At 42.3% G+C, this 72,089-nt stretch overlaps 1 protein-coding gene across 2 annotated transcripts; it reads right to left on the bottom strand.

Moving 5' to 3' along the window:
- Positions 1-26,304: 26,304 nt before the first annotated feature.
- On the bottom strand, positions 26,305-34,542 carry Sucnr1 (succinate receptor 1). Of its 2 annotated transcripts, none has more exons than XM_042685821.1 (2): positions 34,489-34,542; positions 26,305-27,331 (listed from the first exon to the last, which is right to left on the bottom strand). In XM_042685821.1, exons 1-2 carry the CDS (start codon positions 34,489-34,491, stop codon positions 26,366-26,368), a joined length of 969 nt encoding a protein of 322 aa, XP_042541755.1. In that variant the 5' UTR covers positions 34,492-34,542; the 3' UTR covers positions 26,305-26,365. The 2 variants fall into 2 exon arrangements, with proteins under 2 accessions (XP_042541755.1, XP_042541756.1); XM_042685822.1 differs by lacking the exon at positions 34,489-34,542 and adding an exon at positions 28,744-28,758.
- Between the last annotated feature and the right edge of the window lie 37,547 nt (positions 34,543-72,089).

Raw genomic sequence — 72,089 nt, 5'->3', positions numbered from 1 at the left:
ATGCCTGAACCGCTATCTGCTCTTTCAAAGGCTTCATGTCATAGCTGCAATGGCATGAGAATATCACATGAACTTTTCTGCCCAGGATGGCCTTGAATTACAGCCCTCTCAATCTCTACTTTGAAGGAGCTAAGACGATCAGTTGAGTCCCTGGCACCCGCCCAGCTGCTGTTCTTTCTAGAATATTGTCACACATTCTACTCTGTGAGTTGCAAGAGTTATATGAATATCTAAGAAAGGTGAAAACCAATATTATTTAATACCCAGGTATACTTTTCTCTAGGGTTTTAAAACATCATTTTGTGTTTGTTTTTTGTGGTTGTGGGGCTTGAACTCTGTGCTTGGGTGCTGTCCCTGTGCTCTATCGCTTGAACCACAGCACCACTTCCAGTTTTCTAGTGGCTTATTGGAGATAAGAATCTCACAGACTTTTCTGCCTGGGTTGGCTTTGAACCGTGATCCTCAGATCTCAGCCTCCTGAGAAGCTAGGATTTACAGGCATGAGCCACTGGTGCATGGCCAAGACATCATTTTGTTTTTTCTTTAAAGGTCCTGTAATTGAATTTTAAAGAGATTTGGATTGTGTAGCTAATTAATTAGGAATCATTAGAAATCAAAGTGTCCAGATGATGTTGCAGCCAAAAGGGAAAAGCCAATAGTGACAACTGCAGCCATGTGGACACAGAGGAGACCATGAAGACACAGAGGAGATTATGCAGACACAGAGCAGACCATACAGACACAGAGATCATGCAGACACAGAGGAGACCATGCAGACACAGAGGAGATCATGCAGACACAGAGATCATGCAGACACAGAGATCATGCAGACACAGAGGAGACCATACAGACACAGAGGAGACCATGCAGACACAGAGGAGACCATACAGACACAGAGGACATACTACAGACACAGAGGACACTATACAGACACAGAGGACACACTACAGACACAGAGGACACTATACAGACACAGAGGAGGCCATGGGGACAAAGAGGAGAACATGCAGACACAACAGAGGACACTATGCAGACACATAGGAGACCATGAAGACACAGAGGAGACCATGCAGACACAGAGATCATGCAGACACAGAGGAGACCATGCAGACACAGAGATCATGCAGACACAGAGGAGACCATGCAGACACAGAGATCATGCAGACACAGAGGAGACCATGCAGACACATAGGAGGCCATGAAGACACAGAAGAGATCATGCAGACACAGAGGACACTATACAGACACATAGGAGGTCATGAAGACACAGAGATCATGCAGACGCAGAGGAGACCATGCAGACACAGAGCAGATCATACAGACACAGAGGACACTATGCAGACACATAGGAGGCCATGAAAATACAGAGGAGACCATGCAGACATAGAGAAGACCATGCAGACAAAGAGGGTCTCCAGTTTACCAAGCGTTCTGCGTTTTAAGATCACTTCATCCAACTGCCTCATCAGTAATGTAAATGGGAATCCAGACTTGAAGGGGTGTATTTGAGGTAATGCAATCAGGCAATGGTGGGCTTGCTTTAGATTGTGACCAAAGGGTTTTATTCTTCATATAGATTCATAAAGTTATGAAAGTTTTTCTGTTCTTTAGTGTTAAAACTATTATTTATGACTTATTTATAACAATATTTATTATATAATAATATATCTATGATATCTATTAAATATTAGTATTTAACCATTCACAATGCATGCACTGTGTAAACTGGCCTTTCCCCATCCCTTAATCAGATGCAGTAAAATTGGACACACAGACTTCACTGGTGACCCTGTCTACCATGTGCCTTTCCCTCTTTCTTGGATGAAGAATTATTCACTGGTGGTGTCATGGCTCACATTCGCAATTCCAGCTACCTGGGAAGTGGAGCTAGGGGAGATATCTGTTCAAAGGCTAGCAGGGTCAACAAGTCTTTGAAACCCCATCTCAAACAGTAACTGGTGATACAAATCTATGGTCTAAACTTAGCAGGTAGTAGATAAAGGAGGGTTGAGGTCTAGGCTGGCCAGGGCAAAACCATGAGACCTTATCCCCAAACACCAAATTTAAAATGCCTGGAGGTGTAGCTCAAGTGCTAGAGCTCCTGCCTGGCAGGTTCAAGGCTCCGAGTTCAGCTCCAGTACTGCTATTGGTGCTGGGGTGCCACTTTGCTGTGCTCTAGAAGCAAGGCATGTAACCTCAGGGACTTCTAGGAAATGTGATGGGAAGTTTGGGGACAAAAATTTTCTTGGAGCTGTGGCAAGAGTTTGGAAGTCAGAGCCAGCCACAGTGCCAAGGGTAGGCAGAGGCCGGTGAGCATCTCTGCACATGTGGGACATGCACCCTGGCGGTGAGCGTCTCGGCATGTGTAACATGACATGTGCACCAGCAGGTGAACGTCTCCACATGTGTAACATGACATGCACACCCGCAGGTGAGCATCTCAGCATGTGTAACATGACATGCGCACCAGCAGGTGAACATCTCTGTACATATGATGTGTTCTCCCATTTCTTCATTTGTGTTCCTTTACTCAGCAGTTCTTACTTCCTGCCTGTTTTCTGAGCCTCATATTCCAGCTTTTCTGGAAATTCTGTGAATACACAGTGACATTTCATATAGTCCCCTTTGGATTTAACCCTCTGGGCTGGTTTAGTCACTTGTCATGACAGTCACATTTTTGCTTACATGGGTTAGTGGAGAATGCAGGTCTTGCCTCCCATGTGCAAGAAGCATGCTTCGGTTAGATTTTAGATGTAATGATGCACATCTACAGCTGTCTCCATTCTTGCACTGCTACTAAGTCCTGGCTTCTCATTTTATCTTAATTTGTCATCAGCAGTCTCAAAGAGGAGAATCTCATTCCATCTCTCTCTTATTTTTTTTCTTTTTCTGATGTCAGATGTGGTCTTCTCTGGCATGTAATCTTTTTAAAGGTTTTGCTATAAAACTCTGTGCTTCAGGTAAAGATTTTAAGTGATGGTAAAATTTTAAATACTTCCTTCCACCAAGAGCATTGAATCAAAAGTTCATTCGTTGTTCAAGAACCCATGATGAGAAGCGAACAATACCTGCATCCTTGCTCTTTTCTCAATCCATCCCCTTGGCAAATCACTTTGTCATTTGGTTTCCCAAACATAAAATGTAAGGGAGGAAAATAGAGACATTCTCTGTTCTTTCCTCTAGGCTCCTGAAATAAACACCATCATCTACTGTTCAATAAAATACAAGGCTAAAAGGGTCAGTGAACACAGAAAAGAAACAACACCTTGTTTTCTTCTGATAGAAGCCCTTGAAACAAAGCAACTCAAAATCCATTTTCTGCAGCTTTGCAATATCCATTAATCTCAATCACTGCATACAGAAGCCAAACACATAGAATTCCAAAGTTTTGAAGAATTGCATTCATAGGAGCCAGGCGTAGGCAGAGTGAAATTTTTACAAAGCATTGGACTTGTAATTTTCTGACATCTGCAAGGAGTTAAGGCATAATCATGACAATCTTCTCAGTTTCTCTGAAGCCAGCAAGGGCTCATGCACTGCTTGGGCCCTTTAGGAGTTCCACAAAAATCATCAAATTGATTTTCAGAAATGTTTGCAATAAGAACCACGCCCCTTTATTCTTTCTTTTTTCTGGGCATGGAAAAAACCAGACTTTCAACAAAGTCAGAATTTAAGAAACAGACACATCGTTTATTTTCAGAGACCAGGTAACTGTTAATACATAGTTGGACACATTTGATGACTCAGACACACAGACACTTTTCCTAACGGCTTATGAGAAAGGCCTCTGTCTCTACCCTAGAGTACCAGTGCTTAAGGCTCATAATGATTGACGGTTTCTCTTTCAACACAGCTGATTTGCCCTCTGAAGTATGTACATGAGGAGACCTTAGTGGTCCAAGTAAATAAGTGTGCTTGGCACTGAGTAAAGTGTGAAGCAATGGGAGACATTGCTCTCTTCAAGCTCTGTCAGTTTACTTTGGACCCTCTTCCTACCCCTTTAATGTCCCTTACTGGGAACCCGCAGTCAGCTTCCTCCCTGGCTAGCCAGCCAGGCTGGGGCTGCCCATGGTGCCCCATCACAGTGCTAATAAAAACTTCTAGCCAACAGCTATAATTAAGAAATGTAAGCCTGAGTTCCGGGAAGATGGTGGAGGAGAAGCTGGAATCTGAACAAGCTCTCGCATAGAAAGCAGTTTTAGAGTTCCAGTGAACAGTCCTAAGCCAGAGAATCACACCAAGTGTGCCATCACAGGACAGAGAGTTAGTCAAGAGAGGGGAAGCCAAAGAGACACACCTGAGCGCTTGCCAGCAGCCGCTGCGGCGGCGGCAGGGTCGCGGTGGCGACCACCGCCTCGGTCATACCTGAGACACAGAGAGTCCAGGATGAAGGAGCCAGACGCAGCAGACGAGCGGATTCTACTCAACACCAGCAAGAATCGACAAGGAGCGGACAATTTCATCCTGCAGTTTGCAAACCAGAGACGACCCAGGATCCAAGACTCGGCGTGAGTAGAAGCCTGACGTCCTCACTCCTTCGCAGGGAGCAGAGGAGGGAAGGCCACCCCTCACCACCCCAGCACCGGTGATCTCCATCTTGGATACCGACAAAGCTCGGAGGAGCAGCTAGCTCCAGCTCAGGCCTTGGAATAAAACGAGTCATTTAGCAGGTCACAAGAACTTAACGGCGAAGTGACCTGCCAGACTCAGTTCCATCCAGGGAAAAGTCACCCAGCTCAGGCGCCAGCCATTGGAGTGGCTCTCTTCACGGGGTAACCAGAGCCAGAGGCTGCCCTCCCTCTAGCAGCCACCACAATCAATTGAAAAACAGAAACCCTGAGAATGGCTCCAGGCTGGGCTCTGTGAGTTCTTCACAAAATAGCCCCAGGGAAAAGCTACTGTTTGTTGAAAGGCCTCAACTCTACCCAGAACCTAGCCTCATCACTGCATCCCCCTCTTTTGTGATTCTAAAAGCAGATCACCCTTCCATTAAACTAACCTAGGAGGGGGATCTCAAAATCTTGGGTAAAGCAGAGCATTTTTCTGCCTGTTCTAACAAACGGACTTAAGAAACCAATCAAGCCACAGGACCTCAAGCTGACCAGAGACTCCAACAAGAGGCTGGTTACAGACAAAAGGGAGATACAGGATTCTTCCCACCCCTCCCCCCCCAAAAAAATCAAAGAACTTTTTTTTTTCTTCTTCTGTTTTTTTTGGTTACCTTTTTTTTTCCTTTTCTAAAACTTTTATTAGTCTTTAATTTTTGCCTCTTTTCAAAAAATAATTGTTTTCCAGTAACTTTTTTTTTTCTCCTCTTATAATTTTTATTTTAGGAATACGTGAATGTGCGTTTTCCTTTCTTTTCTTGTCTTCTTTCTCTTTTTCTTTCTTTCTTAATTATCTTTTAGTTTTTTGTCTAGCTCTACTGAACTTCTGATCTTTTCTTCTCCCTTTCCTATCCTTTCCACCTTTTCCTCTCTTTTGTTCTTCTTTATGTGACTTAACGCTTGTCCAGCACATCCTCAGATAAACACGTAGTTAACTAGTAGACCCTATCCCCCATTGGGTACACACTTAATCCACAAATTTATTACTCAATTCAAAACCTCTGAGACTTAAATTCATTAATAGCAGTACTACCTCTTTATATCTATATAATATTTTAAGCATTTGTTTAAGTTTTTCACATCTCCTTTATGTCCCTCCCTTTCTCTAAATATATTCACATTCCTCTCTAAATAGATGGTCTTTTAATCTCTATAATAACATTAATTTTTACGTTTCTATTTTTTTTCTGGTCTCTTTTCATTCCCCTTTCCCTTTCCTCTTTTTCTCTCTCTCTCTACTTGCATCCTACCCAAAATATTTCCTACATTGTGAATAGGACATAGTTAACTCTCCCTGTGCCTCCCCACACCAATCTATTCCTATTTTTTACCCACATCTCTCCCTAACCCTAATAATTTCTGGTTTTCCAAATTCTTTTCTGGGGTTCGAAGCCCATTAACATATAGTTTTTGATGTTGAATAGATGTATCTGTTGAACTAGATTGTATCTGTAGACTATTGACTGTAAAAATGCAAACTTTGGTTGATGGTTGCCTTAAGATAGTGTTCTAGCACAAAACTGGTGCTATCTTCATCTCAAATGGGCAGAGTAAGCCGGAAAAACACAAGAAAAATGGCAAATCCAGGTATCTCAATTCCCAATCTTGACAATCAGGGGTTAGAACAGATAATGAATAATCCAGAGGAGAGTTCCCAAATAGCTCTACAAACACTGCTGGCAAACATGATCAAGGAGAAGTTTGACAACTTACAAAGGACTCTGTATGAGCGTGATAGGGAGAGAGAGGAGGCATCCCAGAAGTTTATACAGGAATATCATAAGCATGAGGAAGCTACTCAAAAACTGATACAGGATTTGCGTGAACAACTTGAGAATACTCAAAGAGAAAGGGAGGAATGGCATGAGCAGGCTGAGAACACTCAAAGAGAACTGCAGGAATCCCACCAACGGGAGGAAGCTAATCAAAGAGTAATACAGGAATTGAGACATCAGGTAGAAAACACACAAAGATCACTAAAGGCATTCATGGAATCCACTAACAAAGAGCTGAAGTAAGTCAGGGAGACCACAAAGGGAATGCTGAATGGAACCCAACAGAAGGAATGGGAGTCCAAAGAAACCATAACCAATCAACTAAGTGATTTGAGGACAAACACTGAACACCAAATTAAGGAAGTAAAGAAATTCATACAAGACCTAAAACAGAGCTTCAACAAAGAACTTGAAGCCATCAAAGCTGACCAATTAGAAGGAAAAGAGATAAAAAACAAAGTAGAGAGTCTTGACAGCAGGTTAGACCATGCAGAAGATCGAATCTCAGGGATTGAAGACAGCCTAGATATTATAGAGAAAGAACATACAACCATCCAAGACAAGTCCAAGAAATATGATAGATCTATCCAACACCTGGAAGACACCATCAGAAGGCCTAATCTAAGGATAATGGGTGTAGAGGAACACCTAGAAACAGAAGTTAATGGTCTAGGAAATTTGTTTAACAGGATCCTAGCAGAGAACTTCCCAAACATGCAAAAAGATAGGCCTATTCAGATACAAGAAGCCTTTAGAACCCCAAATAGACCAGACCAGAATAGGACATCCCACCGTCACATTATAATCCACACAGGATCAACTCAGACCAAGGAAAAGATCCTTAAAGCTGTTACAGAGAAAAGATTAATCACCTATAAAGGGAAACCAATTAGAATCACCTCAGATTTCTCAGCAGAGACAATCAAAGCAAGAAGAGCCTGGAATGATGTATGCCATGCCCTAAAAACAAACAACTATCAACCAAGAATACTGTACCCAGCTCAACTCTCCTTCATAACTGAAGGCCAAATAAAAACCTGCCATAGCAAAGAAAAATTGAAACAATACATCTCCACCAAACCAGCCCTACAAAAGATTCTTAAAGATGTCCTACACATAGAAAACCAACAAGACCGCAATAAAGGCCAAGAAACTGCACCCAAACTGAGGATCCAAGAACCATAGGAAGAACCCAGTTTTCGCAGCCCCCAAGAAGGTGGATAACATGGCAAGAACTCCCAAATACCTCTCAGTCCTATCTCTTAACATTAACGGACTGAACTCTCCAATTAAGTGACATAGACTGTCTAGTTGGATTCCAAAACAAGACCCTTCTATCTGCTGCCTGCAGGAGTTACATCTTGCCCGTAAAAACAAACACATTTTCAATGTTAAAGGCTGGAACAAAATCTACCAAGCAAATGGCCCTCATAAACAGGCGGGAGTTGCAATCCTAATATCAGATAAAATAGACTTCAAATTAAAATTCGTGAGAAGAGATAAAGAAGGTCGCTACATACTAATTAAAGGATCTCTCCTTCAGGAGGATATTACAAGTCTAAATATGTATTCGCCAAACAATGGAGCACCCAAATTTATCAAAGAAACACTACTTTCCCTCAAATCCCATATAGATCCAAAGACATTAATTGTTGGGGATTTTAACACACCACTCTCCCCACTAGATAGATCAACTCGGCAAAAACTCAACAGAGAAACCGCAGATCTAAACAGCTGCATAGATCAACTAGACTTAACAGACATCTACCGAACATTTCACCCAGCAGCATCAGAATACACGTTTTTCTCAGCAGCACATGGAACGTTTTCTAAAATAGACCACATTTTAGGCCACAAAGCAAACTTGTCTAAATTCAGAAACATTGAAGTTATACCTTGCATTTTCTCTGACCACAAGGGAATAAAATTAGAACTCAACACCAAAAGCCACCAAAGAAAGTCCGGTATCACATGGAGGCTGAACAACACACTGCTGAATCATGAGTGGGTCATGGAAGAGATTAGAAAGGAAATTAAAATGTTCATGCTATTCAACAAAAATGAACACACAAATTACCAGCTCCTCTGGGACACAACAAAGGCAGTACTCAGAGGCAAGTTTATAGCTCTGAGCTCCTACATCAACAAATTGGAGAGATCTGAAACTAACAATTTAATGACACATCTAAACCTCCTTGAAAAAGAGCAGCAAGATAAACCCCAATCCAGTAGACGGAAAGAAATAATCAAAATTAAATCAGAATTAAATGAATTAGAATCCAAAAAAACTATAGAAAGAATCAACAAAACAAAGAGTTGGTTCTTCAAAAAACTTAACAAAATTGACAGGCCCTTAGCAAATCTCATCAGAAAAAGAAGAGAACACACCCAAATTAATAAACTCAGAGATGAGAATGGAAACATCACCACGGAAACAACCAAGATTCAGAACATTATAAGGGAATACTTCTCAAAACTTTATGCTAATAAGTTTGAGAACTTGACAGAAATGGACCTCTTCCTAGCAAAATATTGACATGCCAAAACTAAAACAAGATGAGTTAAACTATCTTAACAGGCCCATATCAAGCATTGAAACAGAAACAGCAATAAGAGACCTCCCAGCTAAGAAAAGTCCAGGACCAGATGGTTTTACAGCGGAATTTTACAAGGCCTTCAAAGCAGAGCTCACACCAATTCTCTTCCAACTCTTCAATGAAATTGAAAGAGAAAGTTCACTACCGAACACATTCTATGAAGCCATCATAACCCTCATCCCAAAACCAGGCAGGGACTCTTCAAAGAAAGAGAACTATAGACCCATTTCTTTGATGAACATTGATGCAAAACTTCTCAACAAAATTTTGCCCAATCGACTTCAACAATTCATCCAAAAAATCATACACCACGATCAAACAGGATTCATTTCAGGGATGCAAAGCTGGTTCAATATACGCAAATCAATTAATATTATTCATCACATCAACAGGAGCAAGAATAAGAACCACATGGTTATCTCAATAGATGCAGAAAAAGCATTCGACAAGATCCAACACCCCTTTATGATGAAGGTTTTGGAAAAATTAGGAATCCATGGAACATTCCTCAATACAATAAAGGCTGTATATGACAAACCTACAGCCAGCATTATACTCAATGGTGAAAAACTAAAGCCATTTCCTCTTAACTCAGGAACAAGACAAGGATGTCCACTCTCTCCACTTCTCTTCAACCTAGTATTAGAATGCCAAGCTACAGCAATAAGACAAGATGCAGACATAAAGGGGATCCAAATAGGGAAAGATGAAATAAAACTCTCCCTCTTTGCAGATGACATGATCTTGTATTTAAAGAATCCCATAGACTCCACTCCCAAATTACTCAAGCTGATTCAAAACTTTGGCAAAGTAGCAGGTTATAAAATTAACCCCCAAAAATCAATGGCTTTTCTGTATGCCAACAATGAGAAAAGTGTGGCTGAAATTAGGAAAGCAACTCTATTTGTAATAGCCCCACAAAAAATAAAATACCTAGGAATTAACTTAACTAAAGAAGTGAAGGACCTCTATGATGAAAACTTTAAAATCTTGAAAAAGGAAATCAACACAGAACTTAAAAAATGACAAAACCTCCCATGCTCCTGGATTAGGAAAGATTAACATCGTGAAAATGGCAATACTTCCCAAGGCTATCTACAAATTCAATGCAATACCTATCAAAATACCAACCTCATTCTTCAAGGAAATAGAAGAGGCAATCCAAAAATTCATACGGAACAATAAAAGACCCCGAATAGCAAAAACGCTCCTCAACGGAAAGAACACTGCTGGAGGAATATCAATACCAAATTTCAAACTCTACTATAAAGCCATAGTAATCAAAACAGCTTGGTATTGGCATAAGGACAGACCTCAGGACCAATGGAATAGAATTGAAAACCCAGAAATGAACCTACAGACCTATAGCCATCTAATCTTCGATAAGGGAGCTAAAACAATAGAATGGAAGAAAGACAGCCTCTTCAGTAAATGGTGTTGGCAAAATTGGTTAACTACATATAGAAAACTAAAGCTAGATCCTTATATATCACCCTGCACCAGAATCAACTCCAAATGGATCAAAGACCTTGAACTCAAAGCAGACACTCTGAAAACATTACAGGATGGAATAGGAGAAACCCTAGATCTCCTTGGCTCAGGCCGAAATTTTCTGAATAGAGACCCGGAAACACAACAAATCAAAGAAAGGTTGGACAAATGGGATTGCATAAAGTTGCAGAGCTTCTGCAGGGCAAATGACATAGCTAGCAAGATCAATAGAAAGCCCACGGATTGGGAGAGGATCTTTACTAGACATACAACGGACAAGGGTCTCATATCTAAAATATACTTGGAACTCAAAAAATTAACCCAACAACAAATCCTCAAAGAAACAACTGCCCAATAAATAAGTGGGCGAAAGACTTAAAGAGAAACTTCTCTGAAGAAGAAAGAAGGAGGCCAATAGACACATGAAGAAATGTTCGACATCCCTAGCCATAAAAGAAATGCAAATCAAAACAACATTGAGATATCACCTCACTCCAGTTAGAACAGCAAAAATCAAGAACTCTAACAACAACAGATGCTGGAGAGGATGTGGACAGAAGGGAACCTTACTTCATTGTTGGTGGGAATGTAAACTTGTTCAACCACTTTGGAAAGCAGTATGGAGGTTCCTCAAAAGACTTCACATAGAACTCCCCTATGACCCAGCAATCCCACTTTTGGGCATTTACCCAAATGTTTACAAACAAGACCACACTAAAGCTACCAGCACAACTATGTTTATTGAAGCATTATTTACCATAGCTAAGATATGGAACCAACCCAGATGCCCCTCAGGAGATGAATGGATCAAGAAAATGTGGTATATATACACAATGGAATTCTATGCCTCCATCAGAAAGAATGACATTTCCCCATTTGTTAGGAAATGGAAAGGCTTGGAAAAAAATTATATTAAGTGAAGTAAGCCAGGCCCAAAGAAACATAGGTCCCATGGTTTCCCTTATTTGCAATATCTAGTATATGTATGAGTCAAGCGGAAAAGGTCAGATAATGTGATGTTAGGAAAACGAACCCTTAAATATGTATTTTAATGTTTTTTTTTCTTTCATGCATGTGTTTCTAACCCATTTATAAGATTATTTCTTTGTTGCTTTGTATGTCCCTCCCCCACAGTGTAACCCCCTGCTTTCACTATATTTGATGTCAGTATAACTTGTGGAGGAGATGGGGACAAACAAGTCGTTTAAGGATTCAGGTGGACCTGTTGCAACAATGAGAAGTACAAAATGTCATGTCAAAAACGAGCTTTACAATGTCGGTGTGGGGGGGGGGAATGGTTGGGTGGGGGTGGGGGGAGGCTGGGAAGGGAGGTGAAGGGTAAACAAAGGAGGAGGCTGCAATGCTTGATAAGAAATGTATGCATTATCCTGCCCATGTAATTGTAACCCCTCTGTACAGTATGTTCTCAAATAAAATAAAATAAAATTAAAAAAAAAAAAGAAATGTAAGCCTGGGAGCACTAGGAAGGACAGCTTAGTTGTTTTTATTTTATTATTAATTTTTTATTGTGAAAATACTGTACAGAGTGGTTACAATTACATGGGCAAGATAATGAGTACATTTCTTATCAAGCATTGTAGCCTCTTCCTTTGTTTCCCCTTCCCATCCCTTCCCATCCTCCCCCTGCCACCCAATCCTCCCCCCCCACACACCAAAGTTGTAAAGTTCTTTTTTCCACTTAAGGACTTGTACATCTCATTGTTGCAATGGATCCACCTGTATCTCTATTTAAACGATTTGTTTTTTCCCTTCCCCTCCACAAATTGTACCAACCTCAAATACAGTGAAAGCAGGGGTTATACCATGGAGGAGGGACATACAAAGCAACAAAGAAATTGTTTTTAGAAGGCATGAGGTGTTCTGACTTCTAATGAAAACCAGGTGAGCATTGCAAGAAGGCCAGCCTTATATGAAACAGCAAAGTGAACGTTTGGATAGACTTTGTTCCCAGTGATTACTTCATTTAGATAATAACTGTTGCAAACTGGAAAGAAAAAAGTTTCATTTGATGTTTCAAAAATAAACAGGAAAGAAAAGAAAAGAAAGAAGTAGAAAAGCAAGCAAGCAAGCATGGTCATGTTAAGGTATATAAACGAGGCGTGAGGGCTCATACCTTAATCATAGTTATTCAGGAGGCTGAGATTTGGAGAACCACAGTTCAAAGTAGCATAGGCAAAAAGTTTGAGAGATCCCAACTCTACAGGAAAAGCTGGCCTGTGGTGTAGTATGAAGCATGATGAGGCAGATTACAATTTAGCTTGGCTCAGGTAAAAAAAAAAAAAAAAAAGAAGACCCCATCGGTGTGTCTGCATAAAACAAGTGGAGCTCCAGGTTGGCAGCATGTTCATGATGGAGACTGCCAAGCTGGTCACCGTCCAAACTTCCAGTCCCAAATCCTCAGTGGGCTCTGAAGCTGGGGGTGAGACTAAGTTTTCAGGGTGAGGACTAAGGAGTTGCATGGAGGAGCTAGCTGGTAAGAGTGGAGGTTAAAGAAGCAGTGAGTAGAAAGGAAAGTGTTCTCGGGTGTGTGGGCACCAAGGATGGACATGAAGATCTTCCAAACTCTGCAGAGTGCAGCTCCGGACTCCCCCTGCCCCAAGTGCAGACAGTGTGTAAAATGTTTAGGGACACAACAGTGGAACTCATTGCAGACCCAGGTCAGGGATTTCTCAGTGCGAGGATTACCCTTCTCCTGTTTGGCCAAACCAAAGGGATCTGTGGTGCGGGTCCAGGCCTCCACTGCTGGCAAAGAAAGATGCTGTGGTCTTCAAGTCCCTGTTGAACATGTCCCAGGTGCTCAGTGCCCTCACAGTGCTCCAGGGGGAGAGGGCTGCTTGCCTTAACCATTTCAGTGGGAATGTGATGAATTGTGTACAGAGTGTTTAAGAAATTGTCTGGGACATAGTAAGTATACAACTCACCACAATTCTGAGCATAGATGGTCCGCCCTTCGCAGCTTCACCCTGTCTACCACCAAGAGGTGGTGTCAGTGGTCCAAGTCATTGCTGACACCCCAGAAGCTCGGGTCCATAAGGGGAGCGCCAAGCCTACAAGGTTGTCAACACAGAGAGGGCAAGGAATTCTGCCAAAGCGCAGGCATGTCATCCTTGTGCCTCTGCCCCCTGGATCCTTCCTCAAGACAAGATTTTTCTTAAGAATTCTGTTGATTGGTAGAACATATTATCTGAATTTTAAAAAGACAAAATATAATTTTAAATCTTTTAATCTTTAAATGTTGGAGGATAATTTAATTTAAGCAAGATACGGCCCATCGAAAATATGTCTGTGAACCACGTGTCACCTGAGATTTCCTGATTGCCCCTCAGTATATAATGGTGTGGATGTACACACTAAGCAATAGAGAAACTGGTGTCTGGTCTCATTTCCCAGATGCACTAAATTCAATTCTGTGATTGTATTGTATAATCACAAGAGGGGAAAGACTTTATTTTGAAAGTATTTCCAAGAGGGAAATAAATTCAAGAACAAGCGAGCACTGTTACCACCAAGATGCAGACCCTGCAAGGACACAAGCACACACCTGCACTGGGAAGGGTGTGATCACATGCCCGCACCATCTGCCATTCAGCCACAAGGTCTACAGAACCGTGGTGCAGAGCAATCCTCAAAGCTCAAACAAATTCTGACAGGTTAGTCTTAAACCCTAGGCTTTTGGAGTTTTGATTGAACATATTCTTAGACTGTGGAAAGTAGTTTAAATGCTACATACACATTTCAATTTCCTTAAAGTTATTTGCTCTGAAGTGTTAACCTGGAGGCTGGGCATGGACAGACTGGGAGTGAAGAGACCCACAGGCCTGGTGTGAGCTTCATCTGCTCTCCAGAGAAGCTGTCCAGGGCTGGGAGTGAAGAGACCCACAGGCCTGGCGAGCCCAGGGCTGGTGTGAGCTTCACCTGCTCTCCAGGGAAGCTGTCTAGGGTTGAAAGTGAAGGGACCCACAGGCCTGGTGAGCCCAAGGCTGGTGTGAGCTTTACCTGTAGGAGCCTTCTGGGTTCAGAGTCGAGACCCAAGGAAGATTCCTTGAGAGACCTTTTTCTTGTATTAGAGATGAGGCTGGCTTTATAAATGTAGCTCAGGCTGGTTTCACACTCCCAGTCAAACTCTGCCTCAGTGCCTCAAGTGCTGGGATTTTAGACAGGCAAAGAATGCTTAATTTGGAAGATGATGAACCCCAAACCCTCTACTTTTCAAGGCAGCTGTTTAGAGCTGTGAAGTAACAGATAAATGTGACAAGGAAAGATATTCTGCAAATCAATTCAAAGAGGAAATTCCAACAAAATACATAAAAGTATTTGGATCATTTTACTTTTGATGATTTAGAAACTATTTTAGATGATCAAGATCACCATTCCAGGCTTCCTTGGGGAGCTCACTTTGGAAAGGCCAGGGATGGCGCAGTGACAAGTCATTACCACACGAGGGCAGGAAAAGCTCACCTCTTATCTGTGTATTGCTTGTCTCCATTCTGTATTGCCTGTACTTCATCTTTGTCTAGTCCTATACCCAAGAACTTGATTTGTATTCCTAAAGAGCTTCTCCAAGATAAATTTAAAAACAAAAAAAATAACACCATGTTCTGTTTTGGTTTCCTTCATTGGTGGTTCTTTTGCCATGGCTCTTAAATGCTGAAAAATCTGTTTCTCAATTAAATCATAAATGTAATTTTATTTACTTTAAATGATCTTTTGGGTTTATAGAAGCATATTCCAACATACACTCTGATAGAGTTGTGTGTGTGTGCTCGTGCATGCATGCGTGTGTACATGTGTGCCCATGTGCATGTATGCATCCATGTGTTGTTGGTGTGTCTGTATGTGTACTGTGTATTTTATGTGAGTAACAACAGGTGTTGAGTAAACAAATCAGCTGTGACCATGATTGTGAAGGAGCAGAATTCTTTCAGAGACCTTCATAAAACACCTTCACTTTTACCAATCTTGGGCCATGTTTGGCAACTCTCATATAATTCCTTAGATGTTTAAAGAAAAGGGAACAAGTTTCATCATCCTTCCCTTCCCCTCCAAATTGTTCTGCCAGTAAACAAGATGTCTGTTTCTGATTGGTTGAATGCTCTGCTGTTGCCTCTTTGAAATTCTTCATGGATGTCATGGTTGAAAAAGAGATGCCACATTGCCATTTTCCACTGGACCCCTCCCCACATCACCCTGGCCCTTACTGCCCCCTCCAGCTGATTCCATGTCACCCAGCTGGCCCTGACTGCCTCCTCCAGCTGACCCCACGTCACCCAGCTGGACCTGACTGCCCCCTCCACCTGGACCCAAGACACACAGCTGGCCCTGACTGACCCCTCCATCTGGACCCAAGACACACAGCTGGCCCTGACTGCCCCCTCCAGCTGACCCCATGTCACATGGCTGGACCTAACTGCCCCTTCCAGTTCCTTCCCCTACCTCAGCTGAATTTCTCCCAATGGGGTCCCATCTACTGTAGGACCAACAGAGACAAGATGCAAGAACAGACAAGCCCTTGGGGACGTGTCAATTCTGCCTCCTTGAGGTAGTCTAATATGCTAAATATTAAACGTTTCCTCCACCAAGTCTTCTCAAACAGTCATTACTATCTAATTGTTGGTAGTCAATTACCTCCTCCCTCCATCATTGCAGACAGACGGCTGTGGGCATCCCTGAGGACAACTGAAGGCTCCATTCTTCTGTCTCCCTTCTGTCATCACCACAATTCTTTAGAGCTGTCAGAAATCCCAGGACCTGCTCACAACAAGAATATTGATTCTATTTAGTTAGTGTAACATTCTCATCGATGTTTAATTTTTCTACATGTCTCAAAACACATTTGCACTGAAATCTCTTTTCTGTATTATGACACAATCACAAGACATTCAACCTTATTTTGACCTCACAGTGTTTTTTACACTGCACAACTTTCCTACAGCTCATCTTCCTCTGACAGAGCATCGTGTTCCGAGCCAGCCACGTCACCACATCCTCTCCTATGCAGCTGGATCCAAGCAGCCACTGAGGTCAAAGTCGTCTGCATGCAGCTTCTGGGATGTTCCGGTCTGGAACTTCTAGCCAGGCCTTGCTGGAAGGGGCTTCTTTGGGTCTCTGATATCTGTCTCTCTCTGTAGTTATGTACATGAGTAAAGTTGCATCCAGATACTCAGAATCTTTACTTGATGCTATAATCCAAAGCTCCTCCTGTTTTAGGACTACAGTCTCTCTTCTCTTTCAAGATCCACAAGGGAGTCCCTCACTGCAGTCCAGTGTGGGAAAAGGTTTTCACAGATTCTCCATCAACCATGATGCACCTCATTCTTGCTCCTGGGATTGCTCTACCGAGGTGACAGTGCTGGAATGGGGTTTTTAAAATGGTTCAAACTCCATGTCCTGACTGGTAGGGAAGGCATAATGCTGGCAGGCTAAAGGTTTCTTGGCTCTTCACTTCATTTTGCATATTAGCTTTTATATTAGCTTCTTGGTGAGGATCAGCTTGTGTTGCTACATTTACTTTTGCACTCGGATTATGTCTCCCTGAGAACTCTTACTATATTCTACCCTTTCAACCATCATTGTCTTCTTTGCTAATCACATACCACTGTCATCTGATCATCTGATCACACCTACATGGTTTTTGTTGTGGTGGGGTGGTTTGGGTGTTTTTACTTCACAGCCACCTTTGAGAGAAAACTCCATTCTGAATCAGACACTAGATAGGCTTTAACTGCTATGGCCAAAGCCATGGTACTATGTGGTGTCTTTGTGTAGGATGCTATAAAAATCACTTAAGACTAGGCAATCTGTAAACACCATAATTGTATTATTCACAATTCTGGAATCTGAGAAGTCCAAATTTGTTGTCTGATGAGGTCCCATTTTTTGTAGATGGTCCCTCTTTTACATGGGCACTAATTCTATTCAAGATATATCATCTCTAAAGACCACATCTGATAAAACGATCACATTGTATATTAGTTTCCAATATATAAACTTTGAAGGGAAACCCAGCTTCTAACTGTAGCCTATTACCTTGCTCATTTAGGAAAGTCTCTGGAATCAAAGATCTAAACACAGGGCTTGGGCTGCCTTACTAAGTGTGAGAAAAGTTTTATGTCACAACCTTCCAAAGTCTGTCTAAACAGTGTAAGCAATCAGGAGTAGCAGAGATCTCAGACACTGGGATACATAGAAGGGAATCAACTTTTAATAAGACCTAGTTATTATAAGTTCTTTGCTGTCCCTACTAACTCATATGGCAAAGTAATTTAAAGTAGTGTAAAATACACAAATTTTGAAAGTGATAAAATAAGAAATAGAATTATGCCTTCTAAAAAAGACTCCCTGAGAAAATATCTTACAGCCAGAATAGTGTCCTCATCAGGTCAACTTTGCGGTCAGAAACATTAAGGAAGTACGGAGCCATGCTGTGTTTGTCACAGCTGGGTAGGAAGCCTGGTATCTAGTGGGAGGAGATAAGGTGACACCATATACAATACCCAGAGCCCCTCAGCCCACCAATGCTGGCCCAAAGCTACCAGTATGAGAGCTGACAAATGCAGTTTCCTTTGCTCAAAGTCATTCTTGTTCCCTGGATTCTGTAGAACCCCTGAGCATCAGCTGCTAATACCAATACCTGCTGCAAGAGAATATATGATCCTTTGTAACACTTTCCCCCTTCATTTTGTTAACTAATGGGCCATCCAAGTTACAGCTGGAGTCTTGCTAACAAGTAGAGCTTGTGTTTCATAATGTCTCCTGAAATCCAAATTGACACTGGGACTAAATTCTAGCCAATGGAAAGGAATGGAAATGGTGTGCCGCGGACCGGCTCTGTCGGGACGACCGAGGACACCTAGTGGAGGAACTGGAATAGGTGAGGAAATGGCAAACAGACAACTCACACACAAGAGGAGTGGATGCTGAGTGCGATTTAATGCAGAGGATAACAAGCTTTTGTAGCAAAAGTCTCCATGAGAAAGGGCAAAAGGTTACACAATCTTGTTGCAAGGCTTTGTTCTTGCGTGGTCACCAGCTGGTCGCCTGATCTTGTTTTTTGGATGACGAGCTATGACGATAGGCACTTGTTTTTAGCTTTACCTCTATTTTTAAGAAACACAATTGGTTTCGATTTTTATCACCTATTAACCATTAACCAGAGCATATGGGCAAGGTGCTGAACAGAAAGGCATGAACTCTAGTACTTCATAGTTACTTTTGTTTAGTTTTGTACTTTAAACGTTTCAAATCTTTTCTAAGCAATTGTGCTTAGAGGGTCCCCAATTTGTGGTCAAAATTCATGATATTCAGTATACTTAGTTAAATCTGGCCATATATCAAATTCAAGCTCATAGTGTCTTTTCTGTAACCCTTTCACATAATCGTTTACTCTTCTCTATAGAGGCCTTAACTGTCTCATAAGATCTTTCTTGTTCTTTCTTTGATAGTAAGCACCAAGGAGGCCTAGATCTAGTAAGTCTCTCAGTAAATGAAAGAGAGTAATAGGAAGTTCTTTTTCCTAAGTAGTTTTCCCAATGGTTGCCATCCTTATCATACACACCTGTTAAAGGCTATGGATCTGGGAGAAGTCTTTGGGGTCCTCTAGATAATGGAGGATCCCACCATTTTCCTCTGATAAGCCATTGTCACCTTTTATCTACCAACCTTTTAGGAATCTTATTTAGCTTTTGGTCTAAATATCCCTCTATATCTTTCTTATCTATAGGATATCTATATGAATCTATTGTATGTTTTAGGATTAAAGGAAAGTCTCCAATAGCCATACACTCTTTTTGCTCTAGCCATGCCTACAGCTTCTTGTAAATCTCTTACAAACAATTCCTTCTGTTAAAGTGACATCATGAAACCCCCAATACTTTTATATTTACTTATGACTTGTCTACTAGCCTCTATAAGAGGGGCTTTCAGGGTAGCACTTAACTCTGGTGAGTTAGTCATATTTTCAAGGATGTTGGAGTCGTCAACACTTTTAAGAAAGAGCCTTGAATAAGGGAACGTTGAGCACGAGTAAGTACAATAAGCAGCAGGAACAGTAAAAGATTAATAGGCGCTCCTACACAGCAAAGAAAAGAAAAACAGCAACACATCTTTCCCAGGGGCTTGCCAGCCTTTTCCAGGAGGTAGGCCTCTTTAAAGCCCCATTCTCAGATCTGAAAGCAGGTTTCCCATGCTAAGCAGACTCCACCGGAGTAGGCGTGGCAATGGTGGGGTTTTTTTGTGTGTCTTCAAACAGGAAGCCACAGAGCTGTCCATTCTCACACGGATTGTGACGTGGTGTGAAGGGGATGTGATGTTGGTCCTAATAGTGAGGGTGGACTCACATGGGCTGCTGTGTGGCCCATGGAGGAGAGTCTCCTCTATCTGCTATTCTGCATACTTCCTGTTAGCTTATCTTGTGAAGAGGAAGCAGAACCTCCATTGGAGCCACAGCATGTTTGAGGAATTTGTGTGACTATAGCTAAGCTTCTACGTTAGTCAATGATGAAACAGCGTTTACTGTGCTGGACACAGCAGCCATACTCACGGTGTAGAGGATAGAGACAGAGGTGATAAAAACTAACCAGCATAGGGGCTGGGAAGGTGGCTCAGTGGTAGAGCACTTGCCTTGCATGCATGAGGCCCTGGATTCGATTCCTCAGCACCACATAAGCAAAAAGAAAAAAGCCGGGAGTGGCGCTGTGGCTCAAGTGGTAGAGTGCTAGCCTTGAGCTGAAGAGCTGAGGGACAGCGCCCAGGCCCAGAGTTCAGGCCCCAGGACCGGATCCCCCCAAAAAAACAAAAAAAAAAACTTACCAGCATAGAGTATTGCTCGACCAAGGAAGCAGATCACAGCCCTAAAGAGACACCATCTCCTGTGAGTAAGCCATGCTCAGAGTTAGAGGAGAGCCCACATCACCCAGAGTGTAAAATGAGAGGGACTGAAGCCACTGTGGTATCTGTGGTGGAATATAGACCATTCATTCATTTTGTATCCTCTGCAGGAAGTGTGATGTTATTTATAACCCTAGGAGTTGTGATTAGGATATGTGCCAGCTAGTTAGAGAAGACTCTCCTAGTTTTCTAGGCAAATAGTCTATAGGTAAGTGAGGGCATTCTGCTGGGTGCTGGTGGCTCATACTGTAATCCCATCTACTCAGGACACTGAACTCTGATGATCCAGATGTCTACAAGTTTGAAGACAGCCTGACTCAGGAAAGTTCTGGGCAGGAAAGTGGAGTTGTGGCTCAAGTGATAAGAGTGCTAGCCAGAAGTAAAAATGCCTAGGGAGGGCTGGAAAGGTGGCTCAGTGGTAGAGCGTTTGCCTTGCATGCATGAGGCCCTGGGTTCAATTCCTCAGCACCACATAAGCAGAAAAAAAAAGCCGGAAGTGGCGCTGTGGCTCAAGTGGTAGAGTGCTAGCCTTGAGCAGAAAAGCTGAGGGACAGCACCCAGGCCCAGAGTTCAGGCCCCACGACTGACAAAAAAAAAAAAAAAAAAAGACATCTTAGGATGGAATAAAATCTGGAGGAGACACCGACAGAGGCCTTGGTTCCCACCTGCCCATAAAAGGCTCCTTTTCTCTCTGGGGAGGACAAACACAGCTGAGAGGAGGGGGAGCTAGTTGAGTTCCTGAGGAGATGTTTCAACACTTGAGCCTGGCGTTTCCAAGGCCAAGCATGGTAAAAAGCCAAGCTTTTAGAACTCACGAGTGATTTTTGAGTCACAAAAGGCCTGCCTCCAGAAAGTGCTAAGCACGGAGTCTTGAGGATTAAGTTGGGGAGAAAATGCTTGCTGAGATAAGTGTGATCCCCTTCCCCCGCCCCCCCCCCCCCCCCCCCGCCCTGTAAAGATACAGTTTCATCAGGGAGAAGAATGTTATTCGAGGGAATGTCTAGAGTTTGGGAACACACAGTAACTCAGATGCATGTGGTGTCCAACACTCCCACCAGCTGTGCTCTCTAGAAAATGGCAGAGAGCTCGGAACAGCAAGGACAATGTCTATATGAAGTGTGAGGGAAAACAGGAACGGGAGATGGACATCAGAGTACACACACTCAGAACTCCCCTTGATTGGCTCCGAAAGCATGCAAGTTGGTATAAGTTCTTTATAAAAGGTCTGTTTGTTCTAAATGTATCTGTGGTAGTTAATGTGTTTTCACAGGGGGTGGGAGAGTCATTTTGTTTTTGTTGTCCTTGTGTGTTTTTAAAGCAAGAATAAATGTTTCCTGATTGAAGCAATGTGCAGAAAACTGAAAGGAAAACAAAAGAGTGGAAGTTGGGGGATTTCATGACGAGTAGCCACATGTTATATCCCAACTTCCCTGAACATTTTCTTTGACACAACAGAGCTTTGGAATGTTGTCTGTGTCCTCGGGGATCTGGACAGACTCTACAGGTGGATGAAGCAACAGTAAGCCTCTGGGATAAGACATGGGGTAAAGAAGGGAGTTGTGGGCACTAGTGAGTTCAAGGCTGGAGATGCTGACAGGATGGGAGCCATGAGGGGAGGAATCAGAACATGGGCCTGTTTGTACATACCAGGACTCACTCCTGTCAAAGAAAACAAAACACCAATATTTTGTATCATCTCCCAGAGCAAAGAAAGGGAACAAGTGGGGCTGTTTCAGGCCAGCCATGCTAACTGGCAAGATCCTGTCTTAAAGCAAAAACAAACAACACCTTTCTAAGATGAAAGCCCTATGGAGTTTTAGTTCCATAAACAGAAGCAAGAGAACAGAATGATTTAAAGATAGCTGCCTAGTTTATTTTTGTAGGGCTGGGGATGGAACCTAGCCCATTGAGTCAAAAGAGAGTTCAATCAGAAGCCAGGAGAAGGAACCTCACTCAACACAGAACCAACCTTCAGGATGAGTGTCTCTGAGGACACAGGGCTAATGCTCTCTCCTACCTCCACTGATCCATACCTCTCACAGTGACTAGCAGAGGTATAGACTACATGCAATGTGTGTCCAGGCTCAAGGAAAGAGGTGTAATCCATGTAGTATTCTATAAAACAGTGAATGAAAATACCAAATATGATTGAAGTTTCAATTATGAGACTTTTGCATGCAGAAAAAATATAGAGATCTACAGATACTGTTGAACTTGGTACTAAAATTTACCAAAACTATTTTTTTCCTTTTTTGATGGATTTTTAAAAATATAGGCAATTCTACCACATGTCTACTACACACCACTTCAGTTTTCTTATGTTGTGTGACTCCTGGGGGGAAGGCAAAAGGACGAGCCAGAGCTCAGGTCCTGTACATGGGCGTGGATCTGCCTATATGTCTTGAGCTGAGCCTGGGACAGAGCTGGGCCAAGTCTCAGTCAGTCCTGAGCCTGGACTGGGCTTCAACCTGGCTCTAGGTCAAGACCACCCCAGAGAAAAGGACTGGGCTGGGCCTTGAGCAGACCTGGAGCCTGAGTTTGTAAGTCTTTCAACATCTAAGAGGATAACATCCCAAGTCCCTAAAGAGGTCAGTAGTATTGGGAGACTGTTCTAGAATGCTGGTGAGGACTCTACTCTGGGGACTATTCTAGATGCAGACCAACACTCTGAAATATCAGGGAACTAGTTTCTAGGAAACCATGAACCCCTGTCACATTTAGACATTTTGTATTTGAATTAAGGTTTTAGTGGAAAACACAAGTGATCATATGGCTTTGTTTTTGGTAGAGCATTAGTAGTTAGTTTGCATGTAATTAGTTATTATAAATCTTAAAATTTTTTCAATTCTATTTTATGTTTTGAGTAATAACTCACATTTTAAACCAAATATTGCTTTTAGTTGTTATTGATGTTGGTTTTTAAATGGAGTTTGGTAAATCTATAGTTTTACATAAATCTGCTACATTGGTACCTGTCTTACATGTCTCATAACAGGCCGGGAGGACAGCTTTGCTCTGTCTCTTGATTAGGAACCACTCAGTACCTCCCCAGCCACTGAGTAACCTGGGGCAGGCCACTAGTGTGTAAGCTCCGAATCCCTCTGGCACACATTTTGCTTATGAAGTTTTTCCAAGTTATTTGCAGTTGAGACTCAATTTCTCACATAACTTTTATAAAGGTACATTACTTCTCTGTCATTAGTATCTGAGTATGAATATGAGGTGTGTCCAGTAACTTTCCCATGGCTATGCAGACATGGCTCCCAGAGCCAGGATCTGAAGTCACCAAAAAGAACCATTGGGCCTCCCTGTGTCATCCATCTATTGCAGCGTCACTCAGTGCCACATTTTGATTTGTGACACTTTCAGGGTTTCCCAACCCTCCTCCTTTTTCTGTACTGGGCATGTTGAACCAGAGTCTCAGGCCTGTGACTCACTGCTAAACATTCTCTTGCTGTGATAACTGCTGTTGATGTGTATAAAAAGTTTGGACTTCATAATTATCTAGAAATTAAGATTATGGCACATAATTTTAAAAACTCAATATAGAAATCTTTTGTTTAAATGTACGTGTGTATGTATGTGTTCAAAAATGGCAAGTTTCAAGGTAATTTCTCAACCTTATCTGCTGTCTTCACTGATCTGTTTTGAGAAATGCAAATTAATTTTAATACTGGAGTTAGGCATTTGCAAGAAAGGAAAATCTGTTATTAGAATATTATGTGGCTCATGTTTCATTTGTATTTCATTTTGAATAACTGATTGTTGCCTAGCTTCATCTACTATCACAGATGGTAAACAGGGGTTTTTGTATTCATATTTTTCATATTCCTTTTCAGTTTCATTCCTAATATTGGATCCTGTCAGTTGATATGATTTTAATTATTGAGATACAATGTATGTATAGAAATGACCTTTCAGTTTCCTGAATAAACAAGCCCAGGAAGCTCGGGGTCATGAGAAAGTCATTAGTCATGACCCTGAAGAATTAATATAGCAAAGAAATCCAGGAAAAAAGATACTGTTGACAAAAAATGATCATTCACACTACTTTTTGTTAAAGGACAAATACTGAATGCTAAAGCAAAGCCAGGCACCAGAGGCTTATGTCTGTAATCCAACTACTTAGGAGGCTAAGATCTGAGCACAGAGGTTTGAAGTGAGACTAGACAGAAAAGTCTGTAAGATTCTTATCTCCAATTAACCACCCCAAAACAGGAAGAAGAGGTGTGGTTCAGGTGGTAGAGTGCTAGCCTTGAGCAATAAAAGCTCAGGGACTGTGTCTAGGCACTGAATTCAAGCCTATGACCACACACACACATACACACACACACACACACACACACACACACACACACACACACACACACACGATAAGACAATAAAAGCCTTAGTCACATCCTTGCTCCTGAGGCACACTGACCTGGGTGGAAGAGTGGTGAGTGTGTTGTCAGAGTCCCTGCTGTTACAGTGGCATGTTCTCCAAACCTGGACCTCCGCGATGAGCCATGGAAAGAACTGAGGATTCTTTTACTTCATAATGTTTCCTGAAAAGCAACTTGTGGATAACAACCATTGCACTATGCATGTTATTAAAATATTAAAAATTAAATAAAATATTAAGATTAATGAGAAAAAATTAGCAAAGGAATGTAAGAAACATCACCATGTCTTACAAAGGTAGCAGCAAGAAGGAATTTTTTATAGTCAGCTAATTTACACATAGTAAATTGTCTAAACTGATATTGGTTCTATGTTGCTGCAAAAATTAAATAAGAAATTAACCCCTGCTTAAAATCTCACCCCATTTCTATTCTCTCAGAGTTCTGACCTCTACACTGGGCAGATAATGGCCCTTGGAAGGCAAGCCACAAAAAGGTGGCTGGAAGAAAGCTAATAGAGAATAGGGAGGAACAGCATGAATCCTCTGTGTCAATCTGCCAGGGCCTCTTCAAAACAAAAGTGAGAATTCTTTCCTTATGAGGAGCCAATGAGTTTCTTTTGTACATCCATCTTAACTTTAAAACATCAAAGAGAAGAGATTTATTTAAATTACTCAGGGTTACATTGGTGCTAAATGGTTGAGTCATAATCAAACCCTTCCTTATTTGGCTCAAAAGCCAAAACCTAGTTTCATTCAACAAAAGTTAGTGAATTTTGCATCTTAAAATCTGGTATGAATCTGAGAACAAGTGTAAACTGCACCAGAATGGAGTTTAGTTGGGCTCTGGAGCCTAATTTTTCATTAGAATTGAGATCAAAGAATTTTCAGGTGAGGATCTAAAACTTTTTGCAATGATTTAACCCAATGGCTTAATTCTATCATAGTCATGAAAACCATGCATACACTAAGTACTCAATAAATGTTACTGGCAATCTGTTTCTTAAATTTTTTATTGTTATTATAACCGTGATATACAGATGGGTTACAGTTAAATAAGTCAGGTAAAGAGTACATTTCAGTTTTTCCTTCCTGTCATCTGTCTAGTTTCAACTGGTGCAAATGAACTTACAATAGAAGATCGATGATGATTTGAACAGAAATGAGAAAAGGTTGTTTGGGTTTTTTTTGGGGGGAGGGGTCTAAATTGACCTCAGGTGCATAAAGAACGGGACTGATTTCTGTGCACGATTTAGTTACTATTGTAGAACAGCATGTCTTTAAAATGTGAGCAATTATTAAATACACACTGCTTTGGACGTGTCTATTTTTATTCATTTTTCAGTGATCATGGCTTTGGGTTTATGCTCCTGAGCACAGGCGGGAGGAGGAGCCATCAAGGCCCTGGCGGAGGAGCCGGGCTGGGGCTGGGGCTGGGGCTGGGGCCCGGGCCGGGGCAGAGGAGCCAGGGGCTGGGCCCGCGGGCCTCACACGGGCCTGGAGCTCAGGCTGGGTCCGCGCCTCCGGCTTAGGGGCATGGGCTAACACGTGCACCAGGTCTACAGCTGCGGGCGCACGGATAACCGGCTGCCGGCATCCCGGGGCCCGTCAAGCTCTGGAGGACGTCAGCGATCTGAGGACTTGCCTTAGCTTACTCACGAGCATGTCCCGGAAGTGGTCTCCCACGAGGAAGTAGAAGACGGGGTTGACGACGCTGTTGAGGAAGGCCAGCGGCCGCGCTGCCATGTACAGGACCCGGATGATGACGCGCGCGCAGCGCGGCCCGCCGTCGCCGCCGCCGCCCCCGCGCAGGCGCGAGGCGATGCGCACGTTGCGCAGCACGTGGTATGGCGTGAAGAGCACGGAGAAGATGACCACGGCCAGGACGACCAGGCGCAGGGGCCGCCGCAGGGGCAGCGCGGCGGCCACCTGCCGGTTCCTCTGCCTCAGGAGCACGGCCATCTTGTAGTAGAAGAAGCACATCACGGCGAGGGGCGCGAGGAAGCCCAGCACGGTCAGACACAGGCTGTAGACGAGGCTGAACTCGGGGTCCCCCGAGCTGGCGTAGTCGAGGCAGCCGGCGTCCGGCTCGGTGGCCGCCGGGCCGATGACGCGCAGGATGGGCAGCAGCTCGAGCGTGACCCAGACCCAGACGGCGGCGGACAGGAGCGCGGCCGGCCCGCGCCTCTGCAGCGGGTGCTGGCGGAAGGGGTGCCGCAGCAGCAGGTAGCGGTCCGCGCTGACGAGCGCCAGGAAGAGCACGCTGGTGTAGAGGTTGGCGTGCAGCGCGTAGCGGTTGAGCACGCAGAGCGCCGCGCCGTGCGCCCAGCGGCCGCGGGCGTAGCCGCGCACGAGCGCGGGCAGCGTGCACAGCAGCGCGAAGTCGGAGAGCGAGAGGTTGAAGAGGTAGACGCTGCTGCTGCTCCAGCGCCGCAGGCAGAAGAGGTAGCCCAGCACCACCGTGGTGTTCCCCAGAACGCCCAGGGCGAACTCCGCCCCGTAGAAGGCCGGCAGGTAGTACCGCTCCAGCGCGGCCTCGGCTGCCAGCCAGGCGTCGCAGGAGACGTTCCAGGCCTGGGGGGTTGTGGGGGGGGGGGGGGAGATGGAAACAGTGTTGAGTTCCAGGCCTGAGGGAGATGGGGATGGAGGTTGAATTCCAGGCCTAAGGGAGATGGGAAATGGGAGGACCAAACAGTTGAATGTGAGGCCGGACAATACTGTGTTTAAGCAAAGTAATTAAAAAGAGAAACCCCGCTGGGGGCTCATGCCTATAATCCCAGATACCTGGTGGCAGTAAAATGACCAGGCAAAACGCACAAGACCCTGAAGCAAAAAAGAGACAGGGGCATGGTTTAAGAGGCTTAAGGGCTTCCTAGGCAAACTCAAGATTCTGACCCCAACACGTGTGAGTGTGAACACGTGGCAGGTGAGCAATGGAGAGCAGGCTCAGCATAGAATGCACGCAGGCCCTTACGTATACACACTCACGTGGAAGTAGGAATGGTGAGACAGATACTCACTAAGCACCTCTGATCTGAGCACTGTGCACTCGGGGTAACAGCGGTGAACAATCCCAATCTCAAGCAGTGTGTATTCTCTTGGGGAAGAGTCAGAAAATAAGCAATCCTACAGCAATCCTTTACAGTAACAAATGCAGCAAACACGAGGAAAGGTAAACTCTTTAATTTTGAGGTGGAGGAACATTTCAATACTAACTTCAGTAGAGGGAAAGAGGTATCTGACCATGTGGAGGAAGAATTTTCCGGATACAGGAACAGCACGTGGAAACACTGAGAGATGGGGAAGCAGCAGGGAGGCCAAGGGGAAGTGAGGCAAAGCGGAGCCATTATCCTGTCCAAGGACTGGCGTGGTCCCCAGATACGGTGGCTACCCAGTAAATTCTGAGCTGAACTGAATTGAACCATCACCTAAGAGGGGAAATAGGGACTGTTGGAATTCCAGTCTGGCTATTTAAACAGCTTTTACTTTTTTCCATATTTTAAAACTTCTTATTTCATCAAACTGAAACAGGAACCTGAGTCTGAGTAGACCAGCACTCTATACCAACAGCTGAATGGACTGGACACACTGCTGGTCATGAACCAAAGACATAAAACACCGCTGTTAGTGTTTGCATTCCGCACATCTGCACATGGTTTTCCGATGCATGCATGATTAAATACATTTCTGTTCTAGTTTGTTCCCACTGCTACATGGTATACTTTATCCTGGGTAATTTATAAATATTAGAAAAGTGTTTTTCAGATCTCCGAGGATGGTAAAGACACCCAAGGCCAAGGTGTCCGCAGATCAGCAACTAGACAGGACCCCCTCCCGCATGCTCCAGAGCTGCGGAGGCTTGCTTTACCCAGACCCTCTTCAATTAGGGCACTGTTCCATCTGTGAGCACTCTGCCCTCGTGACTTCATTACTTCCTCAAGTCTCTGCTTTTTTATGGTTTCCAATTATGAACTCTGTGGGAATACCAGTATCCAGACCATAGTACATAAGGTCATATACTTAGCCAGAAAGCTTCCTAGTAATTAATGCCTTCTAAACACTCCTCTACACCACAAGTATCTTGCTAAGTTGTCATTTTCTCTCTTGCAATGAAGCTGCCTTGCTGTGGTTGGATAGGGTATTTCAAGAACTTGAATTACCAGAAAAAACACTGCATTGCCATTATTGATACATTTATTTCCAGTAAGAAATCAAGGTCGAGAGGAAGCTTTTCTAACTCTCTTCTCATAATTTAGGCTTCTGAGTATTAGTCACAATCAAACAATTTTTTTGAATATTGTATTCTGTAGGTAGCTACAACAAGAGCAAACATACCAGCACTGCTTTTCCTGGGAGACATTCAGAAACCCAGGAGAATTTTCTTTTGTGACCCATCTACACTATTCATGACTATTTTTTTTAGTCAAAAACATACTTGAAATAAATTTATCTCATCTCAAATTGCTGGTATTCTAACAGTATTTTACTTATCAAAAAGTAATATTTTGTTATTTTTAGTCATTACTTTAAACTAGTCTAACTTAGCTGAGCCATGCAAATAAATCTCTGTGTGGCAATCTGCTACGAATTCCAACCCTCAACAGAGTCGGCCAGAAGACTGAGCAGCTTGGTTTTTCTCTATTATTGGTGTCTCTGGTGCTAGAATCTATTGATTTCTCAATTTTGTGTTTTCCAAATCCCTTCAAACCTCTTCCACCTGTTCACCACTACAAATCACCAAGATGACTGCCTACCAGCTCACCAATGTAGAAACATTCATTGAGTTTAAGTTGGATCACATCTGTTCTCAAGATGCCACACTACCCTTTTCTGTCCTGTCTCTGTGGCTTTCTCTCCCACTGAAATTACACCCTTTCCATTAACACTTAAACACACCCCACAGTTTTAAAAATACATAGCAGACCTAAAACAACTCTTCTCTATCTTAACTTGTTCTTTTCCTCAACATATCTTGATCTCTGAAAAGAGCTATTTCAATAGGCGTTTTGACATCCCGGCACCATTTTGCTTCCAGTCTGCTCTAGCATAGCTCTCATGTCTCCAAACTAGATTACCCTGTATTTGATGATCTCATAGTCATTTATTTAGCCTTATTTGACTCCTCAGCTGCTTTTCATACCAGGTCTGTGGAAAACATTCTTCCTTTGTCTTCTGTGACATGACACTGCCTTAATTTCTTTTAAATTCTTTTGTAGCGCATGTGGGAACTCTGAGTTCCTCAGATTCAGCTCTCCCTATTTAGGCTTCTTTGTCTAGATACCTCCTGGATGACCTCATCCTCCATCGACTACACAGATTTCCACCTTTAACCAGACTTCTCTTATAAGCTCCAGTTGTCATTACAGTCGATTGCTTTCACAGACATCTCTGCCCTTAACAATCCTAAACTCTCCAACTTCCTTATTAATTCTGAAGTAATACCAACTGTCTCAGCAAAATGGTTTCACCATCTTCAGTGCTCACCACAGAAATCCTGGCAACATCCTTGGATTGGCCTACAACTTCACTGCAATGATGAACAAACTACCAAACCTCATTAAGTACAACTTCTAGTCTAGGCCGCCATCACCTCCATCTTAGATAATGCCATATCCTCCCAGTGCTGTTGTCTTCCTACAACTTCTCTGGTCCACATTCAATTCATCTGTGGCCAAAAAAACCTTAATTTACAGCTCCAAATCTAATCACATTGCTTTCCTAGACCCCAACACAAAACCACAATGGAGATGTGCTGGCCCCATTTTCCACTTCAACTTTTCACTCTTTGCTCATCTTTCCTTCTCCCTGCTTCTTGAATGCACTCAGAATGGTTCCAATATGTAATTCTCTCTCCCTCCCTCTTCTTCCCTTCTCTCCCCTTCTCTTTTTCCCTCTCTCTCTTTCTCTGAATCCTTATTAAATGCCATGTTTTTGTTTTTCTCCCATGATGTCTGTCCTTCATGCGCATTTCCTTCTGGCCTCAGTTCAAGTAGCTTCTTCCCAAATTAGCCTTCTGACTCACCAGTCTAAGCTTGGTCCTCCCTGTTTATATTTTCATCATGCATTTAACGTTTCCTTAGTATTTCTCTCAAAGGTGTTGTGCTTATTCAGTGATGAACAATGTTTATCTTCTACACCTGGTACAGTGGCAAGGCATTAGCCAGTGGTATGAAAACACAGGTTGTTGTGGGGAAACCGTCATAAATATCTGCTTGTTTACAAAGTAGTTTTATAAACATTTTCTTGGAGTTCAGATAACAACAGTACATCTATTGCTCTATCTCACTATGAAATATATAATGTGGGAAGTATTCAGACGTCATTGCAGTAGTAATACCCTTTAGAAAAACGTTTGCATAAAATAAAATATTTCAGAAATTAAGGCACTTAATGAAGAATTTTTATGAGCTATTAATAACGAAAAACAAAAGGGTATTTCCAAAGTGCTGATCATTTCACCCACACAGAAGAGCCCAGCTAGTTTTCATTGTGCCTTTTCCTTTTGGTCTAACTAGACTTCATGTCTATTTTTATTTGCTTGTTGTTTGTAACAACAGTAGGAGTTTTAGAAGACCAGATATGTAGCAAAGGGAATAATGAACCTTATTATTTTTGGTTAATATCTTATTCTTCAAAGATCCCTATTATTCTGAACTGTCTGCAGCAACTTTCAATGCATACCTTCTGGAAACACTTTCTTCTTTGACCTCTGTGACAGGCCAATCTCCTTGTTTCTCTTCTTTTTCAGACTCTTGTAGCTAATCCTTCTTGGCCCAAGCTTTAAATGTTGGAGTTCCTCAATACTCCATTCCTTTGTCATTTTGACAGTACTGAAAAAATTAGTGCATACACTTAAAGAATAGGATAATAGCAAGTTTCCTTGAGATATGAAACTCCCTTGTTTCATTTCTGGATTTCCTTTTCATCCCTGGTTATACTAGGCCATATCTCTGCCTAATAAGTGCTGACTTATGTCTATACTTTATTGAATTTCTGTGCAACAGAAAGGTTTCACTGTCATAAAGGAAAATATATCCAGAAATCCTTTGCAGCTGCACACAAGGTTACTGATTGAGCCAGGTGCCAATGGCTTATGCCTGTAATCCTAGATGCTCAGGAGACTGAAATCTGAGGATGCCAGTTCAAAGCCAGCCCTGGTAGTTAAGTCCATGAGATACTTACCTCTAATAAACCACTCAAAAGATGAAAGTAGAGCTGTAGCTCAAGTGGTAGGGTGCTAGCCTTGAGCAAAACAGAAAGCTCAGAAACAGCACTCAATCCCAGAGCTCAAGGCCCCCCGCCCCCATCCCTGAGTTCCAGCCCCATGAGCAACACATGTGTGAGCATGTGTGTGTGTGCGCACACACACACTTGCATATGTGCACATGACTAATCCCAACCAGAAAAGATGACTGCTACCACTCAGACAAGTAGCAGTTAGGATCAGGTAGAGTCAAGTGGAGTCATATAAGGTGATGGAGAACCTTCTAGTTTCCACACCTTTGCTTCATGCTTTAAAAAGCTTTGTAAGATGTCTGCACAAAAGACATATGAAGTGTCTAATATTCAATAGATGCAAGTATCCCATTGTGTAACATCTTTGCATAATTAATAGACATTATATCAAAGTGAATAATAGAAAGCTGGAACAGGTAGAAGTGGAAACGTGTTTAAGGGGTGAGAGGAAAGGTGAGTAAATCATAATCAGTGGACATTTGTTCAAATGGAACCTGGAAACGTGAACAGACGGATGGGGTGGGGCTGAATGAGATCAAGGTAATGGTAATCAAGAGGCATCATGCTCATAAATTGACATGTTCACTTGAAACCCCTTTTTGTACAGCTATTTAAAGGTAATTTAAAAGAAGCAAGTAGGCAAAAATAAAAAATAAACGTCATCCATTTCCAATGTTTGAGTGCCTTTCGCTTCTATACTTTTAATATTTACTGGAATTTGGGTTTGTAAAAATGAGATGAAACTTTTAATAACCCAGGTCTTTCATTTTTAGAGCCTCTTTCTATATCCATAATAACAAATTTTATGATGATGATGATGCAGGCCTGGGGCTTGAACTCAGAGCCTGGATGTTGTCTCTAAGCTTTTTGTTCAGGAGTCTCCACTTCTGGTTATTTGGTAGTTAATTCAAAATAAAAGTCTTACTGACATTTCTTCCCAGGCTGGCTTTGAACCATGGCCCTCAAATCTCAGTACCTGATTAGATAGGTAGTACAGGTATGAACCACCCATGCCCCGCAATAACTTAATGCTTTATAAAGATAAACTATCCAGGGCTGGGAAGGTGGCTCAGTGGTAGAGTGCCTGCCTTGCATGCATGATTTGATTCCTCAGAAAAAGCTGGAAGTGGCGCTGTGGCTCAAGTGGTAGCCTTGAGCTGAGTTGAAGAGCTGAGGGACAGCGTCCAGGTCCCACGACTGGCAAAAAAAAAAAAAAAAGCTATCCCATATTTGCTGGTCAATTTGCTTTTTGAAATGACAGAATTTAGAGGGAACTGTTTCTGAATAGCATTTGTAGTTGAGTGTTTATAATGTGGCATCACAATTGTACAAATTAAGGAAGTGTGCTATTCCTATCTATAAGCAATGTTCCCAACTGAAGAGGAATTTCCTCATGAATACTGACTAGTCTTTCTTCTACTTTCTAGTAGCTGTAATCTTAATTTGAGAAAATGGAAATAATTGCAAATATGTTATAACAGATATTGCTGACTTGAAAAATATACTAGCAATTAAAGTGAAATAATTAGTTCCTAGTCCAAAAATATTCCTATGTATGTTAGAATTAATATGCCAGAAGAAACATTTAATTTACTAACATAATCAGATTGGGAATATTCATTTTTTATTTGGAATAATGTTTCTTCTACTTTAGATATATTCATCTTTTTCAGTACTGTTACTTACAAAAGAAAAATATTATTTACAAATATATTTGACCATTTCTAAAGCTTTAAATTGTTTCTTTCCAACTATTGTACTTAATTCTGAACTTCTATAGAAAGAAAAATTTACAGCCTAACAGGATAATTTTTATTATTGAATTGCTGTTTTCATTGCTAAGCAATTTGAATGAAAAGTATATATTCACACTAAAAGAGACATAACAATATAGTATCAGTGACTTCATTTTTATATATTCTATAAATTATTCCAGAAATGAAATTATTGTGTAACATCAAATTGTAACTTACTGAGTTCTTTCAAACTGACAAAATAGTGAAGAACTCTGGAGCGGCTAACGGCAATGATCTGTTCAATATATCATTTTTTATTTAGAAAATTGTTTCTTTGAGGTCATCTCATTTTGTCATAAGCAAATTCTAAACTCAATATTTGCAATGCCTTTAAGTTCCATTTTGTGTAATATTTGCTAAATGTGGAAATGTTTTATGTGATAGATGGTTCATATGATTTAAGATCTTTTTTTTCCTGAAGACAGTTATATTCAAGTAAACGCAGTTACTATTTTTGTTGAGAAGTTAGCAAATATGGTAAACATTTCTACATGAAATACACATGACATTTGGAAATTAAAGCAGTACATTTAATTTTGCAGAATAACAATTGTGAAAGTAAAGATTACGACTTTCTTTTCCTTTCTCCTGTCTTACCTAAGCATCTCTTCCCCTTCCTGGCTCACAGACCACTATGTGAGCCTCAGCGGAAGGCCTGGCATGATTGTGCATCTGGATACAAGAGTCAGCATCACTTACCATTCTGCACCAGGGTCTGCTCTTCCCTCCGGCAGATGTTCTGCCAGCAGTGCTCGCAGCTTCTGACCTAGTGCTGTGCTGCTGACAGGACCAGTGCAATCCGATTTGCATATCATGTGGACAAGCTTAGTAATTCAAGAGCCCAAGGGTAATTTATTCAAGTCATAGAGGCTTATGCAGGGTGCCTCATTCTGTGGTAAACTTCGTATGCAGATTTTCAGAACTCCGCAGCCGAAATTAGTTTATTCTCATAATTAATGCTCTCAGACAATACATAGTGGTAAACACATTGTATTGAGTGTGCAGTTGGAGTGTTTCTTCATTTTCAAGTTTTTGATGAGCTCTGTGTCAGGCACAATTACTAAACTGGTGTTTGTTCTAAATTGCCTTTAGGGACCTACAAAACTGGAGCCTGGAGGAGACCTGGATGCAGATCTTTTAGGGAGAATAAAGCTTGAGGGTGGTTTCCATTTTAGTCTCTTTAACTAAATTCAGGAGACACATCAACACTTATCAGGTGGCAGGGATTGGGGAGAGAGTGGTGTGTAAACGAAGGCACCTCGGGAGGGCAGTTTACACTCCAGTGGTGCTGAGCAGCCCCGGAAAAGCCTCTCTACCAGTTCAGACAGGATGCAGGCTGGCCTTCTCCTGGGCTGTGTTAGTTTTGTGTTCACACAAACATTCTGTGTGTTGGTCTGAAGCATGGGGTGATGCTGTGCAGGTCCCTGGCTTCACTGGCATTTGAAATTCAGCCTGGAGCTGTGGCTCACCCCTGTAACACCAGCTACTCAGGAGATATAGATAGGAGGGATGCAGTCAGGATAGCCCTAGGCAAAAAACAAGAACCTGTCTGAAAAATGGTCCAAGGGGACTGGAGGTCTGGCTCAAGTGATACAGGACCTGGCTAGCAAGTTTAAGGCTCAAGTTCTAAAACTCCAGTATCACATCCCACAGACATACACTGACCATTGTTTTGCAGCAAGCAGTACAACTCCACGGTATATCCAGCACAACATTGTATGCTCCCTGCTTCCTAGTATCTAACTCCAAAATACATGGTAAAATATGTGATATATTATTAAAATATACGTAATACCAAATGTGTTACAAAATATTTGTGTATGAGTATATATATCTGTCTATCCTGTACTCAAATGTATGTACATATGTGAAATACACGTATATTTATATATACATATTTATGCATGCATACAATGTAAGTTCACCTCTATCATTTAGCATCTTTTTGATCTGTTGGGTCTCTGTGATACTTCTGTATTACAGCAGAGAAGTTATGGATGCCTTTGTGTATAGAGTTCTTACAGTTACAGTTACCAGCTTTGTTTATCTCCTGGATTAATACACAGAGGCTCCAGGGTCTGTTCACTTCACCAGGGCCACAGAGCCGGGTGGATCTGGGTGGAGCGTGTGGCTCCAAGGCAGGGGAGCTGAGGCCATCTCAAGCTTAAAACCTCCCCTGAGGTCAGCCCAGCCCTGGGCCCCTGGAATTCCCCCCCCCCCCCAGGTGGACTCCATTTACTCCTCCTCAGTGCTCCTGTCTGCACAGGAGAGAGAAGGGGCTGTGGTGTAGGGTGGAGTTTAACAGGCAAGGCCAACTTCTGCAGGGCATGGCCCACATTGCCACCAGAGGACTGGACTCTGAGCACCGACTGACCCAGTGTCCCGGGTCAGAATATGACCCAGCCAGGAGTACTCGTAGTGTCTGATACAAGTGTGAATAAGCAGTGGTCTGGTCCCAGTCTCCCGCCACCAGGTCTTTGGAACAAGTCTCCATGATGTCCTCCAGAAGAGAGGCCTGGGCTCCCCTCCATAGACCTCCTCATTGGAGGCCTGTCCACTGATGTCCTCTGGAAGACAGGCCTGGGCTCTCCTCCATAGACCTCCTCTTTGGGGCCTGTCCACCGATATACTCCAGAGACAGGCCCAGGCTCTGCTCCATAGACCTCCTTATTGGGGGCCTGTCCACTGATGTCCTCCGGAAGACAGGGCCAGGCTCCCCTCCATAGACCTCCTTATCGGGGCCTGTCCACTGATACACTCCAGAGACAGGCCCAGGCTCTGCTCCATAGACCTCCTCATTGGGCCCTGTCCACTGATATACTCCAGAGACAGGCCAGGCTCTGCTCCATAGACCTCCTTATTGGGAGCCTGTCCACTGATATCCTCCAGAAGACAGGCTCGGGTTCCCCTCAGTAAGCCTCATCAGAGCCTCTCCACTGATGTCCTCCTGAAGACAGGGCCAGGCTCCCCTCCATAGACCTTATCGGGGCCTGTCCACTGGTGTCTTCTGGAAGAGAGGCCCAGGCTCCCCTCCATGAGCCTCCTCTTTGGGGGACTGTTCACTGATGTTCTCTTGAAGAGAGGCCCAGGTTCCCCTCCGTGAACCTCCTCCTTGGGGCCTGTCCACTGATGTTCTCCAGAGGACAGGCCCGGGCTCCCCTCTATAAACCTCCTTATCAGGGGCCTGTCCACTGATGTCCTCCAGAAGACAGGCCTAGGCTCCCCTCCATAGACCTCCTCGTGTGTACATCAGCAGCTTGAGGTAATCCATGGGAACACCAGGGCCAGCCGGGCAGCAGTAAGTCCTGCAGGGAGACCACTGGCCGGCAGATCCAAGAGAAGAAAGCTGGGAGAACGATAATCAAATACTGACTGCATCCAGCATGTCCTGCCAGTGCCCAGCCACACCGAGTGCCTCTATCCGCAGTAACTCCCTCGGGGTTCACAAAGATGCAATGCAGCGCATACCCCTAACATTCTCGACTCCAATGAAGGAGCTGAGGCCTAACAAAATGAGTTATCCAGGTTACACACCCCGGGCAACAACTCCATGTGTGTGGTTTTGACTCCTCAACTAAATCTTTGATCATTGTTCTACTTTTCTCATGGTGAGAATTTCTTCATGGAAGAAAATGTCAAAACAAAATTACTGATACTGGGTAATACAGCAATTTCGTGTGGTTTTGTCTACTAAAATAACTTTCAAATTAAGACTCTTAAGTATTCGTTAGAAGATTTATTGGTGACCAAATTTAACTATTTGACTCTTTAAAAGGACTTGGGTATCTTAGATAACATAAACAGGCGACATGAAAATAGGCTGTTAGAGTGTGTACGGGAATGTTCTCTTGGCAACATCTTTGTGCATGTTTACAAGACATGCTTCTTTCTACAATACAGTCTGTTTGGAAAGAAACTGGCCCAAAGGCCATGCTGATCTTGCTGGAATGGTGGGCAGTGAGAGGGGAGGATAATTAATGTTTATTTTATTTCATTCTATTTTTTGGTGCTAGTCCTGGGGCTCAACTCATGGCTTGGGCACTGGCCTTGAGCTTTATTGTTCAAAGTTAGCACTCTACCACTTGAGCCACAGCTCCACTTCTGGCTTTTTGGTGGTTAGTTAGCAATAAGAGTCTCATGGACTTTCCTGCCCTGGCTGGCTTCAAACCGTGATCCTCAGATCTTAACCTTCTGAGTAGCTAAGATAATAAGCTTGAGTCACACTGGTCCCAGGCTTGAGTGCTAAATGTTTTCTGATGCTAAATGTTTTGCGTGTGCCCCTCATAGGGATTAAATTTAGGGCCTAGGTGCTGTCCCTTAGCTTTTTCACTCAATGCTAGTATTCTACTGCTTGAGCCACAGTTCCACTTCTAGATTTGTTTTGGTGGTCAATTTGAGATTTGAGTTTCATGGACTTTCCTGCCCAGGCTGGCTTCAAACTGTGATCCTCAGATCTCAGCCTCCTGAGTAACTAGGATTACAGGCATGAGCCACTGGTGCTAGCTTTAACTTGAAATTTTTGGTCAGTAGAACCATGCTACATTGACCTTCAAGGGATGGGTTTTTCACTATTGGCAATTCTCTGGAGAGTCATCTGGACTATTGCATTTGTTCTTAGTTCATTATGATAACTGAACAATACTCCCTGGTAAGTAGATCTTCAGTTCACTTAATCATTCGACATTGAAGGACATTTGCTTGGTTTATTGGGCTCATATACATGGAGGTTTTTATGTAAATATGACTTTCCATTTTTCTGGGATAAATGCCCATATGCATACTTTCTGAGTGTATGATAGTTGCACATTTAGAATTTCAGGGAATGTCAAGGGATTTTCCAACTGGGAAGTTCCATTTTATATGTTCACCTGCAGTGTGCAGAGGTCTGAGCTCTGTATCCTTGCTAGCATCTAGTGTGGCTGTCAGTTTTGTTTTACTGACCTGAGAGGTATTTCATGATAGCTCAATGACTTTGTAGTTCTCTGATGGCTAATGCTGTCACATTTCATGCACTGAGTTCTCATCTTTTTCAGTAAGCTGACTTTTCATGTCTTTGTCCACTTCCTCTTTGGGTTTTTTGTTTTGTCCTGTTTTGAGACCATGTCTCTTTAAAAACCTGGCTAGCCTTTAATACAGGACTGGCCTATCTCAGCCCCCTGTGCGTCAGAATTATAGGCATGCACCGCCACGCCTTGCTTCTACTTGGATTTTTTTTTTTTGGGTCCGGTTGTGGGGCCTGAACTCTGGGCCTGGGCGCTGTCCCTTAGCTCTTCAGCTCTAGGCTAGTGCTCTACCATTTGAGCCACAGCGCCACTTCCGGCTTTTTTTGTTTTTGCTTATGTGGTGCTGAGGAATGGAACCCAGGGCCTCATGCATGCAAGGCAAGCGCTCTACCACTGAGCCACTTTCCCAGCCCTCTACTTGGATTTTTTAAACTATCAAATGCTGAGAACGTTTGCACTGGCTCCATACTGTCCACATCAAGTATGGGTGTTTCCCCAGTCTAGAGCACAGTGGCTGCTACCACTCCTGCTAGGCCTGGGTTGGCAACATGGCAGGGCCCAGCACCGCTGTACAGGAGTCCTCTTGATTCTCCTACACAGACTGATACCACCCCAGCCTGGAGTAAAGGGAAGTCCTACCTCTCTCTTCTCTTTCCTCCCGAGTGGCTAGGATCACAGACATGAGCCACTGGCACCCAGCTACTATCTGACCTTTTCTTAAGCAAAATGAAGGCTATTACTGTTACCACAAAGTAAATATAGAGAAAATAATACAATTTATACATCCTCCCACATTTTAAGGAAGTTGTGTAGACGGGGCTGGGCATTGCACCTACCCTGCCAATTACTTTTTTAACTGATTTTTTCCCTGTCCAGTCTGTGCTCTATTTTCATACTTTCTCAATCATTATGGTCTCTTTCTTAATATGTATGTCAGTCTTCATTTTTATTCTCCATAAAAATCTGCTGTGTATATTTTCATATTTATATTTTAAGTGTTTATTTTTAAATAGTTTTTATATTTCAATGAGAGGTAAGCAAGAGTGTAAAATGTCTCTTTACTAGGGCTTCTGTTGACTTAACTTAAAAGTAACCCTATGATTGTTGTATATTTGTTTTCATGACATTGCTGGGCAGAGCTTCATTTGTTCTCATGGAAACACTTTAAATCAACACCATCCTAACCCTACTGCCACCTGTTAAACATTTATCAGCACATGACCCCATAATTCCCTGTATTTGCTACCATGACTAATTGAAACTGACACACATATGAGGAAGATGAATGTGGCATATAGATGCAGCCAAAGACACACTTTCACACACACACACACACACACACACACACACACGTACATCGATGATTGTTTTTCTACCCAGTCTGCATCTTTCCCTGGGTCAGAGCTGTGCTGGGTGTGGGGAGAAGACAAAGCTGCTCACAGGAGCCCCTGCCTTGTCACATGGGGTTAGAAACCAGCGGCATCACATGGCTCCCTCATCTCTGCCTCATTTGCCCTTATGGGTCATGGAACAAATAGTTTCTGAAAATACATGGCAATTGAGCAAATATTTGCAGAAATGATTCTGGGAAAAGTCCCCTTTGGTAAGCATGCTCAACTTTCTTCCTGAAGTGAATTGTAAGCAAGCAGACGTGACTGAAAACACTGTGAGATAGGTCAAAAGCGTGTCTAGAAGGTCCCTCTCACAAATACGCATTTACAAATGGGAAGAAAGCCTGTCTTCTGTTTGAATGTTGATTGGCGAGTTGGTGATTTTGAATGTGGATACCAGAAATGATGAATGCTCAAAGACCTTTAACAGTCCAGTGGACTTACTCACCTCGTAGTGCGCCAGGATGCAGCCATACCCAAGCTTTTTCCATGGCTTCACCTTTAAGAAAGGGGGAATTCGTGTTCTCTGACTGTAATTAGAAAACAGGCCATCCTCTCACCCCTGACAGCCAAGAGCTCATGCTTTAGTCTCTTGATACAGGGGGACCTAAACTGCTTAATGGGAAAGAAAGGGAGACAAAATGGATGCAGAGCACTGATTTTCTTTGTGCCTCATTTCCTTCACAGTTTCATGTGAAACTAGAATGGTAAACATAGAATAATAAAATATCAGCTAGTTAAACGTGACCAGCCTCTGGGAAATGCGCATTCAGAGCTTGTTTCCTAGAAGTGGGAATCTGGTGACTTCTGACATGTTTGAACACAGGATGCTGCGAATACAGAGCCTGAGGAGCCTGCAGACCAGACAGCCCCATCCTGCACACAACAATCCTGTGACCTCTGTGTCCTTTACGTTCCCAAAGTCCTACCTGGGTGGTCACCGTAAAAGAAAACCTATCTAAGCAATTAGCAGACAGCACTTTTGCCTAACCATGTGTGAGTATGGGTGCTGAATATTTGGGGTGTTTAAAAATCCGTGTTGATCAATGTTACATGGTAATAACTAAAACAATATAAAGTTACAGATTCCATTCACAGCAATTTCTGTTTTCTGGTATTGGATACTGAACCTAGCATCTCACATGCTCAGCAAGCCATCTACTACTGAACTCGCATCCCAGACCTTTCTTTACTTTTTTTTTCCCCTTTGAGGCAATCTCTTTTAAGTTGCTTGGACTTCAACTCATGATCCTCCTGCCTTAACCTCCCAAGTAGCTGGGTTTACAGGTACACACACTGTGCCCAGGAAGTAATGTATTACTATAGCATGTACATTTATGGTTTAAGGCCTCCTCTTAAAATATTGAAGCTATGATAGCCTTGAGTTTTCATGATGAAATATCACACTGCAGTTCAAGCACATTTTTAGTATTGTTGTAGTACTAAATAAATTGAAATAAATTTGAATACAAAGGAAATAAAAAGACTCGTGGTTTATAAAAAAAGCCTTAACTTTGAACTCTTTTACCATCAGTTTAAAGTCTTTGGTCAAAACTAGCTTTGTGGCCAGGTGCAAGTGGCTCACACCTGAGATCCTTGATACTTAAGCCAGCCCAAGCAGGGAAGTCCATGATTTTCTTACCTCCAATTAGCCAGAAAAAAATGCTGGAAATGGAGCTGTGGCTTAAGTGATAGAGCTCTAGCTTTGAACAAAAAAAGCTCAGGGAGGGCCTGGGAATGTGGCTTAGTGGTAGAGTGATTTCCTAGCATGTGTGAAGCCCTGGGTTCGATTCCTCAGTACCACATAAACAGAAAAAGCTGGAAATGGCTCTGTGATTCATGGTAGAGTGCTAACCTTTAGCATAGAGAGGCTCAGGACAGTGCCCAGGCTGTGAACTCAAGCCCCAGGACCAGCACAAAAAAGACAACCCCTTTCAACAACAACAAAAGCAACAAACGAAGCAGCTCGTGAGCTTTTCTTGCTTCAGTTTGTACAATTGGAAAGTAGTGCTTTTTCTTGGATTAATTTTGAGATTTAAATGACAGAATTTGTGTAAAAATTTACATTGCTCTGGAAGGATGAAGGTTGTGTGTGATAGCAATGGTGCATATCATTCTTGAAGTTTCTCCTAAATCTTGCTGGTAATTTTTTAAATCAAAAATTTGAATCTAAAGGCATGTGTAAAGCTTTTTTCTTCTTCATTATAGATTTTCATCCTGGCTATTGGGCTTGTTTCTACCACTAGTTTGTGATGAATCTGTTAATATTTTTTTTTGTATTGAGCTTTCTAATCTTTTTCAGATCTTAATGCCTGTTTACCCTGGAGTTTGAGAAGAGATACAAGATATTTTAAAGAATTCAAAGCCACATTAAGTTTAAGAGAGTATGTATTACAATAGATATTTCCCAACAAAGCAAACTTTACCAAATCTGTTTGAATTGAAACAATCCTGCTTTGTTACTTGGCCATAATGAAACACAGTAGAATCAATCAAGTAAATTACTAGTATAAAGTATCAAATTTACCTTTAAGCTTAGAGCAAGGCTTTTAAATTTTTATATTCCTGGAAAAGTGTCAAATCAGATATATTTATAATTAGGGATCAAAGCCTTTGTTGTTGGAATACAGTAGTAAAAAGAAAGCTTAAAGTCTGTTACATAAAAATGTATATAAAGGGCTAGGAATGTGGCTTAGTGGTAGAGTGCTTGCCTAGCCCACACGAAATCCTGGGTTCAATTCCTCAGTATCTCATAAACAGAAAAAGAAGTGGTACTGTGGCTCAAGTAGTAGAGTGCTGGCCTTGAGCAAAAGAAGCTCAGCGACAGTGCCCAGGCCCTGAGTTTAAGCCCCAGGATGGACAAAAGCATGTAAAACTGGTTTCAGCAGATTAGCACCCGCTTTTTAATGCAGTCCTGGGGTTTGGTCACAGTCCCTAAGATTTTTTTTTGCTCAGGGCTAGAACTCTACTACTTGAGCCACATTTCCACTTTCAGTTGGAGTTTAAAGTCTCAGACTGCCCTACTCAAGATGGCCACAGTTCTTAGGTCTCAGCTTCCTGAGTAGCTAGGGTTACAGCCATGAGCCAGTGGCACCCAGTGAGGTGCCTTAAAAGATCCTAACCCTTAAAAAAGTTCATTCTGCACCAAATAATAGGAAAATGAATGTTAAAGATCTGTTGAATACTTAGAAACATTTTTCTGGGAGCTTAAGAGGTAGAAGAGATCACATTTACATGAAGATCACCAGATGACCTTCATGAAAGTGCTGACATTCATTTGGGGTTTAAAGGAGGGAAAGACTTAATCTTATAGGGTGTACAGGATGAACATTCCAGGTGAAGCATGAGGTGGGTTTCATATTGTTCATATCATTCAGTGGGAAGTTTTCTCGCATCAGTGCATTAAAGCATGAATTTGAGGCTTTTTAAAAAAGTAGTAGCATTTAAGATGGAAATAAGATATATAATGTGAGACATTTATAAAGATAGGCTTTGCCTACTTTGGCTAGTTGTAGAGAGAGAGGGTAAAGAATATGGTTGACAATAGATGAAGTTTATTGTTTTACACATGCTACACAAATGCTGTACACTTGAGCCATCCTGGAGTCTTGTGGGATTGCCAGTGTTGGTCTTTTTAGGATTCCATAGTATATGCATTCTCTCTCCTCCCTGCACTATATATAAAAACCTTGTGCAGAAGCTTTTTGTGGGTACATATGTGTGCTGCTGGGTACTGAGGTTTGAACTGATGGTCCTGGACTTTAGCTTACTTTTAATTCTTGCACACAGCTGTCTCTGTACTACTTGAGCCACACCCTTGCTTACCTTCTTTACTAGTTAATGAGAGTCTTGAGGATTTATCTGCTAGGCTGGCCCTATTCTGCAATTCTTAGATCTCAGTTTCCTGAGTAGCTAGTATTATATGCATAAAGTACTGACACCCAGCTTACATTTTTTTTCTGAAGCGTATGGACTAACCACTAATCAGTAACCACTTTTAGTGCAATTCCTATTTATTGTAGTTGGAGTTTCTTTAACATACAATACTTATAAATGTTTCCAAACTTCAATTGAAATGAACTGCTACCTCTCCATTGGTAGAGTGTCTTGTTTGCGAGAAGCATCCTTTTCTGTTTGTTGTAAATCTTAACAGTAGGTAGAATGATTTACTCCCACTTTATTCTTTTTCATTATTGTTTTAGCTATTGTAAGGGCTGGAGGTATGGCTTGAGTTGTAAAGCTCATATCTAAGAAGTTCACAGCTTTGAGTTCAAGTCTCAGTACTGCTGAAGTTATTTTAACTATTTTAGTTTGCCTTCCTTTCCATTTATATGTTAAATAAGTTTGTCTTCCCTATCCAAAAATTGCTGGGACTTTGATCAATGTGTTAAATCAGTGATCAGTTTGGAGACAGTTGACACTAAATCTTCAATGAAAATGTTACATCTGTATTTATTCAATATTTGATATTTTTTTCAGCATTTAGTTTTAATATATGTCTTGTGCCTGTCCTGGGGTTTGAACTCGGGCCTGAACTTTAGTTGTACTAAAGGCTATAGCTCTACCACATGAGCCACAGGTCCATTTCCTGCTAACCAGAAACATGCAGAACCCTGAGCCCATCCCAGACTTTGCCTGTGGTCTTTCCTATGTCCAGGATAGCCCAATCGCCCAAGAAAGGGTCACAATTAGAAACACAGACTGTTTGAGGACTCCTGGGGCATTTTTCTCTCTCCATTCTGGCAGGCAGCATGCTGTCCAGAAAGTTTTAGAGCTGACTTGGCTTGCTGCTGCTTGTCCATTTTGAGAAAAGTGGATGAAAGCCCCTGTTTCTGCTTCTGTTGCTGGGCCCCCTGAGAAGAGTCACTTCACACTGTTCAGAGGCCCTCATGTTGATGGAGCAGGAGGCCCCTCGTCAGCCCTCACTCCTGTGGGGAGGGTTCCCTACCTTTAGCATCTTGACACCAAACCTCTTTCTTCCCTTTTCCCCCTTCTGGTTTTCCCAGGCCTCACTGAGAAGAATGGTGTGGATACATAGCCTGTTCTACCCTCCCCCGCCCCCCTTTAAAGGGCCTGGGCTCAGTGGACACAGACAAGACACCATGACCAGTTGGAACAGCCTCTTCAGGTACCTTCCTGAGTCACTTTCCCTACTGAGTTTACAAGGGATGTCTTGGGTGTTCCAAAGTACAGATGACCTAAGCCCTGGGATACTGCGATGCAGTATCGTTAGCGTAGAGGCTCACCAACTTCTGAAGGTCATACCTCTGTTTCTTGTCCTGATTTCCCCACTGGTCCCAGGAGGTCAAGAGCTGAGGCCACGGATGCAAGACAGACTCAAGTGACCACCTGGCCGTAGCTACAGCCTGTGAAGGGCCCTGCTTTCCATAAAACCCTTTGGGTGAACTTGAGGGAGTCACCATGGTCTGGAGAGAGTCTGGAAAGAGCAGAACATTTGTGTGTTATTTTCCTAGGGTTGCTCTGATGCACCACTGCAGACTGGGTGGTTTAGAGATCTGTGTTCACAGCTCTGGAGTCCAGCAGCATGGAATCAGGGTCTTGTGGGCCACATTCCCTCAGGAGGTACTAGGCACAGTGAGTTCTAGGTCTTAGTTTCTAACGCTGCGATAGCAGAGTGAAGTCTCTATAGAGTATCATCCCTGTGTGCATTTCTGCAACCCAACTTCCCCCTTTTAGGGGCACAATAACAACAGGAACTGAAGTTGTTCACCTGCCAAGAGCCCATTTCCACATAAGGTCATATTCACAGGTACCAGGTGATGAGAGCATCCATATTTGAACTTTGGGAACACAACCTATTACAATGTTCCTGCCTCTGCCGGCAGACTCTACCTCCCTGTTGACCTCGTGGCTCCATTGGGGCCCTATCTCCTTCCGGAGCACCCAGCAGATCACTGCTGGCCCTGACTGCTGGGCCTGAGCTGACACTATGATAATTCAGTCAGAGCTGGTTTAGCAAGGAAGGGTCTCCTAGACTGTTAAGGTCCCAGACTGTGTGAGAAAAACTAAGCCAAGAAATGGACCCTTTACTAAAAACAAAGAGAGACTATAAAGGGAGACCTTAAAATGTATTTCACACGGACTTCAGCCCTATCTCATACCCTGCCCATTAGAATGGTGCCTGCCTTGTGATGTTGTGCATCCCACCGTGTGATTGATTGCCTCCTTCTTCAAGGGAGTTGATGCCTTGGTGTGCACATTGTGTATCCTCCTGTAGCTATCTTTGTAATAAACCCCCTGTAGCTGTCTTTGTAACAACCCCCAGCTTCAAGGATGCAGGGACATATGACATTATGTTTCTGGAATATACAAACCCTCAGAGTAAGAATATCTGCCTGCTTTGTGTGGCGACCCCAAATTCGCACGCCAATCCAACCAGAATGATAGGTTAGTTCAAACAGTAACTATGAGAATGACTGTAACCCCATTGGCCACAGACATAAACATGCAATCCTTATGTGTGTGTTACAATCCCGTTGGCCAACTGTGTGCGACCAGGCTTGACTGTGGATTTTTGCCTTTAAAAACTCTAGTTTGTGGGCCATTCAGAGTTGCATCCCTGGCCGGTCAGCTATCCACTTCCCCAGTAAAGTCACCTATTTACATGAGGCTGTCTGAGTGGTAGACTCTTTTCCCCATAACACTGGGACAAGACTGCTCTGGGGTTCAGGGCACTAAAGTTTGGAGCCGGACCAAACAGAGGCTAGTCTGACTCTGGGCACTAAGGCGTTGGTACACTTCCTCAGGGCTTCAAGTTTTACCGTGTCCTGGGCAGAAGTAGTTGCAGCTACAGACTAGGAGTAGAGCACTAGAAGGGAGGGACGAGAGCACGGAAGTGAGTGGTCCAGGGGCGGGGCTTGTTGAGCAGAGCACAGGAGGAGTGTGGCAGCAGAAGTGAGTGGTACAGGGGCGGGGCTTGTGGGAGGCCCTGGGGTCCTGAGGACAGTGCACACACCTAGAGCACTGTCTGGTGGGAAACAGTGGTCACTGTACCCCATGGTCCTGAGGAGGATGGTACACACACCTAGATAACCATCTGGTGGGAAGCAGTGGTCACTGCACCCCTCTGGTCCTGAGGACAGTGTGCATACCTAGATCGCTCTCTGGTGGGAAGCAGCATACCTAGATCGCCCTCTGGTGGGAAGCAGCCCTCACTGCACCCCTGGTCTTGAGAGAAGGATGGTGAACATGCCTAGAGTGCCCTCCGGTGGGAAACAGCCCTCATTGCACCCCAAGTCCTGAGGAGAGGAGCAAGGAATTCACCTGCCTAGCATGCCCTCTGGTGGGAATCAGCCCTTAATGTACTCCAGGTCCTGAGGAGAGGACAGTATGCAAGCCTAGAGTGTCTTCTTGTGGGAATCAGTGCACACTGCACCCTCTAGTTTTGTAGGAGGAGCAGAGCACAGAAGTGAGCTGCCCAGGGGCGGGGCTTGTGAAGGGGCTGAGCATGAGAAGGGAGGGGCCAGGGCATGGAAGTGAGCAGTCCAGGGGTGGGGCTTGTGGGGAGTCAAGCATGAGAGGTATGGGGCAAGAATGAGGAAGTGGATGGCCCAGGGGTGGGGTTTGTGGGGGGGGCCAAAGCTTGAGAGGGATGGGGCAAGAGCACAAAAGAACAGCTCAGTGGTGGGGCTTGTGGGGGGCAGAGCACTAGAAGGGGGGGCAAGGGCATGGAAGTGAGCTGTCCAGGGGTGGGGCTTGTGAAGAGCAGAGCACAGGAAGAGTGTGGCAAAGGAGCAGAAGTGAGTGGTGCAGGGGTGGAGCTTGTGGGAGGCCTTGGGGTCCTGAGGAGGATGGTTCACACACCTAGAGCGTCCTCTGGTGGGAAGCAGTGGTCACTGCACCTCCCCAGTCCCCTCCTCCCCACGTGGTGAGGACAGTGTGCATGCCTAGAGCACCCTTTGGCAGGAAGCAGTGCTCACTGTACCCCTAGTCTTGAGAGAAGGATGGTGAACATGCCTAGAGTGCCCTCTGGTGGGAAACAGCCCTCACTGCACCCCTGGTCCTGCATGGATGGGCCTGCTTACAGCATCTTCTGCCTAGAGCTTGGAAGTGAGCAGCCCAGGGACAGGCTCATGTTAGGGTGCATGTAAGGATCACTTAGAGTACGTGTTAGGGTACAATTGTGGAAAATGACTTCTCTGGAGGCACCCCGTGGAGATGTGAGGACCTACCACCTGGCCAACAGCACGGTATTATGGAAATGACCTCTCTGATGCCACCCCGTGGAGATTTGCAGTCATAGCAACTAGCCACCCATTGGGCACAGTGGGAAGTGAGCTCTCTGTTGCCACCCTGCAGAGAAGTGCGGGAATAACACTGGGCCACCAGCTGGGCATTGTGGGAAGTGACCTCTCTGGGGCTCCCTAATGCAAAGGTGTGGCACAAGCACTGGCTGACAGCACAGCATTGTGGGAAATGAGCTCTCTGGTGCCACACTGTGGAGATGTGAGGGCATACCACCCAGCCAACAGCACGGCATTGTGGGAAATGACATCTCCGGTGCCACTCTGTGGAGATTTGCAGGCATAGCACCAGGCCATATGCAGTGCGTTGTTGGAAATGAGTCCTCTGGTGCCACCCCGTGGAGATATGAATACACAGCACCCAGCTACCAGCTGGGAATTGAGGAAAGTGAGCTTTCTTCTGCCACCCTGTGTACATGTTGGTCATAGCTGGGCCATCAACAGGGAATTGTGGGAAATGAGCTCTCTGACCCCATGGAGATGTTCAGGCAGAGCGTGTGACTCTCTGATGGCCATTGTGCCTATTGAGTTCTCTGCTGCCTCCCAGTGGAGATTTTCAGACATAGCACTTGGCTGCCCTCTGGGAATTGTGGGAAATAAGCTCTCTGGTGCCATCCAGTGGATATGTGTGGGCATAGCATCTGGCCACCCTGTACGCATCGTGTGAAGTGAGCTCTGTGTCATCACCCGATTGAGATTGCAGGAATAGCACCAGGCAATACCCTAGCCATTGTGGGGAAACGAGCTCTCTGGTGCCACACTGTGGAGCTGTAGGGGCATAGAACTGAGCCATCAGCAGGGCACTGTGGGAAGAGAGCTCTCTGACCCTGTGGAGATGTACAGGCAGAGCACATGACCGTCCCATGGCCATTGTGCCTATTGAGCTCTCTGCTGCCTCCAAGTGGACATATACAGACATAGCCCTCTGATGCCCTCTGGGAATTGTGGGATGTGAGCACTATGGCATCAACCTGTGGAGATTACAGGAATGGTACCAGGCAATACACTAGGCATTGTGGGAAGTTAGGTCTGTGGTGCCACTCCCTGGAGATTTGGAGGCATAGCAACTGGCCACCCTCTGAGCATTGTAGGAAGTGAGCTCTTTGGCACCACCTCAGGCAAAGGTGTAGCACTATTACCTGGCCAACAGCACAGCCTTATGGGAAATGAGCTCTCTAGTGGAGATCATGTGGAAATGTGAGGTCATACCACCCAATAGACAGCACGGCCTTGTGGGAAATGACCTCTCTGATGCCACCCTGTGGACATGTGTGGTCATACCACCTGGCTGACAGCACAGAATTGTGGGAATAGCCTCTTTAGTTCCACCCCGTGGAGATTTTCAGGCATAGGAACTGGCCACCCACTGGGCATTGTGGGAAGTCAGCTCTCTGGCGCATTGGGGGAAGTGAGCTCACTGGTGCCACCTCATGCAAAGGTACGGTCCTATCACCTAGCTGACAGCACAGCATTGTGGGAAATGACCTTTCTGGTGCCACGTCATCATCTGGCATACCAGCGGCTAGCAGTACAGCATTGTGGAAAATGACTTCTCTTGTGCCACCAGTGGAGATTTGCAGGCATAGCAACTGGCCACCGGATGTGCATTGTGGGAAATGAACTTTCTGACTCCACCTAATGGAAAGGTGTGGCACTAGCACTGCCTGACATTACAGCATTGTGGGAAATGAGCTCTCTGGTGCCACAGAATGTAGATATGAGGGCATACCACCTGGCCAAAAGCACGACATTGTGGGAAATGACCTTGCTGGTGCCACCCCGTGGAGATTTGCAGACATAGCACAAGGCCATATGCAGTGTATACTTTAAATTGAGTCAGTGAAACCCAACAGTTAAATCCAGTAATTCCATATGTAGTATGTCACTTTGTGCTATTTATAATGAATTCTTCTAATCTTGGTGAAACTCTTATGTAAGACAGTATAAAATTATAAAATTAGCTTATTTCCCTATAACTGTTTGATACTTATGATGAGAGAAGCTAAATAGAAGTACATATATTTAAAAGCCTTGACATGTGGTAATGTGGATAGACAAAACTTAGACATTATCATTAAATGATGGTAATATATAATCTATATATATTCTATAATATAATTCAATACAATCTGCTCAGGAAATTAATTGGAAAAAATAACAATGAAAAGTCATGTTGAAACAGGTTAATCAGTAAAAGGCAACTTAGAGTTACATTTAAGCTAGATGATTTCTGAAAATTATATGCAATATAAGCTTATCAATGGAATATATTTTACTATTAGTTTTATGAACGAATCCCTAAGCTTTGAAATATTATCATCTCCATGTTATTTTCTACCTTTAATGACCTATAGGTAGATAGGTATATCTATTATTTATCTACACGTGATGAAATAACTGTCATTAACATCATGATCACCCTCGTCATCTCTATTTATGAGAATGTTATATATAAATATTCGCATTTATGAAGTGTAGCTTTGTTAGTGCTGAGTGTGAAGCTAAGCCCTTCAATTAGCCCAATTAATTCACTTTTAAGTATAATGGTATTGCTGATATTGATTTCTAAGTAAATTTATAATCCTCAAACTTTAATTGTCTTGGCATTGTTTTAGTTTATGAGTTCCATCTTGTTTTATTCTTTGAAATCTCTAGGGTGGGGTTGAGGAGAGCAAGTAAATATAAAAGCCATGAGCCATGAGCATTCTTTTTACCTTCCCTTAGTAAACCATAGATTTAAGCAAAAACAAAAAAAAATCTCTTGAAATTACATACTACATTACATTTGCTATCAGAAAGGAGATATAAGATAATAGTTTCATAACTTGCAAATAAGCATATTTCTTAGACAGAAATAAGCCCAATTTCTTAGGAAAATATACAAGTCTTCTACCAAATAGAATACTGTCCTTTAAATATTTTGAGTAATCTGACATCTTTGCTCAAAATTTAATTTCTTGAGAACACAAAAATTTCACAGATATGATTTCAAAAACTATTTTTCTACCTGCTAGAATAATTCTCTTAGATGTTAATGGGTTACAAAGCAGGATTTCAGATGTATTCAAGAGAATATGCTAAAAGATGCCAATGTACATTCCTAGGCAATGTTGGCCAATAAAAACCATCCAGCCTTCATTATTCCACAATACTGTGAAATTCTGGAAATTATGTAATCACTTAATCACAATCAAAAAAAAAAAAAAAAGAACCTCGGGGAAGGGAGGGAGGGAGGGGATGGTAGGGGGAAAACAATGGAGGGGGTAACAATGTTCAAGAGGAAGTGTACTCATTACCTCACTCATGTAACTGTAACCCTCTGTATAGTATCTTTACAATAAAAAAAAAATAAAAAAAACATGCAGCTTAAAAAGTTAGTTTTTTTTATCATTATTATAAAAAAACATTGGCGGATTATTATTATATTGACATTGCTACTTAGCAGAGTTCTTAGACTAACCATAGATTTTGTTTTTCTTTTTCTTTTCTTTCCTGGTCCTGGGGCTTGAACCCAGGGCCTGGGCACTGTCCCTGAGCCTCTTTGTGCTCAAGCCTAGCATTTTTGAGCCACAGCACCACTTCCAGCTTTTTCTGAGTAGTTTATTGGAGATAAAAGTCTCATGGACTTCCCTGCCTTTGAACCACCATCCTCAGATCTCAGCCTCCTGAGTAGCTAAGATTACAGGTGTGAGCCACAGGCACCCTGCTAACTATAGGTTTTTAAAACAGACCTTATTTAAGCCTTACTCAACTATGTTTTGACCTTATAATTTGCATAATTGTTTCCACTTCATTATATATACAGTGTAATAACAGATGTATTATTAAGATGTAAAAGAAACTACATAGAAAAATGGAGGAATTTCACATACCAACTAAGTTAATAAATATTAGTATTTCCTTTCTCCAGTTTTTATAATAGATCATGAAACAGTGCTATTTCCAAAGTTATTTGAAATAATTTTGTATTATTCAGCTGAGCACTTTCTCTATAATCTTTATTGAAAATACTACTTACATTTTCTCTGAGTATGTTACTACTAGGTGATCATGTGATGTACAGATGTCAAGAATGCATTAGACCAGCTGTCTATTTTCCAGGAACATAACAACAGATTCTCCTTTTTGGCCTAAAAGAAGTTATCCATATTCTTGAAGACCTAGAGGCAACAGGGCATTCTATTAAGGCATCTTTGGAATTCTAAATTTTAATGTGGGGTCAAGTCTCATCAAAGGTGGTAATGTTAGGTTTTGGATGAAAAAAATTGAAACACAAAGAAAGGAAACAAAGTGAATTACTTTTTCAGGAATATTTAACACAAAAATATATTCACTCTGTTCTAGAGGTAATTTACTTTTGCAGACTGATTTTATGTAAAAGTACTAAACTCTATAAGACCAGTGCTTTTAATTTTACAAGCATACATTAGGACTTAAAGTAGATTTGAAGAGATGTAAACCCATGAAGTATGTAGTTGTAATCCTGTAGGTTGTGATGCTGTCCTTGTTTTCAGATTGTTTTAATCATATTTCTGCACTAAGTTTCTGCCACTTCTCATTAGACCTATAATCTTTTTTTTTTTGCTTTATCTGTATGCTAAAAGTTACATTACACACTGCATTCTCTTGATAATAAAAACAAACTTTATTCTGTTAAAAGCTAGGAACCATTTTGATAAAGATAGCTTGATGCTGAACTTATCAATTAGGAAACAAATAACTGTGATCTTCTGACATAGACCTGTCTGTTTTGGTGGTGTTTTCACTGTTGTGAAAGTAATAGATGGGGCTGGGAATGTGGCTTAGTGGTAGAGTGCTTGCCTAGTATGCAGAAAGCCTGGGTTTAATTCCTTAGTAACACATAAACACAAAAATATAGAAGTGGTGCCGTGGCTCAAGAGGTAGAGTGAAGGTAATAGGAAATTGCTGTAGTGATACAAAACCTGGAAAACCTGGAAAACCATGGATTGTTTTCTGAAAACCTCAGAAGATAAGGAAGCTATATTCAACTGAAAACAAAGTGGACATCTTTAAAACATACACACAGAAATAGTTTATGAATTACCCCATAGGAGTGAGCCAGATAGACAAAATAACTTACTCAGCATATTTTTCTTTTAGACCAGATTCTAGTTTCAACTTATTTTCTAATGTGTGTTTAGGATGGCATCCACATTGTTTGCAGAAAGTATCTGTGGAAGCACCTCTTCAGCCTGACATATATTCATTGTCTGAAGGATTTCCCTAGGATGAAATTTACATGAAAATCATGGAAATAATTATCTTGTAATCTCTTGGGTATTTATTGTTAGGAGTGCTATCAAGTACTGTCTACTTCTGAAATCAGAAAAGGGAGATGAACAAACCTAATATAAGTCAGCTCAGAATTAAAAGTTAGTGGAATTTAAAAAGCTATTAACCAATAATATTAGGGAGATACCTCTGCAATCTTGATGTGTAACTCTATATAATGAAAATGAGTTAAAATTTTATTTACAGTTGTGGGAGAGCATCAGCTGGACAATGTGGCCTGTAACCACAGAAAAATCATGATGTTTATGGAATGCCTGAATGTATTTTGAGGTTTTTCTAAACAGTCAATCTTGGTTTAGCTGATGTGTTTCAATATATCCGATAATTGCCTGAGATAGTGATAGGCATGAACTAGATGTCAAATTAGGTATGTATATTTAGGTCTTTAAAATAGGACATTTAATGTGAGCTTAAAATAGTTACATGGGCTTTTTAGATTTAAGAGCAACCTTATTGAGAAACAAAAAAAGCATCCCCATAAAGTTGCTACAGGACTTGATGGGGGACTTCTAATGTCTGGAACAGGATATGAATTGATCTAGAACAAATCTCAGTAAGTGAAATAAGCCATGCTCAGAGAGACAAACCATGCATGTTTTCTCTTGTAAGTGGAAGCTAGATCTAAAATACTACTGGGCATCATGACTTACACAGGACTCAAGGCACTCACACACAGATGAAATCAGGGAACCCTTAAGGGAGGAACCCAAAAGGCTAACGCCTGTGAACAGCTAAAATACTCTCTCAACATGAATTCCAGGAAATGGAAACTTTTGTTGTTAGTGATGGTGTTTGTTGTTTTTATTTTTTGCTTTGTTTTATTTTCTTTCGGGGGGGAGGCAAAGGGGAGGTGCAGATATAGAGGGAGGAAGAGTGAACAAATGCAGTTATGGTTAAGTGGAAAATGAACTATGTGGCTTGTGGTCACATAGAGATGAGAGGGGAAACTGGAGGAAAGTGAAGGAGGGTGTGACAGTGTTCAAAAGAAATGCACCTATTACCTGACTTATGTGATGATAACCCCTCTGTACATCACCTTTACAATGACAATTAAAAACAAAAAGCTAAGGGACAGCAGCCAGGCCCTGAGTTGCAGCCTCAGGACTGGCACATACACAAACACAAATAACTCCTACTACTTACCATAGTTTGTTACTTATATATTTCTATTCATATTGATAGAATACTGCTTTATGTTGTTCATTGTTGTAGAATTGTTATACATCTGTCGATGTATAACTCATGGGTGTATGTATTGTTTCCAGCTTTGAAGTGCTACAAATAAAACTGCTATATGTGTGTGTACAAATCTGAGTGACTTGATTATCTTAATATCCATACATTTTTCATAGCCAAGAATATTTTATAAATTGGTAACTATTTCAAAAAGAAATAAGTTTTATATTTGTTGAAAGTGTTACATTAACATAAATTATATCAAAGTAATTTGTCTTTGGTGAATTATTTTCTATTATATCCATTAGTGTGAGTGCCAGTTGGATTATAATTATTGTGGGCATATGCCTCTTTGTTCTTGTTCAGCTGTCAGGACTTTCATATGTTTTAAAGCTCAAGAATTAAGATATGAATAATTAAACATGTCATCCTGACTAAAGGATTTCACTGGGTAAGATAAACTTTCTGGCAATATTATTTGTTCTGGAACACATTTTGCTTCTTAGAATTATATATTGGTGTTATGTTAGTGTTCAGAGTTGTGAAGAGGGTAGATTTTGGCAAGCCTAGAGAGAAACTTCAGGAAACCAAAACTTACTGCACTAATAGTAAATAAATTTCTGTTGTTTAATACCAGTCATTGCATTTTGATATGGTAGTCCTAGAAAATTAATACAGCGGCTATATAATATTATGTGGCTTGAAAATATTTTTATCCTAGTCTGCAGGTTGCCTTTGTAAAACAAAAGTTTTTAAGTTTGATACTGCTGATACATTCTATCTTTAAAATGTGGCAACACTGGGGTTTAAACTGAGGGCCTGATCCCTCTGGCTCTTCTTGCTTTTGTTGATTTTGAGTAGGATACTGCTGAGGTTGGACCAGCTGCAAATCAGGCCCCACCATGCCTGGCTCTTGCTGAGTGTCCAGGCATGCCTATAACTTGGTTCTTGCTGAGTGTCCAGGCAGGCCTAGACCTTGGTTCTTGATGAGTGTCCAGGCTGGCCTAGAACCCCGGCTCTCACTGAGTGTCCAGGCATGCCTATAACTCGGTTCTTGCTGAGTGTCCAGGCAAGCCTAGAAGCCCGGCTCTTGCTGAGTGTCCAGGAGGGCCTAGAACTAGGTTCTTGTTGATTGTCCAGGTGGGCCTAGAACCTCAGCCTTGCTGAGTGTCCAGGCAGGCCTAGAACCCCAGCTCTTGCTGAGTGTCCAGGCATGCCTTGAACTCAGTTCTTGCTGATTGTCCAAGCATGCCTAGAACTCCGGCTCTTGCTGAGTGTTCAGGAGGGCCTAGAACCCTGGTTCTCACTGAGTGTCCAGGCATGCCTAGAACCCTGATTCTTGATGAGTGTCCAGGTGGACCTAGAATCCCGGCTCTCGCTGATTATCCAGTAGGGTCTACACCTTAGCTCTAAGTGTCCAAGCCAGCCTAGAACCCCTGTTCTTGCTGATTGTCCAGGCATGCCTAGAACCCCAGCTCTCGCTGATTGTGCAGGCAGGCCTAGAACCTCGGCCCTTACTGAGTGTCCAGGTATGCCTAGAGCTCGCTTCTCACTGATTGTCCAGGTAGACCTAGAACTCTGGCTCTCACTGAGTGTCCTGGCAGACCTAGAACCCCAGCTCTTGCTGAGTATCCAGGTGGGCCTAGAACTTGGTTCTTGCTGATTGTCCAGGCTGGCCTAGAACCCAGACTCTTGCTGAGTTTCCAGGTATGCCTAGAACCCCAGCTCTCACTGATTGTCCAGGTGTGCCTAAAACGTGGTCTTGCTGATTGTCCAGGTGGGCCTAGAACCCGGTTCTTGCTGATTGTCTAGGCAGGCTTAGAACTTGGTTCTTGATGATTGTCCAGGCAAACTTAGAACCTCAGCTCTTGCTGAGTATCCAGATGGGCCTAGAACCTCGGCCCTCACTGAGTGTCCAGGCATGCCTAGAAACCTGGCTCTTGCTGAGTGTCCAGGCATGTCTAGAACCTTGGCTCTTGCTGTGTGTCCAGGTGAGCCTAGAATTTGGTTCTTGCTGATTGTCCAGACGGGCCTAGAACCCCGGCTCTCACTGAGTGTCCAGGTGGGCCTAGAACCTTGGCCCTTACTGAGTGTCCAGGTGGGCCTAGAACCTCAGCTCTTGCTGAATATCCTGGCAGGCCTAGAACCCCGGCTTTTGCTGAGTGTCCATGCAGGCCTAAACCCCTGATTCTTGCTGAGTGTCCAGGCAGGCCTATAACCCGGGCTCTCACTGAGTTCCAGGCAGGCCTAGAAGCCCAGCTCTCACTGAGTGTCCAGGCATGCCTAGAACCCCAGTTCTTGCTGATTGTCCAGGTGGACCTAGAATCGGTTCTTGCTGATTAAGGAAGCCACTCCCTGGAAGGACCCTATCCTGTTCTCATCAGGTAATAGTCCCTGTAAGAACCAAGCACCTTGGGGTCACATCTAGCCACATCAGGTCCCCTGGCTACCTACTATCTGTCAGAGCTCAGAAGACTCATCCATGAGAGGGTCAAGCCCTGGAGGGGAGCTGCCTTTTGTATGGCCTTACAGTGTTAGCTCATTGCTATCTGGGGTCCAGAGCTGAAGAGGGCCTTCCACACAGACTCTTCCTGTCCTGAAATGATAAACCAATCCAGGAATGGATTCCAGGGCATCCTGTACCCAGGACTGCTAGGTAATATGGCTGTTTGAGTGTCACCAGCTCCAGAGGGAAGCATGAAGCACAACCCTAGATACCTCAGGGGCATCTCCAGGGGAAAGAAAAAGAAAAGAGAGTGTGGAAAGAGCAGAACATTTGTGTGTTATTTTCCTAAGGTTGCTCTGACACACCACTGCAGACTGGGTAGTTTAGAGAGCTGTTTTCACAGCTCTGAAGACCAGCAGCATGGAATCAGTGTCTTCTGGGCCACATTCCCTCAGGAGATACAAGGCATGGTGTTTTCTAGCTCTTAGCTTCTAGACCTGTGTGAACAGAGTGAAGTCTCTACAGAGTCTCATCCTTGTATGCATTTTGGGGACCCAATTTCCCCCTTTAAGGGGCACAATAATAGTGGGTTAGGGATGACCCTAACAACAGGAACTGAAGTTGTTTACCTGCCAAGAGCTTATTTTCATATATAAGAGTGTCCATTTTGGGAACACAACTTTGGGAACTTTGGGAACACAATCCATTACAATGTTCCTGCCTCTGCTGGCATCCTCTACCTCCCTGTTGACCTGGTGGCTCCTCTGGTGCCCCACCTCCTTCCTGGGCACCCAGCAGATCACTGCTGGCCCTGACTGCTGGCTTGAGCTGACACTATGATAGTTCAGTGAGAGCTGGGACATGACTGCTCTGGGATTTGGAGCAGGACCAAACAGAGGCTAGTTTGTCTCTGGGCACTGAGGCATTGGGACACTTCCTCAGGCTTCCAGTTTTACAGTGTCCTGGGCAGAAGGAAGTAGTTGCAGCTACAGGCTAGAAGGAACAGAGCACTGCTGGGGTGGGGCAGGAACTCGGAAGTGAGCGGTCCAGGGGCAGGGCTTGTGGGAGGGCCCAACTTCCTGAGGAGGATGGTAAGGCACACCTAGAGCACCAGCTAGTGGGAATCAGCCATCACTTCACTCCCTGGTCTGGAGGAGAGCTCAGTGTGCACACCTAGAGCATCCTCTGGCAGTGCTCACTGCACCTTCTGGTTTTTATACGAGGAGCAGAGCATGAGAGGGATGTGGCAAGAGCTGGAAGTGAGCATCCTGGGTCATGGGGTAGGGGACTTGCTGTTGGAGTGCGGCTGGCGATGGTTGCAAACTGGGTATGGTCCTAAGTCCCGCAGAGCCCAGTCACCACCAATGTCTGCACCACCATTACCGCACCACCACCCCTAAAGGGCTCCAGCCCAGGCGCACCTCCCCTTGCCCCTTCTGGCCCAACTCCTGCCTCGCTCCCAGTGCAGAGCCAGGCAGGGCCAATGGCTGCAACATCAGTTCTGTGATGGACCTCGGTTGCCACCAGCCCCTCCTACCAGCGGGGTTCAAGTTCCAGTCCTTGCATTGCATCGTTGGGACTGGCTTCCCTGGGACTAGCTTCCCTGGGACTGGTCTGGGCCTGCTCTGAGTGGGGCCTGCTCCAGGTCCAGACCCGTTCTTGGAGTTGGAGACCGAGTCCCTGCCCATTCCTTTTCTGGGCCTGCCACGACTCTGCTTCGTCCGGACTGTGCTCACTGTCCAGGCCTGCTTCATGTTTCGGACAGTGACTTAGAATCTGTGTCTGCTCGCAGTCCGTTAAGTGTTCAGTGCGCTCTGTCACGTCCTCAGCAAGCCCTGGGGTGGGGAATTGTGTGACATTTACTGTCCAGTATCTAGGTCTTATCCACAGGAATTCTGTCTAGAATTAGGACCATGGAAGTGGTGTTGCCTCCCTGGGCCTCCCTCAAGCTGGGCAGGCATCTTTACATCCCCTGTGGGTCTCAGTCTGTGAGAACCAGTGGGGTGCACTGGGTGGAAGTCACGCCACCCCCACCCCTCTGCCCCTGCAGGCAGGGCGGTGTCACACGGGATGGGGCAGTGGGCGGCTTGGGGTGGGCCGCTGGCTAGGGGTCGGGCCACAATGTCCAGCCTATGCTCTCCCACAACTGTAAATAAAATTGTAACTTATTTTCATTATATTGTTTTATCCCAAGATACTTTATTCATTTAGATGACATTTTAAATGGTTTACTTTCTTTGTTTGTCAGAGAAATAATTTGTAGAGTACAGAAATGCAATTGACTTTTATACACTGATTTTGTGTCCATAAATCTAAAAAATTTTTACAGATTTGTTGATGCTGGGCTGAGCAAGATTTTTAAAGGTTAAATAGAGCATCAAAAGCTCAAGTAACAAAAACCAAAACAAAATCAGTTAAGCATGACTATATCAAAGGTTAGATTAGTAGCACAATTCAATATTAGATACATATGAAACATTTTAAATATTTAAATTTGAAAATAAATTTTGCAGTAAAGTGTGGTGATACATGGTATCAACTTCCTAAAAGATTCATTTCTATATTCCAAATGTTTTCTGTAATGAATCAATCTTATTAATAAAATAAGGATTTTTACAAAATATAGAAGTGGAAATTCAAGACACAAGTTTTATCATTTTATTCATTTATTTTGTGTACTGCAGGGGGTGGAGGGGGACACCGTGGCCACACCCAGAGATGGTATGGGGTGGGGAAGCACAGGCCAGAACACTCAGCCCAGGAGCACTCAGGCACACACCAAAAACTGGCCTCAAAAATAACCAAGGCAAACTCTTCCGCACAACACCTTAACACTAACAATCACATCTGCTAATCAAAAAATAAAATAACCAAGGCAAAGAGGAGTTGGCCCAGTGGTTCCAGTGGTAGAGTCTTGCCTGGAAAGCATAGGCTCTGAACTCAAATGCCAGTACTAGAACATAAAATAGAACAAAACCAAATAAAACCAAAACGCATTTTCACCTTCTAGTATGTTTCACTTTATTTAACATTGTTATTGAATATGCTAAGTGTCTTGAATTTCCACTTCCATATTTTGTAAAAATCTGTATTTTATTAATAAGAAAACATTTGGAATATAGAAATGAATCTTTTAGGAAGCTGATGCCATGTATGACCACTTTTTACTACAGAACTTATTTTCAAATTTAAATATGTTTAATATGTATCTAATATTGAGTTGTACTACTCCTCTAACCTTTGATATAGTTATACTTAACTGATTTGGTTTTTGTTACTTGAGCTTTTGATGCCCTATTTAACTTTTAAAAATCTTGCTCAGCCCACCATCAAAAAAATCTGTAAATATTTTTTAGATTTATGAACATAAAAACAGTGTACAAAAGTCAATTGCATTCCACTACTTTACAAATTATTTCTCCGACAAATAAATCAAGAAAGTAATCCATTTAAAATGTCATCTAAATGAGTAAAGTATCTTGGAATAAATTAAAACAAAAAGTAAATAATTATGCACTGGAAACTAAGGTGAACTCAGAGAATTGAAGACAGCACAAATAAAGGTATTCCATGTTCATAATTTTCAGGATTTAATATCACTTGAACACTTGTACTATGCAAAGCAATCTACAGATGATGTAATGTTCTACTGTCAAATTTTACTCATGTACAAAGTACTACAATTTTCTACAATGCAGAAAAAATATTACAAAGGAACCTTAGGACAGATACAGATCATTAAGAAGAACACAAATGGTGGCTTCATCTTCTCAATTTCCAATTAAACTTGTATCAAAAGTATTTATTCAGCTCTTTTCTAGCTCTTTCCCAGCTCTCTTTCCCAGCTCTCTCTCTTTCCAACTTATCTTTCCCAGCTCTTTCCTTCTCAGCTCTTTCCCAGCTCTCTTAGCTCTTTTTCCCAGCTCTCTCTCTTTCCCAGCTACCTTTCCCAACTTATCTTTCCCAACTCTCTTTCCCAGCTCTCTCTCTTTTCCCAGCTCTTTCCCAGCCGTGTGGAGTGCCAACATGGCCTGGTCCCAGCAGGTCTACTGAACAAACCTACCCCTTACCTGAAAAAAAAAAAGTATTCATAACAATGTAGAACTGACTAGAAAAATCTGATACATGGACAAACAGAACATATTGAATAATCAAAGAGGAGTCCAAGCATCTAGAATTAACATTTGGAAGGGATCAAAGTTATATAGAATATATACTTGGATATATATGCCTAGAGAGAGAGAGAGAGAGAGAGAGAGAGAGAGAGAGAGAGAGAGAGATACTATAATCTCTTCAGTGAATGGATACTTACTTGGAAAAATGAAGTTTGACAATTTTATTTTTATTTTTTCCAGTCATGGGGTTTGAACTCTGGGCCTGGGTGCTGTCCCTGAGCTCTGCAGCTCAAGCCTAGAGCTCTACCACTTGAGCCACAGCACCACTTCCAGCATTTTCTGTGTATGTGGTGCTGAGGAATCGAACCAAGGGCCTCATGCATGCAAGGCAAGCACTCTACCACTGAGCCACCTTCCTAACCCCAAACTTTTATTACACTACTTATAAAAATTAACTCCTGACTTCTGCTTTTATGTAATTATTCATTCCAAATGCTTTGCTGATACCCTTTGCATAGTAGCTTTTCTTGGAACTGTTTTTTTTTTTTCTTAATGAATGAGTATTTTGTACATGCTTGTTGACACACACATATATGTGTGAGTATGTGTGTAATCCATCCTTGTAACTTCTTTAATTTCATTTAATTTTAATTATTTTTAAATTTACGAGGAATTTCTATAGTTCTTTTTAAAAATAATTTCTGCACCATTTTACAGATGCTGCCAACAATACCCAAGTATTCCAGTTTCTATACATCTGGGCCAACATCTCTTATTCTTTTATCTAAACATTTTATCTGACATATCTACTTACATTTAACTGGTCTAACTTAGCCACAAAACTGAAGCAAGGAGGTATTATAGAATGTCTTAAATTCAGAAAAAGTTTGAAATTAAGCATCCTTAAGAGAAAAAGAAAAACTGGAATGTGTCCAGCCTGTATGCTATATTATTTTGTGTAAATATGTCATCAAGTGAATCCACTGTTGCCATCACTGGTCACAGAAGAAAAGAAATTACACTTCTGTTCAGAGTTAGTGTCAATCATAGGCTAACCCTTACCACCAGGCAGAACCTGGTTTCAAAGATTTCGGTAAGTAAATCACTAACTCTGACTTTTTTGCAATTTCCTTTTGATAAGATTTAATACTTTAAGAACATTATATATTTTTTGTTTAGCATCTTTGTACTTTTGTATTGATCGTAGAGTTCTGACTATGTTGTTTACTGGATATGTTTGCCAACATTATTAGAAGAATTTTCCCAACTCATTCTTGAACTCCTTGTAGCAGTTTTACACACAAAAGGCAATATTTTTGAACAATATTACACGACTGCAGATCCTATTTGAGGGAAGCATTGTTTTTATAGGACATGTAACTTACCCTAATATTTTAAGCTATTTTTGGATTTGTGCTATATTACCACTTTTTTAAGAGTGAGTAAAATGATGAAAAAATGGTGTGAACATATATTGTTCATTTTCATTTTGGGGAAAAATGAACAAAACTAAAAGTACTTTAATATAAAAGAATTAATTCATTACTATTACTGTATATGTATATTGATTTCATTTTTCCCCCTTTCATAAAACAGAGTATATTATTTTATAAGTACTGTTAATTTTCTTAGTAGTCTCAAATCAAGATTCTCATTATATTCCTTTTAATATGGAAGTTATTAATTTGTAGTCTTTACATCTTTCAATTTATATTCTGGCTTTCCCACTTTAGATTAAATGTCCAAGTAACTGTATAAATTGGGAAGATTATGTGTTTGCATCTTCAAAATACCAATAAAACATGGTTGTTAGAGTAAAATCATTTCCAAATAACAGAACTGGCATGCAATATCTGCTTGTTAATCAAAAATTTTATGCCTTTAATTTCTAGTCTAAAATGGTAAAGGAAAAATAGGGAAATTGAAGGGAAGAAAGAAAAAGGAAGGAAGGAGTTCCCGGAAGATGGCGGAGGAGAAGCTGGAGTCTAAACAAGTTCTAGCATAGAAAGCAGTTTTAGAATTCCAGTGAACAGTCCTAAGCCAGAGAATCACACCAAGTGTGCCATCACAGGACAGACAGTCAGGCCAGAGAGGGAAAAGCCAGGCAAGGAGACAGATCTGAGCTCTTGGCGGCAGCGGTGCTGGCAGCGAACGCAGGCGCCATACCTGAGCCACAGAGAGTCCAGGACTAAGAAGCCAGACGCAGCAGGCGAGCAGATTCTACTCAACACCATCCAGAACCGACAAGGAGTGGACATCTTCATCCTGCAGTTCGCAGACCAGAGACGACCCAGGAACCAAGACTCGGCGTGAGTAGAAGCCTGACGTCCTCACTCCTTCGCAGGGAGCAGAGGACGGAAGGCCACCCCTCCCCCCACCCCAGTACCGGAGATCTCCATCTTGGATACCGACAAAGCTCCGCGGAGCTGCTAGCTCCAACTCAAACCTTGGAATAAAACGAGTCATTTAGCAGGTCACAAGAACTTAACGGCGGCATGACCTGCCAGACTCAGCTCCACCCAGGGAAAAGTCACTCAGCTCAGGTGCCAGCCCTAGGAGTGGCTTTCTTCACTGGGTAATCAGAGCCAGAGGCTGCCCCTCCCTCTAGCAGCCTTGACAATCAACTGAAATTCAGTAAACAGAAACCCTGAGAATGGCTCCAGGCTGGGCTCTGTGAGTTTTTCACAAACTAGCCCCCAGGAAAAGCTACTGTTTGTTGAAAGGCCTCAACTCTACCCAGACCCTAGCCTCATCACTGCATCTCCCTCTTTTGTGATACTCAAAGCAGATCTGCCTCCCATTGAACTAGCCTGGGAGGAAGATCGCAAAATCCTGGGTAAAGCAGAGCATTTTTCTGCCTGTTCGAACAAACTGACTTAAGAAACCAACCAAGCCACAGCACCACAAGCAGACCAGAGACTCCAAGAGGCTGGTTACGGACACAAGGGAGATACAGGATTTTTCCCACCCCCCCCCAAAAAAATCAAAAAACTTTTCCTCCTCCTCCTCCTCCTCCTCCTCCTCCTCCTCCTCCCCCCCTCCCCCTCCTCCTCCTCCTCCTCCTCCTCCCTCCTCTTCCCTCTTCCTCCTCCCTCCTCCTCCTCCTCCTTTCTTCTTCTTCTTTTCTTCTTCTTCTTTCTTCTTCTTCTTCTTCTTCTTCTTCTTCTTCTTCTTCTTCTTCTTCTTCTTCTTCTTCTTCTTCTTCTTCTTCTTCTTCTTCTTCTTCTTCTTCTTCTTCTTCTTCTTCTTCTTCTTCCTTCTTCTTCTTCTTCTTCTTCCTTCTTCTTCCTCCTCCTCCTCCTCCTCATCCTCCTCCTCCTCCTCCTCTTCCTCCTCCTCCTCTTCCTCTTCCTCTTCTTCCTCTTCCTCCTCCTCTTCCTCCTCTTCTTCTTCTTCCTCTTCTTCTTCCTCTTCCTTTTTTTTGGTACCTTATATTAAAAAAATTTTCATTTTCTTTTCTAAAACTTTTTTTAATCTTTAATTTTTGCCTTTTTTGAAAAAAAAATTGATTTCCAGTAACTTTTTTTCCCTCTTCTAACTTTTATTTTAGGGATACGTGAGTGTGCATTTTTCTTTCTCTTTTTTTTTTCTTTTTTAATTATTGATTTTGTTTAGCTCTACTAAACTTCTGATCTTTTTTTCTTTCTTATCCTTTTCAACTTTTCCTCTCTTTCGTTCTTCTCTATCTGACTTAATTCTTGTCCTGCACATCCTCAGATAAACCTGTAGTTGACTATTAGACCCTATCCCCCATTGTGTACACACTTAATCCACAAATTTATTACTCAGTTCAAAATCTCTGAGTCTTAAATTCCTTAATAGCAGTACTACCTCTTTATACCTATGTAATATTTTAAGCATTTTTATTTTTAAGTTTTTCACATCTCCTTTATATCCCTCCCCTTCTCTCAATATATTCACGTTCTTCTGTAAATAAATTGTTTTCGGTTCTCCATAATATTATTAATTTTTATTTTTCTATTTTTTCTGGTCTCTTTTATTTTCCCTTTCACTTTCTTCTTTTTTTCTCTCTCTCTACTTTCATCCTACCCAACGTATTTCCTGCTTTGAGATTAGGACTTAGTTAACTCTCCCTGTGCCTCCCCACATCAATCTATTCCTATTTTTTACCCACATCTCTCCCTAACCCTAATAATTTCTGGTTTTCCAAATTCTTCTTTGCGGTTCGTAGCCCATTAACATATAGTTGTTTGATGTTGAATAGATGTATCTGTTGAACTAGATTGTATCTGTAGACTATTGACTGTGCAAATTCAGATTTTGGTTGATGCTTGCATTAAGATAGTGTTCTAGCACAAAACTGGTGCTATTTTGACATAAAATGGGCAGAGTAAGCCGGAAAAACACAAGAAAAATGGCAAGTACGGGTATCTCAATTCCAAATCTTGATAATCAGGGGACAGAACAGATAATGAATAATCCAGAGGAGAGTTCCCAAATAGCTCTACAAAAACTGCTGGCAAACATGATAAATGAAAAGATTAAAAACATACAAAGAACTCTGTATGAGTGTGATAGGGAGAGAGAGGAGGCAATCCAAAAGTTTATATACAGGAACATCATAACCGTGAGGAAGCTACTCAAAAACTGATACAGGATTTGCGTGAGCAGCTTGAGAATACTCAAAGAGAAAGGCAGGAATGGCGTAAGCAGGCTGAGAACACTCAAAGAGAACTACAGGAATCCCACATATGGGAGGAAGCTAATCAAAGAGTAATACAGGAATTGAGAGAGCAGGAAGAGAATACACAAAGATCACTAAAGGCATTCATGGAATCCATTAACAAAGAGCTGAAGGAAGTAAGGGAGACCACAAAGGGAATGCTGAATGGAACCCAACAGAAGGAATGGGAGTCCAAGGAAACCATAACCAATCAACTAAGTGATTTGAGGACAAACACTGAACACCAAATTAAGGAAGTAAAGAAGTTCATACAAGATCTAAAACAAAACTTCAACAAAGAATTTGAAGCCATCAAAGCTGACCAATTAGAAGGAAAAGAGATAAAAAACAAAGTAGAAAGTCTTGACAGCAGGTTAGACCATGCAGAAGATCGAATCTCAGGGATTGAAGACAGCGTAGATATTATAGAGAAAGAACATACAACCATCCAAGACAAGTCCAAGAAATATGATAGATCTATCCAACACTTAAAAGACACCATCAGAAGGCCTAATCTAAGGATAATGAGTGTAGAGGAGCACCTAGAAACAGTAGTTAATGGTCTAGGAAATTTGTTTAACAGGACCCTAGCAGAGAACTTCCCAAACATGCAAAAAGATAGGCCTACTCAGATACCAGAAGCTTTTAGAACCCCAAATAGACCAGACCAGAATAGGACATCCCACCGTCACATTATAATCCACACAGGATCAACTCAGACCAAGGAAAAGATCCTTAAAGCTGTTACAGAGAAAAGATTAATCACCTATAAAGGGAAACCAATTAGAATCACCTCAGATTTCTCAGCAGAGACAATCAAAGCAAGAAGAGCCTGGAATGATGTATGCTATGCCCTAAAAACAAACAACTATCAACCAAGAATACTGTACCCAGCTAAACTCTCCTTCATAACTGAAGGCCACATAAAAACCTTCCATAGCAAAGAAAAATTGAAACAATACATCTCCACCAAACCAGCCCTACAAAAGATTCTTCAAGATGTCCTGCACATAGAAAACCAACAAGACCACAATAAAGGCCAAGAAACTGCACCCAAACTGAGAATCCAAGAATCCACCTTTCGCAGCCCCCAAGAAGGTGGATAACATGGCAGGAACTCCCAAATACCTCTCAGTCCTATCTCTTAACGTTAACGGACTCAACTCTCCAATTAAGCGACATAGACTGTCCAGTTAGATTAATAAACAAGATCCTTCTATCTGCTGCCTCCAGGAGTCACATCTTGCCCGTAAAATCAAACACATTTTCAATGTTAAAGGCTGGAACAAAATCTACCAAGCAAACGGCCCCCATAAACAGGCGGGAGTTGCAATCCTAATATCAGATAAAATAGACTTCAAATGAAAATTCGTGAGAAGAGATAAAGAAGGTCGCTACATATGAATTAAGGGATCTCTCCTTCAGGAGGATATTACAATTCTAAATTTCTATTTGCCAAACAAAGGAGCACCCAAATTTATCCAAGAAACACTACTTACCCTCAAATCCCACATAGATCCAAAGACATTAATTGTTGGGGATTTTAACACACCAGTATCCCCACTACATAGATCAACTCGGCAAAAACTCAACAGAGAAACCGCAGATTTAAACAGCTGCATAGATCAACTAGATTTAACAGACATCTACCGAACATTTCACCCAGCAGCATCAGAATATACGTTTTTCTCAGCAGCACATGGAACATTTTCTAAAATAGACCACATTTTAGGCCACAAAGCAAACTTGTGCAAATTCAGAAACATTGAAGTTATACCTTGCATTCTCTCTGACCACAAGAAAATAAAATTAGAACTCAACACCAAAAGCCACCAAAGAAAGTCCGGCATCACATGGAGGCTGAACAACACACTGCTGAACCACGAGTGGGTCATGGAAGAGATTAGAAAGGAAATTCAAATGTTCATGCTATTCAACAAAATGAACACACAAATTATCAGCTCCTCTGGGACACAGCAAAGGCAGTACTCAGAGGCAAGTTTATAGCTCTGAGCTCCTACATCAACAAGTTGGAGAGATCTGAAACCAACAATTTAATGACACATCTAAGCCTCCTTGAAAAAGAGCAGCAATATAAACCCCAATCCAGTAGGCAGAAAGAAATAATTAAAATTAAATCAGAATTAAATGAATTAGAATCCAAAAATACTATAGAAAGAATCAACAAAACAGAGAGTTGGTTCTTCGAAAAACTTAACAAAATTGACAGACCCTTAGCAAATCTTATCAGAAAAAGAAGAGAACACACCCAAATAAATAAACTCAGAGATGAGAATGGAAACATCACCACAGAAACAAGCAAGATTCAGAACATTATAAGGGAATACTTCTCAAAACTTTATGCTAATAAGTTTGAGAACTTGACAGAAATGGACCTTTTCCTAGCAAATACTGACGTGCCAAAACTAAACCAAGATGAGTTAAACCATCTTAACAGGCCCATATCAAGCATTGAAATAGAAACAGCAATAAGAGACCTCCCAGCTAAGAAAAGTACAGGACCAGATGGTTTTACAGCGGAATTCTACAAAGCCTTCAATGCAGAGCTCACAACAATACTCCTCCAACTCTTCAATGAAATGGAAAGAAAGTTCACTACCGAACACATTCTATGAAGCCATCATAACCCTCATCCCAAAACCAGGCAGGGACTCATCAAAGAAAGAGAACTATAGACCCATTTCTTTGATGAACATTGATGCAAAACTTCTCAACAAAATTTTGGCCAATCGACTTCAACAATTCATCCAAAAAATCATACACCATGATCAAACAGGATTCATTTCAGGGATGCAAAGCTGGTTCAATATACGCAAATCAATTAATATTATTCATCACATCAACAGGAGCAAGAATAAGAACCACATGGTTATCTCAATAGATGCAGAAAAAGATCCAACACCCCTTTATGATGAAGGTTTTGGAAAAATTAGGAATCCACTGAACATTCCTCAATACAATAAAGGTTGTATATGACAAACCTACAGCCAGCATTAAACTTAATGGTGAAAAACTAAAGCCGTTTCCTCTTAACTCAGGAACAAGACAAGGATGTCCACTCTCTCCACTTCTCTTCAACCTAGTATTAGAATGCCTAGCTACAGCAATAAGATGAGATGCAGACATAAAGGAGATCCTAATAGGGAAAGAAGAAATAAAACTCTCCCTCTTTGCAGATGACATGATCTTGTATTTAAAGAATCCCATAGACTCCACTCCCAAATTACTCAGGCTGATTCAAAACTTTGGCAAAGTAGCAGGGTATAAAATTAACCCCCCAAAATCAATGGCTTTTCTGTATGCCAACAATGAGAAAAGTGTGGCTGAAATTAGGAAAGCAACTCCATTTGTAATAGCCCACAAAAAATAAAATACCTAGGAATTAACTTAACCAAAGAAGTGAAGGACCTCTATGATGAAAACTTTAAAATCTTGAAAAAGGATATCAAGGGCTGGGAAGGTGGCTCAGTGGTAGAGCGCTTGCCTTGCATGCCAGAGGCCCTGGGTTTGACTCCTCAGCACCACATAAGCAAAAAGAAAAAAGCCGGAAGTGGCGCTGTGGCTCAAATGGTAGAGCACTAGCCTTGAGCTGAAGAGCTGAGGGACAGCGCCCAGGCCCAGAGTTCAGGCTCCACAACCGGACCCCCAAAAAAAAAAAAAGAAAAGAAAAAAGAAAAAGGATATCAAAACAGAACTTAAAAAATGGCATAACCTCCCATGCTCCTGGATTGGAAATATTAACATTGTGAAAATGGCAATACTTCCCAATGCTATCTACAAATTCAATGCGATACCTATCAAAATTCCAACCTCATTCTTCAAGGAAATAGAAGAGGCAATCCAAAAATTCATATGGAACAATAAAAGACCCTGAATAGCAAAAACGCTCCTCAACGGAAAGAACACTGCTGGAGGAATATCAATACCTAATTTGAAACTCTACTATAAAGCCATAGTAATCAAAACAGCTTGGTATTGGCATAAGAACAGACCTCAGGACCAGTAGAATAGAATTGAAAACCCAGAAATGAACCTACAGACCTATAGCCATCTAATCTTCAATAAGGGAGCTAAAGCAATGGAATAAAGAAAGACTCTTCAGTAAATGGTGCTGGCAAATTTGGTTAACTACTTGTAGAAAATTAAAGCTAGATCCTTATATATCACCCTGCACCAGAATCAACTCCTAATGGATCAAAGACCTCGGAGTCAAAGCAGACACTCTGAAAACATTACAGTTTGGAATAGGAGAAACCCTAGGTCTCCTTGGCTCAGGCCGAAATTTTCTTAATAGAGACCTGGAAACACAACAAATCAAAGAAAGGTTGGACAAATGGGATTGCATGAATTTGCAGAGCTTCTGCATGACAAAGGACATAGCTAGCAAGATCAATAGAAAGCCCATGTATTGGGAGATGATCTTCACTAGCCATACAACAGACAAAGGTCTCATATCTAAAATATACTTGGAACTCAAAAAATTAAGTCCCCCCACAACAAATCCTCAAAGAAACAACTGCCCAATGAATAAGTGGGCTAAAGACTTAAAGAGAAACTTCTCTGAAGAAGAAAGAAAGATCGCCAATAGACACATGAAGAAATGCTCAACATCCCTAGCCATAAAAGAAATGCAAATCAAAACAACATTGAGATACCACCTCACTCCAGTTAGAATGGCAAAAATCAAGAACTCTAACAACAACAGATGCTGGAGGGGATATGGACAGAAGGGAACCTTACTGCATTGTTGGTGGGAATGTAAACTTGTTCAACCACTTTGGAAAGCAGTACGGAGGGTCCTCAAAAGACTTCACATAGATCTCCCCTATGACCCAGCAATCCCACTTTTGGGCATTTACCCAAATGTTTACAAACAAGAACACACTAAAGCTACCAGCACAACTATGTTTATTGCAGCATTATTTACCATAGCTAAGATATGGAACCAACCCAGATGCCCCTCAGTAGATGAATGGATCAAGAAAATGTGGCATATATACACAATGGAATTCTATGCCTCCATCAGAAAGAATGACATTGCCCTATTTGTTAGGAAATGGAAAGGCTTGGAAAAAATTATATTAAGTGAAGTAAGCCAGGCCCAAAGAAACATAGGTCCCATGGTTTCCCTTATTTGCAATATCTAGTATATGTATGAGTCAAGCAGAAAAGGTCAGATAATGTGATGTTAGGAAAATGAACCCTTAGATATGTATCTTAATGTTTTTTTCTTTCATGCATTTGTTTCTAACGCATTTATAAGATTATTTCTTTGTTGCTATGTATGAACCTCCCCCACAGTATAACCCCTGCTTTCACTATATTTGGTGTCAGTATAACTTGTGGAGGAGATGGGGAAAAACAAGTCGTTTAAGGATACAGGTGGACCTGTTGCAACAATGAGAAGTACAAGTTGTCATGTCGAAAACGAGCTTTACAACGTTGGTGCAGGGGGTGGGGGGGGTGGGGATGGGGGAAGGGAGAGCGGAGGATTGGGATGGGGGGTGAGGGGGAGGCTGGGAAGGGATGTGAAGGGTAAACAAAGGAGGAGGCTGCAATGCTTTATAAGAAATGTACACATTATCCTGCCTATGTAATTGTATCCCCTCTGTATAGTATGTTCACAAAAAAAAATGAATAAAATAAAAAAAAAAAAGAATAAGTAAGGAAGAAAAGCAGAACTAACAGATAGGAGGAAGAGAGAGAGAAAGAAAAAAAGAGGAAAGAAAATGGTTTTTGATTTTGGGGCTTGTAAAATATGGAGATTTCCACGACAACACTTAAGAAATACAGAATTTAATGAATATAGAATTTGTATTACTTCCCAGGAGGGAGATAATATAAATAAGAACAAAAAAAGCTCTCACATATCTATAATTGAAGCTAG

This window comes from Dipodomys spectabilis, unplaced genomic scaffold (assembly GCF_019054845.1).
Source record: "Dipodomys spectabilis isolate Male_0828 unplaced genomic scaffold, ASM1905484v1 ptg000095l, whole genome shotgun sequence".
Taxonomy (NCBI): Eukaryota; Metazoa; Chordata; class Mammalia; order Rodentia; family Heteromyidae; genus Dipodomys; species Dipodomys spectabilis.
This window is presented reverse-complemented; position numbering and strand designations above follow the sequence as displayed.